General features: G+C 42.0%; 4 protein-coding genes and 2 pseudogenes across 4 annotated transcripts; 3 read left to right on the plus strand and 3 right to left on the minus strand.

Moving 5' to 3' along the window:
• Positions 1–3449: 3449 nt before the first annotated feature.
• Positions 3450–4061, minus strand: LOC146721424 (histone-lysine N-methyltransferase SETMAR-like). The gene has a single exon (XM_085486773.1). It carries the CDS (start codon positions 4059–4061, stop codon positions 3450–3452), a length of 612 nt encoding a protein of 203 aa, XP_085342899.1.
• A 14485-nt stretch (positions 4062–18546) lies between these two features.
• Positions 18547–19080, plus strand: LOC146721425 (uncharacterized). Its single transcript, XM_085486770.1, has one exon. The coding sequence runs from the start codon at positions 18547–18549 to the stop codon at positions 19078–19080; it is 534 nt and encodes a 177-aa protein (XP_085342896.1).
• A 4357-nt stretch (positions 19081–23437) lies between these two features.
• Positions 23438–26167, minus strand: LOC114929608 (uncharacterized). Its single transcript, XM_029301183.2, has one exon. The coding sequence runs from the start codon at positions 26165–26167 to the stop codon at positions 23438–23440; it is 2730 nt and encodes a 909-aa protein (XP_029157016.2).
• Positions 26164–28580, minus strand: LOC146721426 (uncharacterized). Its single transcript, XM_085486771.1, has 2 exons — positions 26354–28580; positions 26164–26264 (listed from the first exon to the last, which is right to left on the minus strand). Exons 1-2 carry the CDS (start codon positions 28578–28580, stop codon positions 26164–26166), a joined length of 2328 nt encoding a protein of 775 aa, XP_085342897.1.
• Positions 28581–46659: 18079 nt separating this feature from the next.
• On the plus strand, positions 46660–48132 carry LOC146721427 (uncharacterized; annotated as a pseudogene).
• A 15113-nt stretch (positions 48133–63245) lies between these two features.
• LOC146721428 (uncharacterized) lies at positions 63246–70286 on the plus strand (annotated as a pseudogene).
• The last annotated feature ends 1803 nt before the right edge of the window (positions 70287–72089 follow it).

The following is a 72089-nucleotide window of genomic DNA, read 5'->3' on the forward strand; positions in this document are numbered from 1 at the left end:
CTCTTAATTTATACACGCTGGCTTAAAGGCGTTTATTTACCAACATTAATATATATAACAGAGAAAAGTATAGAATCGAAAGGATCTGAATAGCTCAGTTGGAAGAGCAGTCGCCCGGCAAGCGAAAGGTCTCGGGTTCGATTCCCGATTCTGCGACTTTCGGATCTATATTTTTCTCTCGCACTTTATTTCTTTAGGGGGAATAGGGGATACATGGAATCAAAAATCTCTTGTAGAGATTATTCCAATTTTATATCTTGGCCGTGTCCAAGTAAAAATTTGGTGCCTTGTGCACAGGTATTTAATTCTAACGAAAAAAAAATTTAGTTTCGTTTAGAATAACGCACTGTCATCCGCGATTTGGCTCTTATTGCCTATCGTATATATGTTAAATTTATATTTATATTACAGAGCCTAGTTAAAACTCTTAATATATATATTTTGTTTTATGTAATATTTGTTAAAAAATAAGTTAAAAATGAATTATTCTGAATTATTTTTATCTACAACACTTATTAAACGAGTAATTATTGAGTGTAATGTCAGTCAATCAGCACCAATTTTCATCTAACAATAAGCACACATAAATAATTCTGATATTAAAAACTAATTATATATTAAAAAGTACTTCAGAACTTTTTGATTCATTTTCTTTATAAATACATTATGTACTGCGTGGTAGTCTTTAAGAGCTTGTGCATACCTAATTAAAATGAAACCAACATCCAGTTAACTTTGCTCTCGGAAATTTCGTACTAAGCGATTTAACTGCACGATTTAACTGCGATTTAACATTCGCATAAATATGTGGACCCAAACATGGAGAAAATTCGAAGACCGAAATTTCTAAGATGTGTATAACATGACACATCTAATAATTTGAAGAATTCGAGACAAACAATTATCTCTTCATTTGTTTTTCGACAATCTTTTACCAGCAGCTCAGCGAGTCTCACTCAGCGAGACGCTTCCGTGGAAGTCATATTTAAAGGGCGATTTAAAAGACAAGATTTTCTCTGGATTTTTTCTGGGCCTCGACAATTAGTTTATTACAAGAATGGAGCAAAGTCAGCAAAGGTATGTGCCAAATTTTGATAAGACATGGAAGGAAATGTTTTTCGCTTCCATTTATAATAAAACCACCTGTCTTCTATGTGGTTATCAACCAAATGTTATAAAAAAATTTAATCTTCAGAGACATTATAAAGTTAAACACTTTAATAAATATTCGCAATATGTGGACGAGGAGAAACATAATTTAATTGAAGGTTTAAAATTAGTTTATCAAGAAGGTTGTAGTTCCAAGGATTATACGGAAAATACTACACCTTCAGTAAAAGCTGTGACAGCGTCGTATGCGATTTCAAATTTAATCGCAAAAAATTCGAAATCGTTTAGCGAAGGAAAATTTATAAAGGAATGTCTCATCGCAGCAGTAGAATTGTTTGGAAATTCTTTGACTCTTGAGGAAGCTGCTGCCATTACTTTAAGTGATAAAACAGTAAAATTCCGCGTAAACGATATAGCTTCTTTTTTAGAGCAAAAATTGAAATTTTTATTAAAATCTTGTTCCTATTTTTCATTATGCCTTGATGAGAGCACCGATAATCGGTATATAAGTCAATTGAGCATTTTTGTTTGAGTCGTGCAAAACGATTTTTCATGTGTCGAGGAGCTCTTAGATTTTATCCAATTACATAATAGAACGACAGGCGTTGATATTTTCAAAGCTGTTAGCCAAACCCTTGATAAATTTAATATAGATTTTTCTAAATGTTTAGCTATCGTAACGGATGGCGCAAAAGCAATGATAGTTCCAAATGCAATTTAACAATGCATGCACATGATAGTTCCAAAAATGGATTCTTCGGTCATCCGATTAGTATGATCTAATCTAAATAATAGGATCTTAATAGATAAAGCAGCGAAATTTAAATATCCCTGTTATACATTGTATTATACATCAAGAAGCGTTATGTGGGAAAGTTGTGAAATTATGCAATGCCATGCAAACCGTCACAAAAATTGATAATACAATTAAAGGCGGTCATAAATTCCTATCTCATCGGAAATTTCAACTCTTTCTTGAGGAATATAACGCAACATATACAGATGTGCCTCTGCATTGCGAAGTTCGGTAGCTCAGTGCAGGAAAATGTTTAGAAAAGTTCTTTGCATTAAGAAAAGAGATCTTCCTTTTCTTACAAGAACAATGTTCAGCAAAATGTGAAGAATTTAAATTTTTTTTCGAAGATTGTAACTCGCTTTGCGAACCTACTCTAATAACCGACATGACAAACCACTTGAATATTTTAAATTTAAAGCTGCATAAGACCGATCAAATTATTTCACAATTAGTTAGTCATGTCGATTCTTTTCGCAGGAAACTGCTATTATTTAAAAATCATTTACAAAATGATAATTTGCATTTTTGCCCTTTATGCCAGATTCTCTTTGAAAAACACGGCAAAAACTGTAATTTTTTAAAACACATTTATATTATCGAATCGTTAATCGATCAATTTGATACGCGTTTCAGAGATTTTGAAATGCTACGAAAAGATTTAATACTTTTCGAGAATCCTCTCACAGTGCAAATCGAGAAACAAAGTCTAGAATTTCAAGCAGAATTTTGCGATTTGCAGTGCGATCTTTTTTTAAAGGCGCGATTAGAAAAAGGAATCGAATTCTTCAAATTATTAGATGTGTCATGTTATCCACATCTTAGAATTCGGTCTTCGAATTTTCTCCATGTTTGGGTCCACATATTTATGCAAATGTTCTTTTTCCAAAATGAAAATAATTAAAACAGAAAAACGTTCCTCCTTAAACGACGCATCATTATCCTCGCTGATGCGAATTAATTCTTCTAAAATTTCTGTGGATATCTCATCCCTAGTAGAATCGTGTAAACGACCCAGAAGATCTAAATAAAATTCTTATTTTTTAATTATTTTCTTTCTATTTTTTCATAATACGAGAGTCACTATTTATATTTCGGGAATAAGAACAAAAACAAATAGTTAAGCTGCGAATATATTTTTATTGTTTTTCAAAGTACTCGCCACGATGATCGATACACTTTTGCATGCGCTTAAACCAATTTTCAAAGCATTTATTCCATTCCGAATGAGGTATCTCCAAAACATGATTTTTGAACGCTTCAATAGCTTCTTCGGGCGATGAAAATCGTTGACCACGCAGTTTATTCTTCACGGATGGGAACAAAAAGAAATCATTGGGTGCCAAATCAGGGCTGTACGGCGGATGACCCATCAATTCGATGTTTTGAGTGCTCAAATAGTCTCTTGTTTGAGCCGATGTGTGAGAGCTCGCATTGTCATGATGAAGAACAATCCGACGTCTCTTGTTTGTTTTCCTTATTTCACTGAAGATTTTTGGCAAACAGATGGTTGTGTACCACTCAGAATTTACTGTTCTACGATCCTCTAGAGGCACTGTTGCAATATGACCAGTTTTTCCGAAGAAACAGGCCACCATTTTTTTTGAAGTGCTTCGTGCGCGAAAACTTTTGTTGGATTTGGTTCATCTTGGAACACCCATACAGTCGACTGCTGCTTACTTTCGGGCTCATACGAATATATCCATGATTCGTCACCTGTCACGATTTTATAAACGTCTTTTGAAGCACCGCGATTGTATTTCTTAAGCATTTCTTTGCACCAATCGACACGAGCCTTTTTTTGAGCGATTGTCAAATTATGTGGGATCCAACGCGAACATAACTTTCGCACAGCTAAGTGTTCATATAAAATCGCATATATGCTGGTGGAACTAATGCTTAGGGATGCCTCAATCTCACAGGTTACATGATGATCTTGCTTAATCATTTCGTGTACAGCATCGATGTTTTCTGGTACTACAGTCGATTTTGGACGACCTTCACGAAACTCGTCGGACAGCGAACTACGACCACGATTGAATTCACTATACCAGCGATACACAGTGGTTTTTGATAGAGCTTTATCGCCAAAAGTCAAATTAAGTTGATTGACGCACTCTTGTTGTGATAATCCACGTCGAAAGTCGTAAAAAATCATTGCACGAAAATGTTAACGATTCAGTTCCATTTTTTGCCGAGACGAAACTTTCAACTAAATATAAAATAAACAAATAGCGTCCGTATGACAAAATGTTCTCAGTACGTATATCGTCAAAAATGTCAAACTTTACGATGGAACCGTCAGATGGACTCACATGACATCAGTGTTGCCAATTCCCGAAATATAAATAGTGACCCTATTGTTTTCCTGCCAAGCCACCGCACTTTTTATTATTTTCAGTGGAATAGGCCTACTGGGGAAACCACTATAAAAAAAACGCATCTGCAATAGTACCTCACGGGTGATGTGGAAAATTATTGTTGTGTAAGATTATAATTATTAAATATTATTTTTAATATCTATATTATTTCTATTATTAATATAATTATAAATGTAATCTATAACATATATACGTATACAATATAAATACATGTATCTATGAACAATATAGATTACATTTATAATTACATTAATAATAAAAATGTTAATATTCAGTTATTATTTAACAAAAATATAAATTATGTAATAATAATGACGATTTGGCGGAAGGCACAACTTAACATGTTTAGCGACGCTCCTGAGATATAGCGTTGCCCGGAGTGACGACGACTCCGCCGTCGAGCCTCGACGGTAGTGGGGAAACCCGCCCCGTCGCTCGCGAAATCGGCTCGAAAAGAGCAACTAATTCCGAGCATTCTACAAGTCAAACAAATTATATCAAAAATTTTCAAACTTATGTAATAATCTGCAGCTTCTTTTTTTTGCAATTAGTAAGTTGTTTTACAGTTGCATTTTTTCTTAATTTTTGTAGATTTGCTTTTATCAATTACAATTCAAAAAATAAAAATTTACTTTCAGTTTGTTGTTGTAAAATTCTTAAAAACTAATAATGAAGACAGTGACAATGATGAAATTGAATATAAAGTTGGACACATTAAATGGTTAATTGACTTCAACAACAATAATGATTATAATGAGAAAACGTTAATGATATTGTGGCCTCCAAAGTCATCCATGGTCTGTAATGCTGTAAAAAAGGACAAAAATCCAGATTCATCATGGAGAACAGAGCAAGTGCAAGTTAAGAAATTTTACAGTATGTTATAATTTGTTCTTTCTTATTTTTTCTTGTCTTATTATTTATTATAAACTATATTTTATAGTATATAAATCATTTATTTTACAGATAATATTTTATCTGCTCGCAATGCAGCCAAAGGATATGAGGCATCATCTACTTATCAATCTGAGCATGAATTGGGTAGAGGTTGTCGAAAAAAGAAAAGAAAACAGAATTTCTCATTTAATAACAAATCTCAGAAGAATAAATATCGCAAGATCCGGCCTACTATATACTCAAGTACAGAAGATGAAAATGATTGTTTACCTTCTACAATAAAAAAACAATTTGTTAAATCTCCATTTCCAGTCCAGCTTTCTAAGTCAGAATCATCATTAAAATCAACCAAATGTAGAGCTGACGAAGATGAGAAACTGATGAAAAGAGTTAAATCGAAGATGACACAGCACAAACGGAAGGAATATTTAAATAACAAATCCTCGGAGGAACTTAACTTAGAACAGTCTAAACAGCGGTCTACAGATTTTTTTGAAAAGCAATTATCTGATAAAAATTAAAAAAAAATTTATGCTAACAAACTTTGATAAAGATCATGATGAATCACAATTGTGCGAATCGTCTGAAAGTGTCACATATAAGATGCAAGATATTGATAGTGGAGATAATATAACTTCACAGAAAAATTATAGAAAGTCTGTTAGCTCTCATGTATTATTGTCTAACACTCATTTGAAAAGTCCTGAACAATCTTATTCTCAAGTATCACTGTCTAATAATCAACTTGAAAGTTGTACAAACTCTTTCTATTCTCAGATGTCATCATGTAGCAGTCGTCAGCATAAAAGTCCTATAAAATCTTACAGCTCTCAATTATCTATGATTAATGATCATCAGCGTAAAAATTCTATAGCTCCCAAAAATCCTGTAGCATTCGGTTTGCAAAAAATAAGGAAAAAAAATCCTACAGCTCTCAAGAGTCCTCTCAATTATCATTGTCTAATAATCAGTTGAAAAATCCTACAAAATTGATGAAATCTTCATTACAGTTCGACAATCATTCTCAAAGTTCTAAGGAGTCTTATAGACGTGAATTATTTTTTTCTCCAACGAAATCTGCTAACGATAATTGTAAATTATTAAGAAGTAATTTGTTCTACTTTTTCTTATAGATCAATATGTGTTATCAAATTTTTTTATTTAAATACTTTTAACTTGATTCTTTTTTTATTTTAATATAAATAAGTTTTATTTTAAATTAATGACAAAATATTTACATGTAGATAGATTTAATATTATACATATATATATATATATATAATTTTTTTCTATAAACTCTCTCTTGATTACATTTTTAAATATTTTTTTCAAGTTGTGACAACCCGATTAGCCGTCACTAATCGCCCGCGCTCATGTAAACGGCCCCTTTCGGGGCCACCACACGAACACGTTGGGAATCCGCCTTTTCGCCCCCACCCGTCACTCGACCCCCTCCAAGCTAGTCTTAGAGTGGGGTAGCCGATGGGTATAAAGAGCGGCGCAGCCGAGACTTCGGCACCAGTCCCGTCCTGGTCCCTCGAGCGTACTCAGGGATCACTCCTCAACTCCCACACTCCAAATCACCCCGGCTGATGAGCGTTCTCGTCGTGCAGGCCGAGCGTTCTCGGTCACCGGGTTCTGTCCGCAAATCACCCCGACCGACGAGCGTTCTCGTCGTGCAGGCCGAGCGTTCTCGGTCACCGGGTTCTGTCCGCAAATCACCCCGGCCGACGAGCGTTCTCGTCGTGCAGGCCGAGCGTTCTCGGTCACCGGGTTCTGTCCGTAAATCACCCCGGCCGACGAGCGTTCTCGGTCACCGGGTCCTGTCCGGAAATCACCCCGGCCGACGAGCGTTCTCGTCGTGCAGGCCGAGCGTCCTCGGTCACCGGGTCCTGTCCGTAAATCACCCCGGCCGACGAGCGTTCTCGTCGTGCAGGCCGAGCGTCCTCGGTCACCGGGTCCTGTCCGTAAATCACCCCGGCCGACGAGCGTTCTCGTCGTGCAGGCCAAGCGTTCTCGGTCACCGGGTCCTGTCCGTGAGTCACCCCGGCCGACGAGCGTTCTCGTCGTGCAGGCCAAGCGTCCTCGATCACCGGGTCCTACCCGAAAGTCAACGGCGCCCGACGGAGCTCGCCCTTCTCAGGGCGCCCGTACGCGTGTCCGCGTTGGAAACTTTAGGTATAAGTCGTGTCCGCGTCCGTATAATCTGGCCGCGTTTCGTCCGTAATCTTCCTATCTGTAACTTCTAGTAATAAGTCGTGTCCGCGTCCGTATCATCTGGTCGCGTTTCGTTCGATTATACTATGCTGTGTATAATGGTTTGAATCACGGGAGAACCACAGGAAGGTGGCTCCGAATAAACTCTACTTTTACCAGAGCAACCGTGTGTCATTGTGAATCTGAGTCTCCCCTCTTCCCGAATCCTGGCACCGGCGAGCCGATCCGTGGCGTCGGGAAAAGTGCTTCGTTACAAAGTAATGGTATATAAAAATGTATACAGTAAATATTAAGCAAATTTATCAATTGCAATCAAAAAATCTGAAAATGTTTGGTCATGATTAATTGATTAAATCGGTTTCAGACATGTGCTTTGTTAGTTATTTTATTAAAGTTTTTTGTGGCAAAAATTTATAGTTCCTAATTTTATCTATTGTATATTGTATATAATAATCTAATTGCTATTTAAGCAAAACTCTTCAAAAATCATTTTGTGATAAAGCAAATTAAAATTTTCAAAAATGTCTTACTTAATAAGGCAAACAGATCAACAATTATGATTATCATTACTATTTTCATAGTTATAGTTTATCATTTACTATTTTCTTTTTCTTAAATAATACAGCTCTTCTAAATTTCTTGTTGAAAGAAGTTCAAGAAATAAAGAAGAAAGCGGCAGTTGAGAGACAGGAAATAAATTTGAAATTAGACAGAATTTTGAGCTTTCATTATAGACTTTCACGTTTTCTCATGCCAAATGAAAAAGCATATTATTCGTCCTGATAACATGCCATCATATCCTTTAAAAAATGACGAACAAGTAAAACTTTCTGAGGAATACCTTAAGAATAATGAAAATTTTTGTAATTTAGTAAGTATTTTTCTATTTTGCTTTGTGATTTTTTATTTTAGTTGTGATTTAAATAAGTTATTGTGGGAAGTGATTATAGGTAAATACACATATTGCCTTATAAATTTTATTTATATGTGTTTTTTATAACAGGAGTAAGATACTTTTCCCTCAAATATTTCTTACTTGTGTCTAATAATTTTACTCAAGACATTATTTCATTTCTAGGTGCAATTCATGACAAGAGACCCAATGTATCTGTTGCGGATTTATCATTATATGCAGGACAATGGTTAAAGAATGTTCCATATAGAAAACAAGATGATGGAAGTTACGGAAGACGTGATAAAAAGTTTAAAGAAACAGATGAGCACTTATCCTCATAAGCATTTATCCATATTTTATTTTGTTTGGCAAACATGCATTGATATTTTATTTATTCACATTTTATTCACAGTTTCAGCAGTTATGTTTACAGTTTACATGTTCAATATAGTTTATGTTTAGTTTTATGTTTACACATATATATTTATAATAAACAGCATAATAATAAACTTGAAATTTGTGAGAAGTTATTCATTAACTTTCTTTTATAATGTTTTTTTCTTTTTTAGTTTAATATATATATATATATATATTATGTTTGCATGTTTCTATCTTATTTCAGTATATTTCTTAAATCAGTCATTTTCTTTCTCATGATGCGCTTTATTTTAGAAAAGATAAAAAACAAAAAATATTTTAAATATAGATGGACTATGAGATGCGTACCTGGCGGGCGTACATGGATGTTAGGCGCGTTATATCGAAATTTTCTTACGTGCTTTTCACTATGCAAAATAACAGGCAAAGTCCAGTCAAAATCGTGATCGAATTCAATTTTATGTTTGCTGATAACTGATAAATTACTTGAATGCATTTTGATGTTGTTGAAATGTTCCTTTACACATGTATATAGATGTCTCTTTGTTTGTCCGATGTATGACACGTTGCAATCCTTACAATTAATTTTGTAAACTACTTCAGTTTTTTTATCTGTAGGCAGTCTATCCTTGCCGAGTGCAATTAAATGGTTCGGTTTTTAGGAACATTATGAACAACATTAAAACAATAAATATTTTGCTCATTACTCGATTCATTCATGTTTCTGTGTTTTAAAAAATTAATCCTTTTTTTAACCCAACGATCGATTACATGTTTAGGAAAGCAGTTATTAAATAAAATTTGTTTCACGATGTTAATATTCTTGTCGTTGTTGAAAAAAAGAATGTTATTTATAAAATAAATTCATAATGTCAATAAAAAGATAATACAATAATATTATACTACAAAATTAAAAGATTTTTAATATGATTTACTTGAAACTTTCACGTATCCTTTTATTTCGACAAATTCTCCCTTCTCAAAACTATTATTATGTTCGTAATTAGAAATTTGAATTTCTAATTTGTAACGACCATCTGTAATAGATCCAGTACTAATCGTTTTAAAACTGTATGATAATGCATTAAACCTTGTTTTAATAAATCCTCATACAACTGAAAAATATTTTATTTAAAAGTATATATATTAAGAAAATGTAATAGAAGAGAATATTGTATACATAAATATAAGAACTTACTATATATGTATAACAATAAATTATACATAATTTATTATCATCAAAAAAATTTAGACGTAGAAGAAGACATAATGAAATGAATAATAAAATTACTTACGAACACATAGATTCAAGCTATCCGGAAGATTTGATAGTTCTATCATTTTGGGTTGAAGTGCGTTAATTATTTTTTTAAGATCAAAAGAATCTAAACTATTAATAATTGTATTGGATCGAATAATGAGTTCCTAAAGAAGAGTTCCTTGATTAAACTCTGGTAATTTCGTTTTCTTAGCTTTGGCTCCATCAACATGAATAATCTGTAATATATATAAAGTAATTTTAGATTAAAATAACATATATAATTAAAATTATATGTTTATTAAAATTTATTGTTATTATTATCATTAATATTGTTATTATATTATTATTATTTTTGTTATTATTATTATTATATTAAGTTAAATAAGAATAAAAAATTTAAATAAGTGTATTTAATGTAAATAATAATTCAAAGTAAATAATAATATATAAATATTATTAGCTGCGTTAAAGAAAAATAAGATTTTCTTAAAAATTGTTAATTACTCGATTTGGTTTTATAGCATATTGAATCCGCTCGATTTCACGTAGAAGAAGACATAATGAAATGAATAATAAAATTACTTACGAACACATAGATTCAAGCTATCCGGAAGATTTGGGATGATCAGGGGGGATCGTCCATCTCTTTGGCTGGGTAATGCGTCCGATGTTCCTGGCTGCTGATGATCTCCGCCCTCTGGGGGTGGTAGTTCCTCTCTCTCACTCTCGGTGAAAGCTGGTTTTACCTATCGGTGTTTATTTCCTCCGGTCGTCCTTTATAGTCGATTCTGTAAAGAAAATCAGAGGTTCTTTTGATTATGCGAAATGGCCCTTTGTAGGGCAAGTCCAAGGGTCCTCTGAGGTGGTCCACACGAACGAACACGTGCGTGGCGTCCTCCAGGTCCTTGTGGATGAATGTCTTGATCTTGGCGTGATGAGCTCTCGTCGGTCTTCGTACTTGGCGTATCCGTTCCCTCAACTTTTCCACGAAGATTTGCAGGTATCCGATCGGATCTTCGTAGGTGAAGTATTTTCCGGGCAGTTTTAGAGTGCTGCCATAAACTAGCTCCGCCACTGAGGTTTGGATGTCCTCCTTATAGCTGGCACGAAGGCCCAATAGAACTATTGGTAGGGTATCTACCCAATTATGCGTCTTATGGCACTTTATCGCTGATTTAAGTGAACGGTGCCATCTTTCGATCATCCCATTCGATTGCGGATGGTAGGCGGTGGTTCTAATCCTCCTGCTTCCAATTAATTTGACTAGAGCGTCGAATAGCGCTGACTCAAACTGCGCTCTTCTGTCGGTGGTGATTGTTGTTGGTGATCCATATTGCGAGATCCATGTATTAAAAAACGCGTCGACCACTGTGTCCGCTGTACAATCTGCGATTGGCGTTGCTTCTGGCCATCTTGTAGTTCTATCAATCATGGTTAAGCAGTATCGGAACCCTCTTGAAGAAGGAAGGGGTCCCACTATATCTATGTGTATATGCGAGAATCGATCATTAGGTATCGGTATATACTCAGGGTTACGTACATTATGCCTGTGGATCTTAGCTCTCTGGCAGGCTAGGCATGTCTTTGCCCATTGTGCGATGTCCTTCCTCATGCTAGGCCACACGAATTTCTGCACGATCATCCTCTTCGTGGTACGGCCGCTCGGGTGTGAGGCTCTGTGCGTGACGTTGAATATCCTTTTCCGTAACGATGTCGGAACGTATATTCTAATTTCGTCTGTGACGTCGCAGTAGATGGTCTTGTCTCCATCGTCCAAACAAAGTTTCTTCAAGGTGAGCGCCATGTTAGACTCGAGTAGCGTCTTTAGCTCTTCATCCTTCCGTTGCTCTTCGTATAATTCGTCCGTTGTTACTACTGTCGGCATGTCAATGGCTTCTACGCGTGACAACGTATTTGCTATCGTGTTCTCCTTCCCAGCGATGTACACAATCTTCGTGGTGATCTCGCTAATGAAGCTCAGCTGCCTTCTCTGTCTCTCGGATGCCTTGTCTAACGGTTTCTGGAATGCGTATTGTCACGGTTTGTGATCCGTTATGATTGTCACCTCGCGTTCTTCCACCATGTGTCTAAAAAATTTCAATGATGAATATATGGCTAGGAGTTCGCGATCGTACGTACTGTACTTTTGCTGCGTTTCGGACAATTTCTTGGAGAAGAAACCTAGCGGTCTCCACGTTTTGCCTTGAAGTTGTTCGAGAACCGCTCCCATCGCCTTGCTGGAAGCGTCCGTTTTAATTGCTAGCTTAGCGTTCTCGAAAGGGTGTGCCAGTAGTGTCGTCTCTGCCAATCGCCTTTTACTTTATAGAAGGCCTCTTCCGTCTCTGCTGACCAGTCGATGGCCTGTTTGTCTCTTTTCTTCTTACCAATCAGGTATCGGTTGAGCGGCGCTAGAACTTCCGCTGCATTTTTAATGAACCTATGATAATAGTTTATCATGCCCAAGTATCTTCGTAATTCGGCAGTATTGGTCGGTTTTTGTATTCAGTAATTGCGGTCACTCTCCTCTCCAGAGGTTGTATGCCGTCTTTGGTTACTTTGTATCCTAGGTATTCTATATCTTCTTCCGCAAAATTGCACTTTGCTACGTTGATCGATAAGCCGAACTTCTTCAAGCGTCTGAATATCTCTTTCAGGTGCTGCTTGTGCTCTTCTCCGTCCTTGGATGCTACCAAAACGTCGTCTATGTATGCGTGGCAATATTTCAAACCACGTAACGCTGTATCGATGAATCGTTGAAATGCTTGCGCGGCGTTGCGCGAGCCAAATGGCATTCGATTGAACGCGAACAGCCCAACTGGAGTTGTTACCGCAGTCTTATGCTTATCCTCATCGGCTATTGGTATCTGGAAATACGCTTTAATAAGATCGATTTTGCTGAATATTTTACATCCCGCCAAATGGTACGTAAAGTCTTGGATGTGCGGAAGCGGATACTTGTCCGGGACCGTTACACTATTCAGTCTGCGGAAATCCCCGCACGGTCTCCAACTACCATCTTCCTTTTTGACTAGATGTAGCGGGCTGGCCCATTGTGAAGAAGATGGTTGGCAGATCCCCTGCTCCACCATCATCTTGAATTCCTTCTTTGTTGCTGCGTATTTCTCCGGCGCAAGCCTGCGCGGTCGCTCTGCTAGCGGAGAGCCGCTAGTCATGATGTGGTGTTTTACCTCATGCGTTGTATTTGACAATGCCGTAGGGCGCGTGATCTCAATGTACTTTCTTAGTAAATCTTTTATTTTACAGCTGCCACTTACAGTTAATACGGAAAACTGTGCGGCGTGACTGGGGCGTGTGCTGGTGAACAAGGTCGTGTGCTGGTCGACCAGTCGGCGATTCTTCAGATCCGGCAAAAGTCGGCACGAAATTCCAGCGAAAAGGTCGTCGTAGGCCGAAATCCAATACCAATGTTCTGCTGCCGTATGTAGATATTTCGGTATTGTTGGCTGCAAATAATCTTAAATCAGTAGGTCGGAGCGTACCACGGATTAGATTTCGCGGTATCGCGGAAACGTCCGCTCCGGTATCGATCAGGTAAGTAGTGCCGTCTGTTCTATCGCGAATTTTCAGGCGTGCGCTCCCCGGGTTCCCGCCGACGATCGCCTGGCATCGTGGCGGTGGGCTTAGTTTTCCGACTTTTTTTCGTCCTTCCACGCGCATGGGCTTTCGCACTTATAGGCTCTGGCTCCAAATCCGCAGTGATAAAAACAAAATTTGTTATCTTCCTTGCCGCGAGATTTGCTCCTCAATTGGTCTCTATATCCGCTGCGTCTTCGTGATCTGCTACGCGACCGGCTTCCGATCCGCTTGTTCAAGGCCGCCATCTGTTTGGTTAGAGTGGCGATCTCGGTGGCCATCTTGCTGAGCACTCCTGTCTCAGCTGGTGACTGGCTGGACGGCCAACATGGCGGGTTTTGCCATGTCTAATATTTTGTTAGCCTGGTTGGCTAACCTGCTCAAGTCGCCTACTTCGGATATGGATAAAATGGCGCGAACATTTTCGGGGAGTTGCTCGAGAAATATCGTGCGCAGGACCCCGTCGGTCACCTGCCCTTCCGCGAGATTACGCATTTTCTGTAGGAGGATGGATGATTTGTCGTCTCCTAACTCATGCGCGGTTAGTAATTTCCGCAATCGCGAAGCGCTGGTCTTGCCCAATACGGTGGTGAGACGTTCTTTAATTGCCGCGTACCGATCCACTTCCGGTGGAGACGTCACAATATCTGCGACCAAAGAAAGAATAGCCGGGTCTAAATGTAATATTACGTAGCAAATCGAAGATTCCACTGTGTAAATTTTTTTACTTTTAATTCATACAATATAAGAAATACACACACGCTTATATTCATTTATCTGCACATTTTACACCTTTTTAAATATGAATATTGTTTATTACAGTATCTCAATAGTTAATAAAAATTTTAATACGCGCGTTATTTATGTATGTATATATATATGTACATATATACATAGGTATATATATATTTAAATTTATTTATATTCTAACAAATAAGATGATGCATTTTTGTTTAAAAATTTTTTTAGAGAGGTTATTGATTATATTGATGAAATTGATGGTCCGAAAGTTGAAAAAGCCAAAAATTATCAATTACTGAAATTTATTTTAAACAATAATAGTCGTCACTACATTCAAGTAGTGGTATGGAATAATGAAATCGAGCGGATTCAATATGCTATAAAACCAAATCGAGTAATTAACAATTTTTAAGAAAATCTTATTTTTCTTTAACGCAGCTAATAATATTTATATATTATTATTTACTTTGAATTATTATTTACATTAAATACACTTATTTATATTTTTTATTCTTATTTAACTTAATATAATAATAATAATAACAAAAATAATAATAATATAATAACAATATTAATGATAATAATAACAATAAATTTTAATAAACATATAATTTTAATTATATATGTTATTTTAATCTAATATTACTTTATATATATTACAGATTATTCATGTTGATGGAGCCAAAGCTAAGAAAACGAAATTACCAGAGTTTAATCAAGGAACTCTTCTTTAGGAACTCATTATTCGATCCAATACAATTATTAATAGTTTAGATTCTTTTGATCTTAAAAAAATAATTAACGCACTTCAACCCAAAATGATAGAACTATCAAATCTTCCGGATAGCTTGAATCTATGTGTTCGTAAGTAATTTTATTATTCATTTCATTATGTCTTCTTCTACGTCTAAATTTTTTTGATGATAATAAATTATGTATAATTTATTGTTATACATATATAGTAAGTTCTTATATTTATGTATACAATATTCTCTTCTATTACATTTTCTTAATATATATACTTTTAAATAAAATATTTTTCAGTTGTACGAGGATTTATTAAAACAAGGTTTAATGCATTATCATACAGTTTTAAAACGATTAGTACTGGATCTATTACAGATGGTCGTTACAAATTAGAAATTCAAATTTCTAATTACGAACATAATAATAGTTTTGAGAAGGGAGAATTTGTCGAAATAAAAGGATACGTGAAAGTTTCAAGTAAATCATATTAAAAATCTTTTAATTTTGTAGTATAATATTATTGTATTATCTTTTTATTGACATTATGAATTTATTTTATAAATAACATTCTTTTTTTCAACAACGACGAGAATATTAACATCGTGAAACAGATTTTATTTAATAACTGCTTTCCTAAACATGTAATCGATCGTTGGGTTAAAAAAAGGATTAATTTTTTAAAACACAGAAACATGAATGAATCGAGTAATGAGCAAAATATTTATTGTTTTAATGTTGTTCATAATGTTCCTAAAAACCGAACCATTTAATTGCACTCGGCAAGGATAGACTGCCTACAGATAAAAAAACTGAAGTAGTTTACAAAATTAATTGTAAGGATTGCAACGTGTCATACATCGGACAAACAAAGAGACATCTATATACATGTGTAAAGGAACATTTCAACAACATCAAAATGCATTCAAGTAATTTATCAGTTATCAGCAAACATAAAATTGAATTCGATCACGATTTTGACTGGACTTTGCCTGTTATTTTGCATAGTGAAAAGCACGTAAGAAAAAGAGAAATCGCTAAAATGTTTTTTATTAAGGGAAATAATAACGCTATTAATTTACAAAAGGATACCGACAATCTAAGTAATATCTACGACAAAATAATAAAGGTCGTTTAGTCTCCAATAACTCGTCTAAGAGTCTTGACGTGTTGTCAAACCAATACTATGTTCGTTCTTGACATCTTAAAATTATAATTTTATTTTTATTTTTACAAGTATGTTTCGCTTCTTTTTCTTTTTATCATTTTGTAATATTGTTAGTGAAGTAATTTTGTTTTTTTTTTATTGTATTAATCTTTGTTTATGTATATCTAGATCACTTGATAAGGACTCAAAGAAGGGTCAAAACGTTGTGATTGAATAAATAATATTTGTCAGTACGGTCGAGAGAAGAATTTTATCTTTTTTAAATTCTGTCTGGCGATTCTCAAATATCTACGTTCTTAGTTTTTAAATATATTAATATTCTATCTTATTAAATATATATTGTATATATTAATCTACTAAAATCATAATCTACCATAATAGATCATATGCCGATTTGTTGCTTCTCCTCTTGGTTTTATTCGCTTCTTATGCCTCTTATGCTAAATCTGCGTTCCTCCTCTGTAGAACAATTCATAATTTTGAATCCTTTCTGCATAATGAAATGAATAATAAAATTAAATATAGACGATGGTGTATAAGCAATCCCCATAGTTGAAGCAGCAATAAAAAGAAAAGAAGATCTTTCTGCGCATTTTTAGCATTTTTTACATTCCTTCACGTTTATTAACGATCATTTCGGGAAGCAATTTTCATCCTTCTTCGTTTTGCTTTTATATCATCATTCAACAGTGCTCTCTCGTTAGAAGTATAAACTAAATTCTAAAAAATTTTTTTATTTAATAATATAATTTTTTAATATAATTATTCTTTAAAAAATTGATAATAATTATGAATAAAATTCTTAAAAAATTGTTTAGCTTGTGTATTTATATATAAACCCGTGTGGAAATTTACCTGATAAAACCTGGTTTGGTTCTAGTGTCTGTCTAGTTTATCTGATATAGTTTATCTGGACAGATGCTAGACAGAATCTATGTAAATATTTCATGTGTAAATATTCACGATTTTAATCTTATAGATTCTGGACAGTTTTTACTCTTTAGTATTATAATCTCCGGAATAGCCAGTAGTTATCTTGGTTTTCTTAATATACAAGTTTCTATTCTAGAAACCAAATCTATACCACAATTCGCTACCATGAGTGAACCCTTGACGCGCTTACTGAAAAAGAATGCTCGGTGGACTTGGGAGTCGGATCAGCAGGACGCGTTCGAGCAGATAGGCGCTCGCTTAGTTACCGCGCCCACCTTGTCGTGTCCCGACTTTAAGGTTCCTTTCGTATTACAGACGGACGCCAGTTCCGTAGGTTTAGGGGCCGTCTTGACTCAGACGATCGACGGCGAAGAACGCGTCGTGGCATTCGCGAGTCGTGCGCTGTCCGGTCCGGAAACACGGTACTCAGTCACCGAACAGGAGTGTTTAGCCGTAGTGTGGGCTATTAAAAAGTTTCGCGCGTATTTAGAAGGGTATCGTTTTACAGTCGTCACAGACCATAGCAGCTTAAGGTGGCTGCATAACTTGAAAAATCCGACGGGGCGACTCGCGAGATGGGCCCTCGAACTTCTAGAATATGATTTTGAGATCATCCATCGAAAAGGCGCGCTGCATCACGTTCCGGATGCATTGTCCCGCATGTACGAAGTAGACACGGAGGCGAACGTTGTCATGGTCGCGGACTCAAATCTCCCGGACGACAGAGCAGATCCGTGGTATCGTAAACGCTTTGCGGAGGTGCGTGACAGACAGAAACGTTTTACAGATTGGCGTATCGTAGACGGTCATCTGTACTATCATCGTCCGCGAGCGATTGTATCAGACATCGTCGAGGACTTAGATAGGTGGAAATTAGTTTTGCCGACCGAATTGCGCGGAGAAGCCCTTCGAGAAGCGCACGACGTTCCGCAATCCGGTCACCTTGGAATGGAGAAAACGTTTCATAGATTAGCGGTTTCGTATTACTGGCCGTCTATGTTCCGCGACGTTGTAAAATATGTTAGGCAGTGCGACACGTGCCAGCGAACGAAAGTAGAGCAGGCAAGCCCACCCGGTCTCATGGGGCATCGAGTAATAGAAGGCCCATGGACCGTGGTGGCAGCGGATATTATGGGACCGTTTCCCAAAAGTAAAACAGGATTCACGTACGTATTAGTAGTACAAGACCTCTTTACCAAATGGGTCGAATGCTTTGCATTAAGAGCAGCCAACGGTCGGAAAATTAGTGAAGCTTTAGCGGAGGTAGTCTCGCGATGGGGCACCCCAAAGTTTTTCCTCTCAGATAACGGGACGGAATTCGCGAACCAAACGATACGGGCTTTCGCAGAGGATCACGGGATCACGTGCACTACAGTACCCCCTTATCATCCCCAAGCGAATCCCGTTGAGTGAAGCAATCGCGTGTTAAAGACTATGATAGTCGCGTTCCTCGAGAGAGATCATCGTGAGTGGGATGTCCATTTATCCGACTTCCGATTCGCGTATAACACGGCGTTTCACACGTCCATTGGAGCCTCACCGGCTCTCCTAAACTTAGGACGCGAGTTGGTTCCGAAGGAGTGCTTGCGCGCGCGAACTCCAAAAGCGACGGAAGTTGAGGAGCGGAATCCGGCCGAGTGGTCGGAAAGAGTGCAAAAATTACAAACTCTGCATCACTGGGTAGCGGAAAATCTCGATCAGGCGTATCAACGCCAATCGCGATACTATAACTTGAGGCGACGGAATGTGGTTTACCAAGTAGGTGACTGGGTAATGAAGAGGCAACACGTGTTGTCCTCCGCGGCTCAAAATATCGCCGCAAAACTTGCACCGAAATTCCATGGTCCGTTTCAGGTCTGTAAGATACTATCCCCCGTAGTATATGAGTTGAGAGATCCGGAGGGAAATCCTATAGGTAAAGTCCATGTAAAAGACCTTAAAGCCTATCGCCCTCCTAATTTTAGATAAGTTATCCCGTTATTCCGCCTCATCAACATGGACCAACGCTGGCGGGCTTTCAGGTCCCGCCATGCGGGTACCATCCGCTCCGTCCACGAGGCGAGTCCGGCGTTCTGGGCGGAGTTCCGTGCCCTACTGAGCGGCCCGGAGGAGGACGAAGGGCCCCGCTCCACGCATTGGGTGCCGCCAGCGATGAAGGACCAGGCCACTCAGACCAGCGGCTCTCCCTACTTAGGAGACATCCTGGAGGATGTATTCAGGGTCGAAGCAGACCCTCAGGAGCGCGGGACGCAGACCAACCCGGTCCCCCTCCAGGATACCGCTACGCAGACGGAGAGCGTAGCCCGCGCCATCGCCGGAGCGGCCCCCGGTCACACCATCGACCGGGGAACCTCCACGGATCCCGACCCGCTCGTTCCGCTCGTCTTCGACGCTCTGCGTCACGCAACCCGGGGACGCGGACGCATACTGGGCCCACCGATTGGAATGCCCCGCCCGGGGCATTTCGATAAAGAGATACAGACGGAGGACCCGGCCGCGCGCTCAACCAGCCGCGGCCCGCGGACACCCACACCGGACGAACCGCGACCCCGGTCACCCCAACGGCGCTGTTGGAACTGTCAGGCGACGGGTCATCGATACACCGCCTGCCCGGCACCCCGACAGGGCAGATATTGTTACGGGTGTGGCCGGCGCGACGTCGACGTGCAGATCTGTCCCGACTGCGGCCCGGCATACCGAGATCTGGGCGCTTACCATTGGGGCCGAGGACCGTCCAAACGGGACCCCGCCTAAATTTATTTTTCTTTTTTTTGTGTTCTTTTTGTTTTATTTGTTGTTTGTTCCGTATCCCCGAGGATATCAGTTTTTTTTTTGTTCCGTCCTCGAGGTACCGGAGGACCTCTCTTTCCGTTCCCGGTAACTAATATGTAACCCCTATACTGGTAGAATAGAAGGATTGCAGGTTCTAATTTACGTTTTTATTTCACCCACCTACCTCGTCCGTTCCTGACCGTCTTGACGGTTATGCGGCCCTAGCATGTGTGTCGTCTTTGCGTGTTTTCAGGCTTAGCTTTGTTTGTGCTGGATTAAGAGTCGATTGGTGTATCGCACGATTTATGTGTCGGCTGTTTTGCGAGAGAGATGACTGATTCCAGGGGACCGAAGCGGGGCCCAGAAGTATATTTGCCTAGCAAGGAAATTGGTGGCTAATACCGTTCGTCCCTGGTAAAACCTCCCCGGTCCTCCTCTGGGAAGGGGGAGTTGTGACGTGACATTTTGTACTGTCCGTCACAAGGGCCGAAGGCCCGGCCGGGAAGGCGGGAAATTCGGGAACCTTTGCTCTCTCGCCAAATTTTGAGAGAGAGAGAGAGCACCCGAACAATCATTTTGCGTCTTCTACCGCGTCGGAGGATACGCTTCACGCATCCGTTTGGCGAATTACTTTTTGTATGATTTTTGTTTGAGCGATTTTTGGCGTTTTCGGCGAGCAATTTTGTATAGGGTACGTGTCTCAACCGAGGAAACCAATAGAGAGAAAGAGTGAGAGGACGAAGAGGACGATTGAGTACCGAGCAGGAGCCACCAAGTCCGGATCACGCCCGGTAAATATTATTTTCGCACCAAATTTCTGGCTTGCCCATCCCGTTAAGAACCTGGGTACCGCCGTAAAATGTTCCTTCTTCCGCAGAGATTCCGGCCCGAAACGGGGATGGCCACTCTCTCGCAAGAGGCGAGAGAGCCCCGGGAGCGAAAGGCGCCGGAGACATCCTGCCTCGAGCCCCGCAGATCCGGATACACCGAAATCCCACCATCGATCAAACAATCGATCTGGCGGATTTTTGGGAGGAATCGCAAAGAGGTGCACTCGTGGGAGTCTTCCCGACGGCCCATAAAGAGGAATACCGGAACCCAAAGCGGAAACATAGAGGAACGGCGAGGGAAAATTTACATCAAGAAAATTCGCAGGGCCCCGCGGGGTACCCGGCGGCCCTGCCAGGATAAGGAGCGCCACGGGTGGAAAATGCCAAATTTAGTATCGGCGTGATCCCGGCAGGCCTCTTGCTCGTCACTGTTCGGCGAGACATTCCGGAGAGCAGAGGTTCCTGCGCGGATGCCGAAGCACACAAGGACCCGGCAATACCGGTGAGACGAACGGCCCTATCTAATATTGTAAAGCCGCTAACTTCTTTTGTGAGTACCGCATTCGGGAGAGAAGCGTGTCACGGCCGCGGCCGGTTATTAGATTCACCGGTAATTTCGTGGTTTTGAGAGTTTGATTTAGAGTTTCGTTCCGCGTAGAATTTATCCCGGCGCCCGGCCGACCGCGTGCTCTCTCCCGCGCGTATATTAAGAGAGGCTCTCTCTCCCGCGGATACGCCGACAGTCGCCGCGATTTTTGTCACGTTAATGTAAAAATTAAGATATCGTCTTGTGATTACTGTACCGGTCTCGTCTGTTAGAGTTTCTAGATCGGAGAATAGAAGATTATTTAGGGTCACGCATCCGAAATAGCGTATTCTCTCTCGCGCATATCCTTATCCGTGCCGTCTTCGGATCCTTTGTGAAATATTGCGAGGAACGACCGGCGTGAGCGATCTCAAAGGAAGTCGCGCGGGACCGACTCGAGTTTGCGGAAATTTTGTATTGCCTAACACCATCGGAATTAATTACGCCGCACGGACCTTATTAAGTCTCGTGCGTTAATAATTATTCGACACGTAGGCGTGCGAATTTGCTTCCGGGTCCCGCGTGTCGTCCGATATCCTCGCGTCGGGTCGTCTCAAAGGCGTGGAATAATAACAACGCGCCGCGTCTCGGCCGTACATACGCCGTATTGTATCGTTCGAATCACATTTCGGCCTCGTTTATCTGTATTTCGGCGTTACTAAAGCGGAGATCTCTCCGTAATATATCGAACGAATCTTAATTTTCTTTCTGAACCTAACATTGTACTCAAGTTTTCTACAATTATTTTTCTGTCTATCTTTGTTCATCATTGTCTAAATATATTTAATGTTTGTTATATTTGAGCGATTTCAAATAGCCTCTCTCGAATTCCGTCCTCTCTCCCGTCCGAACTCCCCCCTCTACCCCCTGACGATCTGAGCGAGTCAATTATCGCCGTCGCGGAAATTTTCGGGATACTTTACTGATTATAAAGGTCATTTGTCGAGTTGTAAAATTTCAGAGTGGCGCGGATCTCGCGCCTGGCGCCCAAACAAACATATTTTTGTGTTTACGCGAATTTCCCGCTTTCCGCGCCGAAGGTGTGCCGTCGGCCACTTACATCGGCCCTATTTCCCGGATCCTTTTCGATCCGACGGACCATATATAAAATCAACGGTTACAATGTATATATATATATATGTATATCACATACATAAAATATACAGTGTGTTACTTTTAAGGATCGCCAATTAAATACTGCAACATCTTTTCCTGCTCCGAACCGCCAAATTCGGAGAGGGAAGCGTTCAATTTAAATCTTCTGGTCGTTAAAGTCGCAAATCGGTAACTTAAGAGCTTAACTACTCTTAATTCGGTACTTTTGGTAACTCCCGATAAAATTGGGCGCCAGGCGCACTTACATGCGCTGCGGTAGCAATAAAACAGTACCTTCGGTATCACTTCGAAATTCTGCAGTAGATCGCGGGTCAAGGCGGTTCTTATTCTATGGTTGAGAAAGAGAGGTATTCAGAGAGACTTACATTGATGAAACATAGATAAACAAATATATTTCCGACACTTAAAATTAACAATTATACATGGTGTTGGCGACTCGCCGTGCAAATTTTTGCCGGTTGGAGGACGGCCGGTGGATTGCGCGGATTAGAGGGTGGAGATTCAAAAGAATGCTTTACACGTCACTTGTCTTTATTCACGGCACGCGAATCTGTGCCGTCGTTAACTGACACAGAAAACACAAATTACAAAAAAAGAAAGTACAAAGATATATTTCTCGTTGTCTCGATAATTGACGCGCATGGTACCGCTCGTCGTGCCAGTATCAGACTGGCCCTTTTGGTCGCGAAAAGGAATTTCGAGAAAAGCCCCCCTCCCTCGCTTCGAGCTCCTCGATCCACCCGATCGCGAGGGAAAGGGGACCGTAGTTCTCGTAAACATCATCGAAAAATGACCATATAAGGCAATCGAAAGCGGCGTGTACCGAGCACCAAAATAAAATGTTTTGATGGCTCGAGTCGCAACCTTCCGAAAGCCTCGCGGTCATCGTGCCAACGTCGTCTGTAGTGCCAGCGGAGTTCTGCCGACACTCCAACATTCCGCCCGCCTCGTCCAGGGGACGAAATAGAAACCCTCGCCGCCCGCCGTACGACGCTCGCTCGAGGCCCAGGGGTCCTGTGGATTAGAGGTCCGGGGCGACCGGGAGCGGGCAGATCTTCGTGATCGGCCGCGTGAGCCGGGAGGTGGCCGTGTCGATGCTGACAACGCGAACTAGGCCGTCGACCCCTGGATGCACCGCGTGAACTCGCCCAAGGGCCCACTTTGATGGCGGCCGCAGCTCGTCCTTCAGCAGAACCAAGGTCCCTGGCTGGAGGTTGGCCTTGCAGTCCCTCCATTTGCCCAGCTGCTGAAGGTGCTGCAGATATTCTCGGGACCACCTGTACCAAAAATGGTCACGCATGTTAGTTAGAAGTCGCCATCGCGTTTGTACCTGATTCGGCGGATCCTCCAAGGTGGTTGGCTCTGGCACGTTAATCGGAGCTTCCCCGATTAAAAGGTGACCGGGGGTGAGCGCCGCAAAATCCGTCGGATCCGCGCTCAGTGGGTAGAGTGGCCTCGAGTTGAGGCAGGCTTCGATCTGGCAGAGCAGCGTCGAGAGTTCCTCGTAGGTGAGAAGCTGGTCCCCCAGTACTCTTCGTAGGTGGTGCTTGGTCGATTTGACACCTGCCTCCCATAGCCCCCCGAAGTGCGGAGCCGCGGGGGGAATGAAGTTCCACTCGACCCCATCGGTGGCGAGGAGGGCTTGACACTCCTGGCCGAATTCCGCTGCTGCTCGAAACATCTTGCGGAGCTCCCTATCGGCGCCTCGGAAGTTGGTTCCGTGGTCGCTGACCAGACGTGCGCAGTGGCCTCGCCGTGCAACGAAGCGCCGGAATGCCGCCAGAAATGCTTCCGTGGTGAGGTCTGATACGGCCTCCAAATGCACGGCTTTCGTGGACAGGCATACGAATAAACAGATGTATCCTTTGAAGGATTTTTGACCTCGACCCTTCGAGGCTCGTAGCTGGATAGGGCCTGCGTAGTCCACGCCGGTGGATATGAAGGGACGTCCTGTCCGGACGCGATCAGCCGGGAGCTGACCCATCTGCTGCTGTAGCGTTTCGCCTCTGAAGCGGGCGCATCGGACGCAGCGGTGAATCTCGGAGCGGATCAGCGAACTGGCGTGAATAATCCAGTATGTCCGTGCCAGGACGCTTCGAGTCAACTGATGTCCGCCATGAAGAGTGCGCAGATGCGCCTCTCGGACCAGCAGCAGTGCCAAGTGATTGCCCTTGGCCAGTATGATCGGGTGCTTCTCGCTGTAGGCCAGGGGCGAGTGTTCAAGTCGCCCCCCGACTCGTATCAGTCCATCCCGTCCTAGGATGGGTCTGAGCGCCAGGAGATGTGATCGGCGCGGGAGGGGCGCATTGCGCGAGAGGGCCTCCAGCTCTCCCGCAAAGTCCTGTCCCTGCGCAATCCGCAGCCAACTGAGCCTGCAGTCGTTCAGTTCGGCGGTGGTCAGGTGAGTCGTTCTCGGTCGGGCCCCGCGGTGAAGTAACCTACGGCAGAATGCGGTGATGCGTACCAACCGGGTAAGGGAGGAGAAGCGTAACAAAAGGTCATTGACCGCTCCCTCGCCTCCGTCGGTAGCTGTCGCGTGCGCTCGGCACTCCTCTGACAGCTCCATGTCTTGACCCCGGTCCGCCGGCCAGGTGTCCTTGGGTCGTTCCAGCCAGCCCGGTCCTTTCCACCACAAGCGAAGTTGCGACAGCTCGATCGGGGTCAATCCTCGCGTGGCAGCGTCAGCCGGGTTTTCTGAAGTGGGGACGTAATGCCAGCGCTCGGCTGGCACCGTCTCTTGGAGCGCAGCAACCCGATGGGCGACGAATGGCTTCCAGCGGGAAGGATGAGCCCGCAGCCATGCCAACACGACCTTGGCGTCCGTCCAGGCGTATAGGTGCGAGAGAGGCACCCCTAGGCCAGCGCTGGTGTTCCGGAGTAGGCGTGCGGTCAACAGGGCACCGCACAGCTCCAGTCGCGGCATAGAAACTGGCTTCACAGGGGCCACTTTGGTTTTCGCGACCAAAAGGTTGGAGACCAGGATGCCGTTGGAGTCAACACCCCGGATGTACACCGCAGCGGCGTACGCTCTTTCCGAGGCATCGGAGAAGCCGTGGAGCTCCACGAGGCGCTCGTTCGAGGTCCCTGTCCACCGCGGAATGCTGAGCTGATCCAGGTCTGGCAGCATAGTCAGAATGCGCGACCACCGCTCGCGCAATGGAGGCGGGATGGTTTGGTCCCAATCCAACCCGGCCATCCACAAGTCCTGGATGAGGATCTTGGCGCCTATGATCACGGGAGCCGCCCAGCCCGCCGGGTCAAAAAGTTTGGCTACAGCTGAGAGGATGGTGCGCTTGGTTGGATTCCCGACCTTCGACAGCGCGGGGACTGCTCGAAGATGAAGCTCGTCGTTGGCCGGGACCCAGAGAACTCCTAGGGCACCCACGCTGTCCACTCCAGAGATGAGTCGTTCGGCTCTGCCCACGGCCGGACACAACGCGGTGTGAGTACCTGCCCACTTGCTGAGTTGAAAGCCGCCGGCAGCGAGGAGGGCCACAGTCTGCCGCTGGAGTTCGAGCGCGTCCTCCATCGAGTTTGCTCCCGCGAGGATGTCGTCCACGTAGGTGTTGGCCCGGAGTACAGCTGCTCCCAGGGGGAATCGATGGCCCTCGTCCTGCGCGAGCTGTAGCAGGGTTCTGATGGCCAGGTACGGCGCGGGGGCTGTGCCATAGGTGACGGTGGTGAGTCGGTAGTCTTGCACCAACGCCGCCGGATCCGCCCGCCATAAGATTCCGCTGAAGGTCAAGGTCATGCGGATGCACCCGGATCTGTCTGAACATCTTCACGATGTCCGTCGTGAAGGCGAATCGATGTAGACGCCAGCGTGTGAGGACCAGCCATAGGTCCGCCTGCAGCTTCGGTCCCGGGATCAGCACGTCGTTCAATGAGACTCCCGTGGTGGTCCGGAAGGAGGCGTTGAAAACGACCCTGATTTTACCTTCCGGGTCTGACGCCTTCACCACCGCATGGTGCGGCAGGTAGTATGGTTCGCCGATTGCCTCGCCGCGGGGTGCCGGTTCCATGTGCCCGCAGGAGGCGTAGGTCGTCAGGAAGTCGTGATATCGCTCCCTGAGCGACGGATCGCGCGTCAAACGACGCTCAGTGCTGAGGAGCATTCGCAAGGCCCCGTGGCGAGAAGACCCAAGAGCCGTCGTCGGGTGCTCCTTGCGAGGGAGCCGCACGATGTATCTTCCCTCAGCATCACGTGTGTGAGTCTCAGCGAACAGCCGCTCGCAACGAGACTCCTCTGGCGTGAGTATCGGCTGGGCGGCCACCTCTTCGAGCTCCCAAAACCTTCGGAGTTCCTGGTGAAGATCAGGCTGCGTGGTAGTATGGTGGACGGCGACTCGGCTTGGAAGAGGATCGGCGGGTCCGATGAGGGAACCCATCAGCACCCAACCGAAGACGGTAGAGTGAGCGGCTGGTTCCCCCGGCTGTCCACGCTTGACTCCTCCGTCGAGCAGTACGCCGTAGATATCGGCGCCTAGGACGGCGTCGACTGCCGCCGGTTTGTCGAAGGCCGGGTCGGCAAGCATGAGGCCCCGCAGGTGCGGCCATTCTCCTCTCGGAATGTGTTTCCCTGGTGTGAGGGCGGTGAGCCGAGGCAGGACCAGCGCCTTCGGTAGGGTGATCCGTACTGTTGGCGGTCGCTCCGTGCCGATCTCCATCGATACTGCGTGAGTCACTCGCCCGGTCGTCGCGCCCTGAAGTCCGGAAACCGTCACGTTCACTCGTCGGCGGGGTAGTCTCAGCTGCTGGGCTACGCGTTCCGAGATGAAGGACGCCTCCGATCCTGAGTCCAGGAGAGCGCGCACTGTCAACGATCGGCCCGATTCACCAAACACTCGAATAACCGCGGTCGCGAGGAGCACTGTGGTGGAGATAGAGCTGGTCAAGGCGGAGACCTTGGACGTCTCCACGTTACTCAGTTTGTCGGCGGAGTCGTCTGATGCCGTTTTTTCCCAAGCGGCAGGTTGTGGCGTCGTCTCCGGCTCTGTGTGCAGAAGCGTATGATGCTTCTCCTGGCAGTGGCGACAGCGGTGAATTGAAGGGCAAGCTCCGGCGGCGTGACCCTGTCCCAAGCAGTTGAAGCAGGCCTTCCTTTTGCGCACTTGCTCGCGGCGTTGCTCCGTCGAGTATGTCTTGAATCTCGGGCAGGAGCGCATGTGATGTTGCTCCCTGCACAGGGGGCACGGCGTGCCCTTGTGGTCACTCGCGGCCATGGCGTGAGACGCGACGTCGTCCTTGCGGCCCGTACGCTTCTGTTTCGAAGCGGAGCTGGAAGTCATCGGCGTCCGCAGATTAGAGGCATCCAACGCATGAGCCCGCGTGAGGAGGAACGCCTTGAGCTCCTCGAAATTAGGAAAGTCCCGAGTCGATCGATGGCTTTCCCATAATAGCCTGGTGGCGGGATCCAGCTTCTCGACCAGAATATGGACGAACCAGTCGTCCCAGTGCTCCACTGGGCGGCCCATTGCCCTGAAGGAGCGCGAAGCCCGGTTGACCGCGCTAATCAGGCGGTTGATTTCCGCTGATGACGGCATGGTTACCGGCGCGGCAGAGAGTAGCACGCGCATGTGAGTCGCCAAGAGGACTCGCCGGTTATCGTAGCGCGTCACGAGTTCATCCCACGCCAGCGCGTATCCGTCGGAAGAGATTTCGATATTGGCGACGGCGGCCTCCGCGTCCCCGCTTAGGCTGGCCTTCAGATACTGCAGCTTCTGCGAGGGAGTGAGTCCCTCCACGTCATGGACCAGCGACTTGAAGAGGTCTCGGAAGCCTTCCCAGGCTAGCTGATCGCCGTCAAACCTCGGCAAGCTTATCTTCGGCAGCTGGATCTGGCGCAACACTGAACTTGCGGCACTTTGCCCGTCCGCGGATCTCGTCGTCGGCATAAAGGAAGTGATACGCAACTTCGTGGCTACGTAATTATCCTCGGTCACCGCGTAAACGTCCTGCCGCATATAATCCGAAGAGTCTATTTTCTCGAAAGAGAGGATGGCATCGTGCGCATCCAGGAAGCGCGTCCAATATGACTCGAGCAACTCAAGGCGCGTGGTGAGATACGTGCGTGTCATTTTGTCCTTGCCGACTTTAATTAAATTGTCCCAGAAGCGCTCAATATATCCGGCAGTATTCATCTGTTTTTTAATTGCGAGATCCATCGCAGAGCGTTACAAAAAAAAGAGATGGCAAGATTGACAAGCGCGTTACGAAGCGCGATGGACCGCGTGAATTAGAGAGAGAAAGAACGAGAAAGAGAGAGAAGACGCGCACAGCTGATCGTGGCCCGAGGTCGTAGAGCCGGTAAGTGCGGGGTGCGGTACACGGCACTGTGGGCGCGGCAGGGTGCGCGGCACGGTACGCGGCACTATAGGCGCGGCAGGGTGCGCGGCACGGCACGCGGCACTATAGGCGCGGCAGGGTGCGCGGCACGGTACGCGGCACTATAGGCACGATGCACTAAACGAGCGGTTATTCACTGAAAAGGTCTTAGAGTTTCGTCTCACCCTCGCGATCCGGCTCGAAGGACCAAAAATGTTGGCGACTCGCCGTGCAAATTTTTGCCGGTTGGAGGACGGCCGGTGGATTGCGCGGATTAGAGGGTGGAGATTCAAAAGAATGCTTTACACGTCACTTGTCTTTATTCACGGCACGCGAATCTGTGCCGTCGTTAACTGACACAGAAAACACAAATTACAAAAAAAGAAAGTACAAAGATATATTTCTCGTTGTCTCGATAATTGACGCGCATGGTACCGCTCGTCGTGCCAGTATCAGACTGGCCCTTTTGGTCGCGAAAAGGAATTTCGAGAAAAGCCCCCCTCCCTCGCTTCGAGCTCCTCGATCCACCCGATCGCGAGGGAAAGGGGACCGTAGTTCTCGTAAACATCATCGAAAAATGACCATATAAGGCAATCGAAAGCGGCGTGTACCGAGCACCAAAATAAAATGTTTTGATGGCTCGAGTCGCAACCTTCCGAAAGCCTCGCGGTCATCGTGCCAACGTCGTCTGTAGTGCCAGCGGAGTTCTGCCGACACTCCAACACATGGAATAAATACAAATTTACAATATAATTATATGAGGAAATTTATCCTTTTTAATTAATTTATAATTCTTGTGGATTTTTCTACGTTTAATTTATACTATGTTGATTAGTGTTGGTAAGGGAGTCACTGCTCTGCTTCCTTCCTGACGATGGTCACCGTTAGGGAGACACTCCGACGGCCGGACGGTTTGAATAGGGAGGAGAATGATATTTAATTTCTTTGCGGATTGTATGTATACGAGTTTTATAATTTTCTGATTGTACCGATTATCTTTTATTTTTGTTTCTTTGTATTTTGCAGCTACTGAAGAAGACCCGAAGTGGGTCGAAACGTTTAGAATTTAATAAATGAGTTTGATTTGAGATCTCATTTTAATTTATTAATTTTGTGCATGTCATCCGCACAGGCTCCGATTGCCGTCGAGATTTTATTTTTATTGTAACACAATAATTTGAGCCGAGATTATCAGTTTTTTTTATATATGAGGAAAGTTAACATTTCGAACCATAGATACGGATCCCTACAATGAACGGAGGTGAAGATTTCGGTGACGACGGTATGGATCGTCAAGACCGACTAATCGAATTTCCCTTAACTATGAATGGTAATTAACAGTTTCTAACGATCTCGCGACAGTATTGTAACAATTAAAGATACAAAAATATTCGGTAAGCGGTGCGGTAGTTCAAAGTCGGTATCACGGGACGCGGTACGCCCAGAGGTCACACAAACACGGGACACGGCGCGGGAAAAAAAACGGTTAACGAAAATGAGACGGCAATTTCGTGACTCTCTAGCACGACTCTCTCGCCAAGTCGGAAATCGAAATAATTCTCACACTCGCGGAGAACGGCTGCACGCAACCTCCGTAAATCTAATGACTGAATAATTAACCAAGAAAATTTTACGGCGAACGTGACATCAAACGGTACTCGGAATATAATGACAAACAAGAAGAGTCTCGTTCTCGGAAAGATTGACTGTCGGCGGCACTTCACGGAGAGGGCGATACTCGCGAAACTCGAAGTCGGCTGGCCTCGCGGTAACGGTACTTAGAGAAAGAGACCGCTCTCTCTTGCACAAAACAACACGGTAACAAGACGATAAGGTACTCACGGTAATTACTCTACTTTCTCGCCACCCACGACACCAATCAACACTTACGTACGGCTACCCGAGAGGCGGCTTACAATATCGATCGAAGTCCCACATGGCAACGGCAGCGGAATCAGGATCCTGGGGAGACCCACTAACAAGTACAGCTCGCCGAACAGTGAAGAGCCGGGACTCGCGCTCCTCGGTACCTTGAGCGCCGCGCCGATCTCTCGCGCATTCCATCGATGATTAGATCGATAGTGGGGGGGTCCCAGGGTCCCACGGACTCTCTCTCTTGTCACGTCCGGACGATGGTTTCTTTTCTCTTCCTACGCCTAGGCTAGGGAGAAAAGAGAGCGCTTTCTATTTTTTGCGGGGCAACCTGCTTACACCGGCTATACCCCAAAGACGCCGGGAGTTACGACTGATGTTGGAGATCTAGGGGATGGGAAGGCACTAGGATGGGGAATTTAAGTCACTAATAGGCGTGGCGAAATTTCGTGTAAGATTCTTGAAGTTGTCTAAAATAAAGATTACTTCGTCGGCGGTCAAATCGTCCGTCATAAAATCACAAATGACGCCAACTAATGCTTTGAATAACAATTTTAACATAAACTCGTTTATAGTTCTACCGACAATTGTGCAGTTCATTTATAATTTAGAAAAAGGAATCAAAATTGTCCTCGGGATATCTTATAATTTCTACTCTTAATTTCCCTTTGGGAATATAAAGATTTTCTATGAGGACTGCGAATAAAATCGGCATCTCTTAATCCCTAGTAGCTAAGTCAATTAATAGTCCAATAATAATATCAATAATAGAATAAAGACCTATTTTCCCGAGGTTTTGTACAGTCTTATCCGAAAATTTAGGTTTCATTTGAAATAACAAATAGGTAGTTTTATTTCATTTTATTAGATATTTTATATGAATATACAAATGTACTTAATTTAATTTTGCAAATAGGCTGTGTATTGGTCTATTTGCATATCGTTCTCTGGTAATTGGTCCTTTAGTCTCGTACTTAAATCAATAGGTGACTCTCCTTGTGAGGTATCTTCTTTAGGTTTAGATTCCCTATTTAATTCGAGGTAAGTTAATAGGTCTGAAGCGGCTGCCGGTAGATTTGGAGGGTGGCCTTCCGTAGGCTCAATTTTAATTCTGTTAGACGCGGGTGTTAAAGTTGATTGTGAGTTGGTAGAATTAGGAGAAATGTTAGTCTTCCAGAAACTGCGCAATATGTATCGAGGGAATAAAACCGTCTCGATTGTTTTGATGCGAGGTTTATTGGCAAACGGTTCGCGTGTTAACCAACGCAGGCACGCGGCTACGTGCTTCGCACGGGTCTTTACGCCGGCTCGATGGTTTCGTTTATTTCGCCGTTCGTTTTTAGCTTTCCGGCTGCTCACTTACAATGGAGTTAGAATGCGTCTAGATCAGAGTGTTTATTTGGTTTTATATAGTAAGGGGAGATAAATGGGTAGTTCTCGGGAGGTGAAGGAAGTTCGATGGTGGGAAATGAGGGAAAATCATCAAGGGCAAAATTGTACTGTTCGATGATTATAAAAGAATAGATATAGCAGGCGAGAAATAATCAAGAGCAGAACGCAGTGCTCAATAACTATTTAAGCATTGACGAGACGAAAAAAGGTGCTCGACAATAGAGAAAGAAGGCGCAAAATCGTCAAGAGCAGAACGCAGTGCCCGACGATTATAAAAGAATAGAGGAAGAAGGCGCAAAATTATCAAGAGCAGCACTATACTGCTCGATAATTATAAAAGAATAGATATAGCAGACGCTAAATAATCAAGAGCTGAACGCAATGCTCAATGATTATTAAAGCATTGACGAAACGAAAAAAAAGATGCTCGACAATAGAGAAAGAAGGCGCAAAATCGTCAAGAGCAGAACGCAGTGCCCGACGATTATAAGAGAATAGAGGAAAAAGGCGCAAAATTATCAAAAGCAACACTATACTGCTCGATAATTATAAAAGTATAGATAGAGCAGGCGCGAAATAATCAAAAGCTGAACGTAATGCTCAATGATTATTAAAGCATTGACGAGACGAAAAAAAAGATGCTCGGCAATAGAGAAAGAAGGCGCAAAATTATCAAGGGCAGAAGACAAATTTTTGCACTGCTTGATGATTATAAAAGAATAAAAAAAGAGGCTGGAAATCATCAAGAGCAGAAGACAAATTTTTGCACTGCTCGACGATTATAAAAGGATAAAGAAGGAGGCTGGAAATCATCAAGGGCAGAAGACAAATTTTTGCACTGCTCGACGATTATAAAAGGATAGAGAAGAAGACTAGAAATCATCAAGGGCAGAAGACAAATTTTTGCACTGCTCGACGATTATAAAAGAATAGAGAAAGAGGGCACAGAAGAATAATAGTAGGATGATAATTATTGATCTAGCGCGACTTCTGAATAGGATTCAGATTCTCATGCAAGTAATATATTAGAGAGATCTTTGTTAGTGTGAAAGGTACTTACCTTACGTTGGATGAACTTTTATATACCGTCGCTCTGCAGCACGTTCACCTGTCGTCACCCCCTTTAGAAGACCTCGGTCGAGATGCGCATAACGAAATCAAGGTACACAGATTCTAATGGTTTAAAGTTTTTTATTGTAAGTCTCTTTACTTTACAAACTATGCGCGATCAAAAATTAATGAAAAAAGTCAACGTCGTCGACGGCGAACGCGTGACAAAGTTTCGTACAGAAATTTAGAGTGACACAATGAGATGCAGTATCTAGTGTGTCGTAATATGCCGAGTATAATTATGCCGCGCTGATGCTGGGACCGCAGGGTTTATATACCCATCGAAATCGGAAAAAGTCTTTGTACTTTGCGCTCTTTGGTGGGGGTTCCTTTGTAAACTGTATCTCGAGATCATCGGTGCAAGTGATATGTGTGGAAAAAAAAGGAGGAGAGCCAATGGAATGTCTAGGAGAGCAAGAGTTCCAAATAGAGGCAGAATTTATGACATGCATATGGGGGGAGGGTGGATAACGATTCGGCCAAGATACAGATTCCAAGAAGCGTCAAACAGTAGCGAGGGTTTTTAGCCGACAAAGAGCTGAGAATTAGGTTGCCTTAAAACTAACGGATATAAATTCCATCAACATGATTATTTTAAAGAGCGTATTTCAGAGAGTTCGCGCATAGATGTGCTTATTTCTTACAGACGTGGAATCATACGATTCATATAATTTATTTTATATTACTTAAAATTGAGGAATAAAATTATAAGGTAAAAATTTGTCGCTAATGTATAAGCGGGAGTGCTGAGAATTTCTAAATTATACGATTACAATTCTACAATGTAGTGGCGAGAGTTCGGGTTATATATTTCGATTACATGATACAATATATGCCCTTTCTCTTATATAGTTATATTTATACGTAAACCTTACTGTAATTTATTTATTATAGATTGGATCTTAAAATCTTAAATTCTTGAAATGTCATTTTTGAGGAGATTATTTAATAATCTAGGAGGTAAGGTTTTGTGAATATAATTGACAAGTTAACGCCCGATAAAATGGCGTTTCTCAGATTAGGCGTATCTAGAGATTTATGGAATCTTCATAATAATTTTATCTAAGCTAGGAGCCCCGTTTTTAAAAAGTGGTTGAAGCATCTTATCAATCATTCAAGTATTTGAAATATTATAATTATATTATATTATTATGTTATGATTCCATAAGTTCTATTGTTTCTTAATTTTGAACATGTTAGTGTCGCATCTATATGCGGTTTAGTTAGTCGTATGGTTGGAAGTGTGACGTCCTGCTATTGGTCGAAACCCTAATTTTTTTCGCGCTAACATCAATTCTTGCGAGAACCTATATAATTAACTATTTTGAGAATGATTTAACTTAGAATTAGACGTTTTTCCATTTATCGTTAGTAATACCGGCATAGAGAATCTTCTAGTTGTAACTAGTCTAGAGACTAGCAACGCGACCAATCCAACACAACAAGCGTATATCTATAAATTACTAGACGTCGCCATCTCTTACAACCCTAACGGTATGAACGATAAATGCGAAATATAATCAATGTGTGCAAATCTATTAATCAATGTGTGAATCCTATAATCGACATGTTTGAAATTGAGTAATCTTATTTATGGAATAGTTAAAATGATGAATCGTCTGAATAAATATCTTAATCACACAATGGTGAATGAATTATAAAATTAATAAATTCTAATGACCGACTATTTGTCATAAAATATTCCATAAAATCTTTTCTTTAGTTTATAAGATAACGTAAACGATGCGCCTCAATTGTAATTATATTTATGGAACCTTACTATCTTTATCACTATTATCAATAATTGAAACTACTCGGACTCTTGCAACTTAGTATCAGAGATGTTATTCTCCTTTTTCAATATATTCACATAAATAAGGATTCCATGAATATAACAGCATTTCACCGTAACTATATAAGAATATACCACGTTATGAAATCATAACTATATAATTTAGCAATCATAACTTCATTTCATTATATTAAATTGCAATAACTAGAATATAGCAGAAAATTATATAGAGAACGATTTCAGAAACGTATAGAAGCTAGCAAGCGAACAATAGAACCCCAACGTGCGGCTACCGTTTAAACTTTCTTTGTCACCCGGACCGCCCCCGATCTTGATACAATAAGCAACCCTGCGCCTTTCGGGATGCTAACACCTGCACGTCACGAACCTCAAGAATCAACAATTCATAGACTTTTACGACTTATTCTCTCTTAGATTTTCTCGTCGCCTATCACCATATATGGTCATGATAGATTCTCTTGACCATATTTGGTCATAAGAAGAGCTCACTCGTTGCCTTCTCAGGAACCCCAAACCATCCCTTTTTTTATAAGAAAATTTATTATGATATCTTCTTAGAAAAGCGTTTTTTGTGGGAATCCTCCCATTCAAAAATTTGCACGCAACACCAAGATTTTTCGTTTTCGAAGGGTATATAAACCCTAGAAAATCTGGCCAGACGATGGCATTTTATCATAGAAAGTTACAGTGTACATTTTAAATTGTCGCTAGCCAAGAAGTGCAGCAACAATTTCGTACTATCCTAAAATCATCATAACGATCTATAACGCGAATCTCGGAATATATAACTTTGTCAACGACGCTTAATCGCTGTAACCCCGCGTAAATTTGTAACTTGATATATTGTTCAAGTCACGGGTTAGCCGTCGAACTCGCTGACTTCTTAATTCTTAATCGCGCACAATTTGTAACCGGGTAAAAGACGAATAAAGAACTTCAGAGCATCGTACCACCTAGTGTTTGATTTCGCTATAAGCACCCCACGAGTAGGAATAGAAGGAAAGTGTAAGGCGGATAAAGAGGGAATGCTGGAGGTAATGATAGAAAAAGGAGGGGAGAGTTGGAGGTTGGTGGGAGTGTACATAAATGGGGAGATGGAGAAGAAGCTAGGGGAGATGAATGAGTGGATGGAGGAGGAGGGAGACAGAGTAAGAACGATAATAGGGGGGGACTTTAATGCAAGAACGGGAAATTTAGGAGGAAGAGTGGAGATAGGAGAGGAGGAAGGAGGGGAAGGGAAGGGGAGAAAATCAAGAGATACAAAAGTAAATGGGGAAGGGAGAAGGTTGGTGAAGAAGTTGGAGGAAAAGGGGTGGGCGATAATGAATGGAGGAATAGCAGGGGATGAGGAAGGGGGGTGGACGTATATGGGGCCGAATGAGAAATCGGTAATAGATTATATAATAGGTAATGAGGAGGTAAGAGAGGAAATCAGGAAGTTAGAGATAGGTGAAAGGGTGGACTCGGATCACATGCCGTTAATAGTGTGGTTCGAAGGGAAAGGAGGAGGAGGGGAAAGAAAAGGAAAAAAGAGGAGGAGATGGAACTGGACGGAAGAGGGGAAGGAGGAATTTAGGGAGAAGATAGGGGAAATATGGGGGAAGCAGAGGAATGAGCAAGAAGAGGAGGGTGTAGAGGGGGAGTGGGAGGAGAAGAAAAAGAAGATACAGGAAGTGTTAGATAAGGGGAATGAGAGAGAAGGAAAGGAGAAGAAAGAAAAAAGGAGAGGGTGGTTTGATAGGGAGTGTAGAAGAGAGAAGGGGGAGGTGGCAAAGGTGTTAAAAAGGTGGAGGAGGATAGGGGGGAAAGGAGAAGAATACAGGAAAAGAAAAAAGGAGTATGAGAGATTATGGATGAAAAAAGAAAGAGGAGGAGAATGAGGAGTGGACGAAGAAAGCAATGGAAGCGAGGACGGAGGGGCAGGTTTGGGAGGTGGTTAGGAGGGAAAGGGGAAAAGGAAAAGGAGGAATAGGTGAGGGGATTGAGATGGAAGAATGGAACAGATATTTTAGAGATCTATTAGGAGGGGTAGAGTCGAGAGTGATAATGGGAGGAAGTAGGATGGAGAAGGAGAGAGGAGAAGATCAGATAGAAAAGGGAGAAATTAGGAGGGCGATAGGTAGGATAAAGGAAAGAAAGGCGGTGGGGGTGGATGGGATTCCGGGAGAAGTGTGGAAATTTGGAGGAGAGGGAATAGAGAAGTGGGTATGGGAGATATGCAATAGGATATGGAAGGGGGAGGGGTGGATAAGGGAGTGGAGTGAGGGGCTGGTGGTGCCAATCTTGAAGAGGGGTGAGGGAAAGGAGGTTTCGGAGTACAGGGGGGTAACTCTGACACCGTCGTTATACAAAGTATATGCGACGGTGTTGGCAGAGAGATTGAAGGGAGAGATAGAGGAAAAAGGGATGTTACCACCGAATCAAACGGGGTTCAGGAAAGGGATGGGAACGGTGGATAATATTTATGTACTAAATTATTTAATAAACAGACAAATAAGTAGGAAAGGAAAGCAAATGGTACTACTGTTTGTGGACCTGAGAGCAGCGTTTGATTCGGTGGACAGAGTGAAGTTGATGGCGGCGTTAAGAGGGAGGGGGGTGAAGGAAGAGACGGTGAGGAGGTGCGAGGAAGTGCTAGGAGAGATAGGGTTCAGGGTTAGAATAGGGGAGGAGGTGGGGGAGAAGTTTTGGACGGGGAGGGGGGTGAGACAGGGATGCCCACTGAGCCCACTTCTGTTTAACATGTTGATGGCGGACTTGGAGGAGGAAATGAAGAAAGGGAGATGGGGGGTGTGAGGTTAGGAGAGGGCAAGGTTTATACGTTAGCGTACGCGGATGACGTGGTGCTGTTGGCAGAAGATGAGGGGGGATGAGGTGTATGATGGAGAGGTTAGGGATATATCTGGAGGGGAAGGGACTGGAATTCTGGGTCCTTAAGGCGTGTTGCCTTTAGCCCTTTTTGGAAACCACCGCGTGGCCAGCCTCGTGAGTTGCACCGGAGTGCACCTCAGGGGCCGAATCGCCACGCGGCGTGTTGCTTTTCAATCTTGCGTTGGGTTCAACTGGGTCCTTAAGGCGTGTTGCCTTTAGCCCTTTTTGAAACCCACCGCGTGGCCAGCCCCGTGAGTTGCACCGGAGCGCACCCCAAGGGCCGAGTCGCCACGTACTGCTTTTCCGGATGTTTTGCTGACTTCCAACGCGTACTGCCTGACTTCCTTCCGTCCTTCTACTTTTTCTATCCTTTTCCCTCTTTTCCTAAAGTAATCTTCTTTTTCCCTTTCCCATTCTGACCCCACCTTTCCTTCCTTCGCCCTTTCTCTCATTTCTTCCCAGCATTTTCTTGCCAACTCACTTCCTCTTCCTCCATTCTTTTCTCAAAGCTCCACGCTCTCTTCCCAGCTCTTGTTCTCAGTTTTTCTCTTCTCAGCTCCTCTCTCACCATGTATCCTGGTGTCCTCCTTTCTACCCCTAATGTCCATCTCAGGTACCTTTCCTCTAATCTTTCCATCCCCCCTCTCTCCTTCCATCCCCATATTTCTACCCCATAGCTCAACACTGTCCATACCAGCTTGTCAAATAGCCAAAGCCTTTTTTCCCAGTCTTTTCCGAATCTTTTATCATTTTTCCTACCCTCTCTTCCCTCTGTTCCTTTCCTTCCCATTCCTCAACTTCTTCCCATCTGAACTCCCCCTTTTCTCTTCTTTCCTCTATCTCCCTTAATACCATCCCCTTACCCTCAAAAAATTCCCTCCTTTCTCTCTCCCACTCTGACAATTCCCCTCCTTTCTTTGCCCTTTCTTTAATCTCCCCCAAACATATTCTCGCCAACCATCCTCCCTTACCCTCCTCTAGCCTTCTCTCATATCCCCATGCTCTTCTTCCCATCCTTGTCCTTATCTTTTCCCTTTGCAATTTCTCCCTTACTATATATCCAGGCGTTCCCCAATCCACTCCTAACATCCATCTCAGATACCTTTCTTGTATCCTTTCCAATCCCTCTCTCTCTTCCCATCCCCATATCTCCACCCCGTATCCTAAAACCGTCCATACTAACGCATCGAAGAGCCACAACCTCCTACCCCCAATTATTCCCAAATCTCCTCTTACCTATTCCCCATACCTGTCCCATAATTGCTGCCCCTCTCTTTATTCTGTCCAAACCCCTTAAAAATTTTTAAAATTTCCCCCCATTCCCCAAGGTAAAAAGGGCCCCCCCCAGCAACCGCCCCCCCCCCCCTTTTTTGCCCCTTCCAATATTTTTTTCCCTTTTTTTTCCCCCCAAAACCCAAACCCAACCCCCCCCCCTTTTGAACCTCACCCCGGTTTTTTCCCAAACCCGTCCTTCCCCCAAATTTCCCCAAACCCTCCCACCCCCTTTCCCCCCCCCTTTTTTCCCAACCACCCCCCCCTTTTCCGCTTCCTTTAAAAACTAAATTTCCTTACCCCCCCCCCCCTTTTTTTTCCCCCAAGTCCCCCACAATTTAAAAACCCCTCTTCCACCTTTCCAACCCCCCCTCCCCTTTCCTTTTTTCCCCCCCCCTTCCCTTTCCCCTTTAACCCCTTTCCCGGGGCCCTTCCCTCCACCCCCCCGTCCTTCCCCCCCCCCTCCCCAAAGCCCCTAACTTACTCTCCACCAATCCGCCTTCATCCCCCCCCTTTCTTTCCCCTTTTTTCTTTTTTTAAAAAATTTTAAAAAAATTAAAACCTTCCCTTTTCCTACCCTTTTTTTTTCGGGGGAAAATTTTTTTTTTCCCCCTTTCCCCTTTAAAACCCTTTGAAACCCGCGAAACTTTTTTTCGCTTAAATTACCCCCGTACTGAAACCCCCCCTTTTCCCCCCCTTTTAAAATTGGACCAACCCCCCCCCCTCCTACACCCCCCCCCCTTCCTTCCTTTCTTTCCACCCCACCCCCCCCTTTTTCCCCCCCCCCCCAAATTTCCACATTTTCCCCCGGAACCCCCCCCCCACCGCCTTTCTTCTTTATTCCCTATCGCCTCCCTAATTTCCCCCTTTTTTTTTTTTCCCTCTCTCCTTCCCCATCCTATTTCCCCCCCCCATTATCATCGCTTACCCCCCCTAATAGATCTCTAAAATATCTGTTCCATTCTTCCTCTCAATCCCCCATATTCCCCCCTTTTCCTTTTCCCTTTTCCCCCCTAACCCCCCTCCAAACCTGCCCTCTCTCGCTTCCATTTCTTTTTTCGTCCCCCCTTTTCCCCTCTTTCTTTTTTTTAATAATTTTCAATACTCCTTTTTCTTTTCCGTTTTTTTTCTTTTCCCCCCCTCCTCCTCCACCTTTTTTTCCCTTGCCACCTCCCCCTTTTTTCTACACTCCCCATCAACCCCCCTCCCTTTTTTTTTTTCTCCTTTCCTTTCTCTTTTCCCCTTATCTAACACTTTGTCTTCTTTTTTTTCTCCCCCCATCCCCCCCACACCCCCCCCTTCTTGAAAAAAAGGGTTCCCCCCTATTTCCCCTATCTTTCCCCTAATTCCCCATTCCCCTTTCCGTCCGTTTCCTCTCCTCCTTTTTTTTTCCTTTTCTTTCCCTCCTCCTCCTTTCCCCTTGAAAACCCCAAATATTAACGGATTTTCCATCCACCCCTTTTAAAACCCATTCAAACTTGATTTCCTCTCTTAAATCCTAAAAAACTTTTAAATTATTACCGATTTTTATTTGGCCCCTATACTCCACCCCCTTTTCCCTCCCCTGTATTCCTCCTTCATTATCGCCCACCCCTTTTTCCTCCAAATTCTTTTCCCCCCAAACCCTTTTTCCCCTTCCATTTATTTGTATCTTTGATTTTTTCCCCCCTTTTCCCCCCCCCTCCTCCCTTCTCCATCTTCCCCCTAAATTTCCCTTTTGCATTTAAATTCCGCCCTATTATCGTTTACTCTGTCTCCCTCCTCCTCCATCCACTCATTCATTCCCCTCTTCTTCTCCATCTCCCCCCTTTTTACACTCCCCCCAACCTCCCCCCCTCCCCCCCTTTTTCCCATCATTTCCCCCCAGCATTCCCCCTTTTTTTTCCCCCTTTCACTTTCCTTCTATTCCTATCCGGGGGGGCTTGCGAAATAAAAAAATAGGTGGGAGATGCTTGAAGTTTTTTTATTCGTCTTTTACCCGGGGACAAATTGTGCGCGATTTTAAAAATTAAGAATCAGCGAGTTCGACGGCTAACCCTACTTGAAAAAATATCAAGTTACAAATTTCCGGGGGACAGCGATTAAACGTCGTGCAATTTTATTTCCCAGATTCGCGTTAGATCGTTTTTGGGGTTTTAGGATAGTACAATTGTTTTCTGATTTTGGCTCGACAATTTTAAAAAGTACACGTAACTTTTTAGATAAAATCCACGCTGGCCAGATTTTCAGGTTTTTTAACCCCTTTGAAAAAGAAAAATTTTGGGTTCGTGCAAATTTTTTAATGGGAGGATTCCCAAAAAAAAGCTTTTAAGAAGATATCATAATAAATTTTCTTATAAAAAAGGGATGGGTTTGGGGGGGTTCCCGAGAGGCACGATGAGCTTTTTATGACCAAATATGGTCAAGGAATCTTTATGACCAATTTGGGGATAGGCGACGAGAAAACAAGAGAATAAGTCGTAAAATCTTGAATTTTGATTCTTGGGTTCGTGGGTGCAGGGGTTGCATCCGAAAGGGGGAGGGTTTTTATTGTACAAAATCGGGGGGGGGGGTCCGGGTGACAAAAAAATTTTTAAAAGGGCCGCACGTTGGGGTTCATTGTTCGCTTTCTTTCTATACGTTTTGAAACTTCCTAATAATTTTCTGCTTATTCTAGTTTTTGCTTAAAAATGAAAAGAAGTTATGTTTCTAAAAAATTAGTTATGATTTCAAAAGGGTAATTTTTATATTTCGGTGAAAAGGTTTTTATTCATGGAATCCTTATTTTTGAATATTTGAAAAAAGGAGAAAAAACATCTCTGATACTAGTTGCAAGAGTCCCAAGTTTCAAATTTGATAATAGTGATAAAGATAAAAGGTTCCAAAAATAAATTACTGAGGCGCATCGTTTACGTTACTTTAACAAAAAAAAGATTTTTGGAATTTTATGACAATGTCGGTTTTATTTGAATTATTAATTTTAAATTTTCACCTTGTGGATTAAAAATTTTTTTAGACTCATCATTTAACATTCCTAAATAAGATTACCAATTTTAAACATGCGATTTTAAAGGGTTCCCATTTATTAAGATTTGCACACATGTTTTAATTTCGATTTATGTTTATCCTTAGGGGGAAGAGGGCGACGTTAGTTTAATTTTTTAAAAAACGCTTGTTGGTTGGATTGGCGGTTGTATCTCAGACTAGTTTCAAAATAGAAGATTCTCTATGGGGTATTATACCCATAAATGGGAAAAAAAATTTAAATTCTAGTTAAATCATTTTCCAAAATAGTTAATATATGGTTTTCGCCCAAGAATTTATGTTAGGCGAAAAAAAAAAATTTGGGGTTCGACCAATAGCAGGACGCCCCTTCCAAACCCTACGACAACTAACCGCATTAAAATGGCACCCCATGTTTAAAATTAAGAAAAAATAAAGGGAACTCATAAAAAATAGAGAGCGCCCCATTCTTTCTAGCCTAGGAATAGAGAGGAAGGTCACTAGGACGTGACAGAAGTATGCGCTCAGGTGAGGTCTAGTGACGCTGTCCGATTGGCTGAGCCGCTTAGTTAGAACTAGGAAGACCCTATATGTTAGTACGGTTAGTAAAATCGTCCCAATAATTATGAATAATGAATAATAATAGTAATATTGAGAAATACAATTGCATTTCTTAAATAATTATTTAGAAAGATTTGTAGCGCACAAAAATACGGTTTCGAAAAAATGACGGGATGTTACACCCTAGACGATATCGGCAGCCGCCGGAAACTTTAAGGCTGATTTTCAGCGTCGAAGGTGTTATGGCGCTCAGGCCACGTGCGCGTTCTCGCCGACACGCCTTTTGAGTCTCGTGTTACTCTAGGACGCGATTTGTAACGCTGAGGATTAGGACAGCAATAGTTCCACCCACTTTATTAACTCTAACAATAAGTTTATTGTAAAAATACAAAATCTGGCGGCGACTAACTTAATATCACACACGAGGCGCTCTCGTATACTGGGGCGGAATAATGACTAGTAAGAAGGTTGAGTCGAAGCGACCTGCGTGAGCGTCGATGTCGACTGCTGTCGCCATCTGCGTATTTCCCCATCTAGGGAATTGGACAAGTGGGCCGCCACAGTACTCCCCTTCTAGTGACTCGCAGTTCGAGTCGCGAATTGGATTCTCCGCTCGGATCGTCCATCTCTTTGGCTGGGTAATGCGTCCGATGTTCCTGGCTGCTGATGATCTCCGCCCTCTGGGGGTGGTAGTTCCTTTCTCTCACTCTCGGTGAAAGCTGGTTTTACCTATCGGTGTTTATTTCCTCCGGTTGTCCTTTATAGTCGATTCTGTAAAGAAAATCAGAAGTTCTTTTGATTATGCGAAATGGCCCTTTGTAGGGCAACTCCAAGGGTCCTCTGAGGTGGTCCACACGAACGAACACGTGCGTGGCGTCCTCCAGGTCCTTGTGGATGAATGTCTTGATCTTGGCGTGATGAGCTCTCGTGGTCTTCGTACTTGGCGTATCCGTTCCCTCAACTTTTCCACGAAGATTTGCAGGTATCCGATCGGATCTTCGTAGGTGAAGTATTCTCCGGGCAGTTTTAGAGTGCTGCCATAAACTAGCTCCGCCACTGAGGTTTGGATGTCCTCCTTATAGCTGGCACGAAGGCCCAATAGAACCATTGGTAGGGTATCTACCCAATTATGCGTCTTATGGCACTTTATCGCTGATTTAAGTGAACGGTGCCATCTTTCGATCATCCCATTCGATTGCGGATGGTAGGCGGTGGTTCTAATCCTCCTGCTTCCAATTAATTTGACTAGAGCGTCGAATAGCGCTGACTCAAACTGCGCTCTTCTGTCGGTGGTGATTGTTGTTGGTGATCCATATTGCGAGATCCATGTATTAAAAAACGCGTCGACCACTGTATCCGCTGTACAATCTGCGATTGGCGTTGCTTCTGGCCATCTTGTAGTTCTATCAATCATGGTTAAGCAGTATCGGTATCGGAACCCTCTTGAAGAAGGAAGGGGTCCCACTATATCTATGTGTATATGCGAGAATCGATCATTAGGTATCGGTATATACTCAGGGTTACGTACATTATGCCTGTGGATCTTAGCTCTCTGGCAGGCTAGGCATGTCTTTGCCCATCGTGCGATGTCCTTCCTCATGCTAGGCCACACGAATTTCTGCACGATCATCCTCTTCGTGGTACGGCCGCTCGGGTGTGAGGCTCTGTGCGTGACGTTGAATATCCTTTTCCGTAACGATGTCGGAACGTATATTCTAATTTCGTCTGTGACGTCGCAGTAGATGGTCTTGTCTCCATCGTCCAAACAAAGTTTCTTCAAGGTGAGCGCCATGTTAGACTCGAGTAGCGTCTTTAGCTCTTCATCCTTCCGTTGCTCTTCGTATAATTCGTCCGTTGTTACTACTGTCGGCATGTCAATGGCTTCTACGCGTGACAACGTATTTGCTACCGTGTTCTCCTTCCCAGCGATGATCTCGCTAATGAAGCTCAGCTGCCTTCTCTGTCTCTCGGATGCCTTGTCTAACGGTTTCTGGAATGCGTATTGTCACGGTTTGTGATCCGTTATGATTGTCACCTCGCGTTCTTCCACCATGTGTCTGAAAAATTTCAATGATGAATATATGGCTAGGAGTTCGCGATCGTACGTACTGTACTTTTGCTGCGTTTCGTACAATTTCTTGGAGAAGAAACCTAGCGGTCTCCACGTTTCGCCTTGAAGTTGTTCGAGAACCGCTCCCATCGCCTTGCTGGAAGCGTCCGTTTTAATTGCTAGCTTAGTGTTCTCGAAAGGGTGTGCCAGTAGTGTCGTCTCTGCCAATCGCCTTTTACTTTCATAGAAGGCCTCTTCCGTCTCTGCTGACCAGTCGATGGCCTGTTTGTCTCTTTTCTTCTTACCAATCAGGTATCGGTTGAGCGGCGCTAGAACTTCCGCTGCATTTTTAATGAACCTATGATAATAGTTTATCATGCAAGTATCTTCGTAATTCGGCAGTATTGGTCGGTTTTTGTATTCAGTAATTGCGGTCACTCTCCTCTCCAGAGGTTGTATGCCGTCTTTGGTTACTTTATATCCTAGGTATTCAATATCTTCTTCCGCAAAATTGCACTTTGCTACGTTGATCGATAAGCCGAACTTCTTCAAGCGTCTGAATATCTCTTCCAGGTGCTGCTTGTGCTCTTCTCCGTCCTTGGATGCTACCAAAACGTCGTCTATGTATGCGTGGCAATATTTCAAACCACGTAACGCTGTATCGATGAATCGTTGAAATGCTTGCGCGGCGTTGCGCAAGCCAAATGGCATTCGATTGAACTCGAACAGCCCAAATGGAGTTGTTACCGCAGTCTTATGCTTATCCTCATCGGCCATTGGTATCTGGAAATACGCTTTAATAAGATCGATTTTGCTGAATATTTTACATCCCGCCAAATGGTACGTAAAGTCTTGGATGTGCGGAAGCGGATACTTGTCACCGTTACACTATTCAGTCTGCGGAAATCCCCGCACGGTCTCCAACTACCATCTTCCTTTTTGACTAGATGTAGCGGGCTGGCCCATTGTGAAGAAGATGGTTGGCAGATCCCCTGCTCCACCATCATCTTGAATTCCTTCTTTGTTGCTGCGTATTTCTCCGGCGCAAGCCTGCGCGGTCGCTCTGCTAGCGGAAGGCCGCTAGTCATGATGTGGTGTTTTACCTCATGCGTTGTATTTGACAATGCCGTAGGGCGCGTGATCTCAATGTACTTTCTTAGTAAATCTTTTATTTTATAGCTGCCACTTACAATTAATACGGAAAACTGTGCGGCGTGACTGGGGCGTGTGCTGGTGAACAAGGTCGTGTGCTGGTCGACCAGTCGGCGATTCTTCAGATCCGGCAAAAGTCGGCACGAAATTCCAGCGAAAAGGTCGTCGTAGGCCGAAATCCAATACCAATGTTCTGCTGCCGTATGTAGATATTTCGGTATTGTTGGATAATCTTAAATCAGTAGGTCGGAGCGTACCACGGATTAGATTTCGCGGTATCGCGGAAACGTCCGCTCCGGTATCGATCAGGTAAGTAGTGCCGTCTGTTCTATCGCGAATTTTCAGGCGTGCGCTCCCCGGGTTCCCGCCGACGATCGCCTGGCATCGTGGCGGTGGGCTTAGTTTTCCGACTTTTTTTCGTCCTTCCACGCGCATGGGCTTTCGCACTTATAGGCTCTGGCTCCAAATCCGCAGTGATAAAAACAAAATTTGTTATCTTCCTTGCCGCGAGATTTGCTCCTCAATTGGTCTCTATATCCGCTGCGTCTTCGTGATTTGCTACGCGACCGGCTTCCGATCCGCTTGTTCAAGGCCGCCATCTGTTTGGTTAGAGTGGCGATCTCGGTGGCCATCTTGCTGAGCACTCCTGTCTCAGCGGTGACTGGCTGGACGGCCAACATGGCGGGTTTTGCCATGTCTAATATTTTGTTAGCCTGGTTGGCTAACCACTTCGGATATGGATAAAATGGCGCGAACATTTTCGGGGAGTTGCTCGAGAAATATCGTGCGCAGGACCCCGTCGGTCACCTGCCCTTCCGCGAGATTACGCATTTTCTGTAGGAGGATGGATGATTTGTCGTCTCCTAACTCATGCGCGGTTAGTAATTTCCGCAATCGCGAAGCGCTGGTCTTGCCCAATACGGTGGTGAGACGTTCTTTAATTGCCGCGTACCGATCCACTTCCGGTGGAGACGTCACAATATCTGCGACCAAAGAAAGAATAGCCGGGTCTAAATGTAATATTACGTAGCAAATCGAAGATTCCACTGTGTAAATTTTTTTACTTTTAATTCATACAATATAAGAAATACACACACGCTTATATTCATTTATCTGCACATTTTACACCTTTTTAAATATGAATATTGTTTATTACAGTATCTCAATAGTTAATAAAAATTTTAATACGCGCGTTATTTATGTATGTATATATATATATATGTACATATATACATAGGTATATATATATTAAAATTTATTTATATTCTAACAAATAAGATGATGCATTTTTGTTTAAAAATTTTTTTAGAGAGGTTATTGATTATATTGATGAAATTGATGGTCCGAAAGTTGGAAAAGCCAAAAATTATCAATTACTGAAATTTATTTTAAACAATAATAGTCGTCACCACATTCAAGTAGTGGTATGGAATAATGAAATCGAGCGGATTCAATATGCTATAAAACCAAATCGAGTAATTAACAATTTTTAAGAAAATCTTATTTTTCTTTAACGCAGCTAATAATATTTATATATTATTATTTACTTTGAATTATTATTTACATTAAATACACTTATTTATATTTTTTATTCTTATTTAACTTAATATAATAATAATAATAACAAAAATAATAATAATATAATAACAATATTAATGATAATAATAACAATAAATTTTAATAAACATATAATTTTAATTATATATGTTATTTTAATCTTACTTTATATATATTACAGATTATTCATGTTGATGGAGCCAAAGCTAAGAAAACGAAATTACCAGAGTTTAATCAAGGAACTCTTCTTTAGGAACTCATTATTCGATCCAATACAATTATTAATAGTTTAGATTCTTTTGATCTTAAAAAAATAATTAACGCACTTCAACCCAAAATGATAGAACTATCAAATCTTCCGGATAGCTTGAATCTATGTGTTCGTAAGTAATTTTATTATTCATTTCATTATGTCTTCTTCTACGTCTAAATTTTTTTGATGATAATAAATTATGTATAATTTATTGTTATACATATATAGTAAGTTCTTATATTTATGTATACAATATTCTCTTCTATTACATTTTCTTAATATATATACTTTTAAATAAAATATTTTTCAGTTGTACGAGGATTTATTAAAACAAGGTTTAATGCATTATCATACAGTTTTAAAACGATTAGTACTGGATCTATTACAGATGGTCGTTACAAATTAGAAGAAATTCAAATTTCTAATTACGAACATAATAATAGTTTTGAGAAGGGAGAATTTGTCGAAATAAAAGGATACGTGAAAGTTTCAAGTAAATCATATTAAAAATCTTTTAATTTTGTAGTATAATATTATTGTATTATCTTTTTATTGACATTATGAATTTATTTTATAAATAACATTCTTTTTTTCAACAACGACGAGAATATTAACATCGTGAAACAGATTTTATTTAATAACTGCTTTCCTAAACATGTAATCGATCGTTGGGTTAAAAAAAGGATTAATTTTTTAAAACACAGAAACATGAATGAATCGAGTAATGAGCAAAATATTTATTGTTTTAATGTTGTTCATAATGTTCCTAAAAACCGAACCATTTAATTGCACTCGGCAAGGATAGACTGCCTACAGATAAAAAAACTGAAGTAGTTTACAAAATTAATTGTAAGGATTGCAACGTGTCATACATCGGACAAACAAAGAGACATCTATATACATGTGTAACATTTCAACAACATCAAAATGCATTCAAGTAATTTATCAGTTATCAGCAAACATAAAATTGAATTCGATCACGATTTTGACTGGACTTTGCCTGTTATTTTGCATAGTGAAAAGCACGTAAGAAAAAGAGAAATCGCTAAAATATTTTTTATTAAGGGAAATAATAACGCTATTAATTTACAAAAGGATACCGACAATCTAAGTAATATCTACGACAAAATAATAAAGGTCGTTTAGTCTCCAATAACTCGTCTAAGAGTCTTGACGTGTTGTCAAACCAATACTATGTTCGTTCTTGACATCTTAAAATTATAATTTTATTTTTATTTTTACAAGTATGTTTCGCTTCTTTTTCTTTTTATCATTTTGTAATATTGTTAGTGAAGTAATTTTGTTTTTTTTTATTGTATTAATCTTTGTTTATGTATATCTAGATCACTTGATAAGGACTCAAAGAAGGGTCAAAACGTTGTGATTGAATAAATAATATTTGTCAGTAATTTTATCTTTTTTAAATTCTGTCTGGCGATTCTCAAATATCTACGTTCTTAGTTTTTAAATATATTAATATTCTATCTTATTAAATATATATTGTATATATTAATCTACTAAAATCATAATCTACCATAATAGATCATATGCCGATTTGTTGCTTCTCCTCTTGGTTTTATTCGCTTCTTATGCCTCTTATGCTAAATCTGCGTTCCTCCTCTGTAGAACAATTCATAATTTTGAATCCTTTCTGCATAATGAAATGAATAATAAAATTAAATATAGACGATGGTGTATAAGCAATCCCCATAGTTGAAGCAGCAATAAAAAGAAAAGAAGATCTTTCTGCGCATTTTTAGCATTTTTTACATTCCTTCACGTTTATTAACGATCATTTCGGGAAGCAAGTTTCATCCTTCTTCGTTTTGCTTTTATATCATCATTCAACAGTGCTCTCTCGTTAGAAGTATAAACTAAATTCTAAAAAATTTTTTTATTTAATAATATAATTTTTTAAATATAAGAGTTTTAACAAGGCTCTGTAATATAAATATAAATTTAACGTATAAGACGGGCAACAAGAGCCAAATTGCGGATGACAATGCGTTATCCTAACGAAACTAAATAATTCACGTTAGACTAAATCCGGTACAAGGCACAAAATTTTTACTGGCGTGTCCAAGTAAAAATTTGGTGCCTTGTGCCACCGGTATTTAATTCTTCTAACGGAAAATTATTTAGTTTCGTTAGGATTAAGCATTGTCATCCGCGGATTGGCTGCTTGTTTGCCCTCTTATACGTTAAATAATTTTTTTAATATGAATTATTCTTTAAAAAATTGATAATCATTTGAATAAATTCTTAAAAATTGTTTGGCTTGTGTATTTATATATAAAACCCGGTGGAAATTTACCTGATAAAACTGGTTTGGTTCTAGTGTCTGTCTAGTTTATCTGATATAGTTAGCTGGACAGATGCTAGGGACAGATCTATGTGAAATATTTCAGTGTGTAAATATTCACGATTTTAATCTTATAGATTCTGGACAGTTTTTACTCTTTAGTATTATAATCTCCGGAATAGCCAGTAGTTATCTTGGTTTTCTTAATATACAATACACTTAAAATTGCGCGAATATATTCGTACGCAGCATAACCTCGGATTCATGTGATATGTTATTATCTTTGACCTTCTATTTGTGTGCAGCATCCTTGACAAATCTTTTTAAGTACTTTTATTAGAAGTGTTTAATCAATTAATATTTATTACTGCAAGTGTTTAATCAATTAATATTTATTACTGCAAGTGTTTAGTCAATTAATATTTATTACTTCAAATCTGCAGAAAAATGAATAACCAAAAGTTGAATGACTGATGATGAATTCTTGTTAAATTCAAACGAGGCATCCCAGCCAGAAATGATTTGTCGAATCGACGTCGATTTGACGTCGATGATACTGATCGATCGACGGTCGAAATTTGTAGTCGATTTAACTTAAAAATGGGCTTAAATTTCGACCAGTTATTGACAAGTCGATTTGACGTCAATTTGACGTCGATATTTGTGTATAAGCAGCAATTATTTTTTTATACTGTATTTTACAATTTACCTAATTTATGTATAATAACTATTTGAGAAATATTTTCTTATCAAAGTATTATCAAAAACTTTAAATTTCGATATAACGCGCCTAACATCCATGTACGCCCGCCAGGTACGCATCTCATAGTCCATCTATATTTAAAATATTTTTTGTTTTTTATCTTTTCTAAAATAAAGCGCATCATGAGAAAGAAAATGACTGATTTAAGAAATATACTGAAATAAGATAGAAACATGCAAACATAATATATATATATATATTAAACTAAAAAAGAAAAAACATTATAAAAGAAAGTTAATAAATAACTTCTCACAAATTTCAAGTTTATTATTATGCTGTTTATTATAAATATATATGTGTAAACATAAAACTAAACATAAACTATATTGAACATGTAAACTGTAAACATAACTGCTGAAACTGTGAATAAAATGTGAATAAATAAAATATCAATGCATGTTTGCCAAACAAAATAAAATATGGATAAATGCTTATGAGGATAAGTGCTCATCTGTTTCTTTAAACTTTTTATCACGTCTTCCGTAACTTCCATCATCTTGTTTTCTATATGGAACATTCTTTAACCATTGTCCTGCATATAATGATAAATCCGCAACAGATACATTGGGTCTCTTGTCATGAATTGCACCTAGAAATGAAATAATGTCTTGAGTAAAATTATTAGACACAAGTAAGAAATATTTGAGGGAAAAGTATCTTACTCCTGTTATAAAAAACACATATAAATAAAATTTATAAGGCAATATGTGTATTTACCTATAATCACTTCCCACAATAACTTATTTAAATCACAACTAAAATAAAAAATCACAAAGCAAAATAGAAAAATACTTACTAAATTACAAAAATTTTCATTATTCTTAAGGTATTCCTCAGAAAGTTTTACTTGTTCGTCATTTTTTAAAGGATATGATGGCATGTTATCAGGACGAATAATATGCTTTTTCATTTGGCATGAGAAAACGTGAAAGTCTATAATGAAAGCTCAAAATTCTGTCTAATTTCAAATTTATTTCCTGTCTCTCAACTGCCGCTTTCTTCTTTATTTCTTGAACTTCTTTCAACAAGAAATTTAGAAGAGCTGTATTATTTAAGAAAAAGAAAATAGTAAATGATAAACTATAACTATGAAAATAGTAATGATAATCATAATTGTTGATCTGTTTGCCTTATTAAGTAAGACATTTTTGAAAATTTTAATTTGCTTTATCACAAAATGATTTTTGAAGAGTTTTGCTTAAATAGCAATTAGATTATTATATACAATATACAATAGATAAAATTAGGAACTATAAATTTTTGCCACAAAAAACTTTAATAAAATAACTAACAAGGCACATGTCTGAAACCGATTTAATCAATTAATCATGTAACGGTTCACCTTTCCCGACGCCGCGGATCGGCTCGCCGGTTCCAGGATTCGGGAGGAAGGGGGAGATTCAGACTCGCTTATTCCTTATTAACAATGCTTTGGTTTATTCAAAAAGAAACAAATAAACAAAATATTTGTTGGCATAAGGCCTAAATAGAGAAACTTATTGACTACTCGGTATAAACAAAAATGTTTGTTGGCATAAAGCCTTAAATGGAGAAACTTATTGACTACTCGGTATAAACAAAAATGTTTGTTGGCATAAAGCCTTAAATGGAGAAACTTATTGACTACTCGGTATAAACAAAAATGCGGAGGCGTATAGCCTGTAGCGGTGTCCGGAAAAGATTTACAAATTACCCGGTATAACTTAGAGATACGGTGTACGGAGGTGTATAGCCTATAGCAGGAAGAAACCAGAAACCGGGAAACCCGGCGTAATGACGAGAAACCCGTCACCCGGTGTATAGCAGGAAGAGACCGGAAACCGGGAAACCCGGCGTAACAACGAGAAACCCGCTGCCCGGCGTGTAGCAGGAAGAGACCGGAAACCGGGAAACCCGGCGTAACAACGAGAAGCCCGTTGCCCGGCGTGTAGCAGGAAGAGACCGGAAACCGGGAAACCCGGCGTAACAACGAGAAGCCCGTTGCCCGGCGTGTAGCAGGAAGAGACCGGAAACCGGGAAACCCGGCGTAACAACGAGAAACCCGTTGCCCGGCGTGTAGCAGGAAGAGACCGGAAACCGGGAAACCCGGCGTAACAACGAGAAACCCGTTGCCCGGCGTGTAGCAGGAAGAGACCGGAAACCGGGAAACCCGGCATAACAACGAGAAACCCGTTGCCCGGCGTGTAGCAGGAAGAGACCGGAAACCGGGAAACCCGGCGTAATGACGAGAAACCCGTCACCCGGTGTATAGCAGGAAGAGACCGGAAACCGGGAAACCCGGCGTAACAACGAGAAACCCGTTGCCCGATACTAAAGGTAGGAGGCCAGAAACCGAGAAACCCGGCGTAACAACGAGAAGCCCGTTGCCTGGCTAGGAGGTCCGGAACAGGACTGGTGCCGGCTCATCCGTCGAGCCGGCTTATATACCCTGCCGGCGGTTCCCCCACTCTACATCGAGGCTGTGGTGGGGGTAATGCCGGCGTCGTAGTGGGGCGCCTCTGGGGGTTGTAGTGGGGCGCCCCTGGGGTAGGGTGACCCGTGTATCAGTTATGTTTTTGTGTTTAGGGGCGCCTTAGGCGCCATAGCCTCAAGTGGCGGGCGGGTGATCGGCCCGCGAGGCGTTAGTAACGGACACGCCGTTACACTACCCCCTCTCTAGACGGCGGATCGCACGTGGTCGGCCGAATCGGTCGAACCGTATCGGTCCACCGTCCAGTAGGGGAGGTGGCTCGGAACTTCCGAGTGGCGTGGGCGGTATGGCGCTGGAGGAATCACGGCGGCTGGCCCGGTCCTACGCCCCGATGGTTTCCTCGTCCTCTTCCTCGGATGCCGCCTTGAGGTCCTGCACATGGATGTGGCGGTGCCATCGTCCTCGGGCGTCCTTGAGGTCAACGATTACGGGGGATACGATCCTCCGGACAGTCATCGGTCCGCTGTACTTCGGGGCCAGCTTGGCGTTGAACGCGTTGGCCTTGCTGGACAGGGGGCGGTCGCGTTTCCAGACGCGTTCGCCCAGCTGCGGTCGCCAGTCTCGTCGCCTCAGGTTGTACGGCTTCTCTTGCCGCTGGAAGGCCCGGGCGAGGTGGATTCGGACCACCTTGTAGGCGTCCTCCAACTGGGTCTGGCGGGTGCTTGGTCCTGGTGCTGGTGCGGTTCCTGGTCGATCCTCTGGATGTGGGCGGGCGAGCTCTCGGCCGTGCAGGATGTAGGCCGGAGTGTATCCGGTGGCCTCATGTCGGGCGGTGTTGATGGCGAACTGTAAGGCGGGGATTCGCTCGTCCCAGTCTTTGTGCCGCCGGCCTACGTACTGGCTGATCATTGTTTTAACCGTACGGTTCGCTCGCTCTACCGGATTGCATTGCGGAGTGTACACGGGGGATGTCCGATGTTGTATCCCGTAGGAAGCTAGCAAGGCCTTAATGCGTTGCGCGACGAACTGAGTCCCGTTATCGGACACCAGGGCGACCGGACACCCGTGCCGGTATATCAGGCGGTCGGTGAGTGCTCGGGCTACGGCTACGGCGGTGGCTTTTCTAAGCGGGACCATCTCGATCCACTTACTGAACCGGTCTTGTATGGTTAATAGCCAGGTATGGCCGCTAGTGGATCGAGGCAGGGGACCGATCAGGTCTACGGCGGCTTGTTCCCATGGTGCGCGGACGGGGGTGGCCATCATCCGTCCAGCCGGTCGTCGTTGACTGGCCTTATGCCGCGCACAATTAGCGCACCCTCGGACGTACCGGGCAATCTCCCGAAACATGCCGGGCCAGTAATATAGCTGGGCCACCCGAGCCAATGTTTTGGAAATGCCCAGGTGCCCGGCGGCCGGGTCGTCGTGCATTCGCTGAAGCAGGGCGGGTCGTTGGTCTGTAGGCACGCACTGCTTCCATTGCTCTTCGGCTGGTGTTTCCCGGAAGTCCAGATCGTGGAGTATATGCCTGTACAATCGTTGATCCTGGATTTTATAGTCCGGGTGATCGGTCGGATGTCTCCGTACTTCGGCTAGTTTACGGTGGTACCACCGGCATTTCGGCCGGGTCACCGCCAAAGCTTCCGGGAGGCGGGAGAGGGCATCTGCCACCTGGTTAAGTGTCCCGCGCCGGTACTGGATGTCAAAATCATGTTGTTGTAATTCGAACATCCAGCGGGCTAGTCGTCCGGTAGGGGCCTCGATGTGTTGTAACCACTTTAAAGCTTGGTGGTCGGTCACGACGGTGAATCGGTAGCCCTCGAGGTAATCCCGCATCCGGCGTATACCCCACACGACAGCCAAGCACTCTAGTTCGGTAGCGCTATAATTCTTCTCGGCTGCGTTGAGGGTCCGGCTGGCGTACGCGATAACCCGCTCTCCTTCGCCGAGGTGTTGGGTTAATACGGCCCCTAACCCGTGGGCGCTGGCGTCGGTTTGTAGTAGAAATGGTCGCGCAAAATCTGGACAGGCGAGGACAGGTGCGGTGGTTAAGGCCTGTTTTAGTTTCCGGAACGCGGTTTCTTCTTCTTTTGCCCAGGTCCAGCGCGCTCTCTTTTTAGTGAGTCGAGTGAGAGGGGCGGCGATAGTGGAGAAGTCAGCGATGAATCGGCGGTACCATGACGCTACCCCCAGAAATTGCCGAACCCTGCGGAGGGTCGTGGGGGCAGGCCAATCGGTAATGGCTCGCACTTTCTCTGGGTCCGTCCGGATTCCGTGCCGATCGATAACGTGTCCGAGGTACCGGAGACTTGGCCGGCAGAAGTGACACTTTTCTGGGTTGAGACGGAGTCGGGCGTCACGGAGGCGGCGAAAGACTTCGGCCAAGTGGCCTAGGTGCTCCTCGAAAGTACGGGATGCGACAACTATGTCGTCCAAGTAGACGAGGACGTGTGGCTCTAATTCGGGTCCTAGCACGGTGTCGAGCAGCCGTTGGAAGGTGGCCGGTGCTGAATGCAGTCCGAATGGCATGACGCGGAACTGCATCAGCCCTCTCCCTGGCACCGTGAAGGCGGTTGCGGGGCGGCTCTCCGGAGTTAGTGGCACTTGTTAATACCCGCTGCGTAGGTCCAACGTGGACAAGTAGTGTGCGCCTCGTAGCTTATCCAAGGTGGCGGCAATGTGAGGCAGCGGGTATGCATCTTTCTCGGAGGCCGCGTTTAATCGGCGGAAGTCTATACAAAATCGGTAGGTCCCGTCTTTCTTCTTTGCCAGCACTATCGGAGAGCTCCAGGCGCTGGTGGAGGGCTCGATGACTCCTTCGGCTTCCATCTTTTGGACCTCTTGGTCGATCACGGCTTGCATGGCCGGATTACGGGGCCGATATCGTTGTTTAATGGGCGGCCCCGGTTTTAGCCGAATTTGGTGCGTGGCTTTGTCGGTCGGGCCGCGGACCGATTCGAACTTTGGAAGTTCGTTATTTAGAAAGGCCTGTAGCCTTAGCGCCTCGCTGGTAGTTCCTGGGCTGATACTGGCTGTCGCGATTCCATCTTTGGTTGTTGTCTCGGTGACAGGTCTGGGCGGCGGGCGCAGCTCGACTCCTAATTTCGCCCAGAGGTCTATGCCTATTAGTACGGCGTTGTCTAGTTGTGGTAGTACGGAGAAGCGGTGGCGGTACGATTTTCCGCGTAACCTGACCGTTGCTTCGATGGTCTCGGCAATGGGGACTTGCGTCCCGTCGGCCAGGCGTATCTGGGCTGCCTTGAGATCTGGGCTAGACGGTGTGCGGTTGATTCGGCGGGCCGTTTCAGCGTTTACAAATGAGATCTCTGAGCCGGAATCGAGGAGGCCCCACAAATGTTGTCCGGCGATCTGGATCCGGAGGTGCGGTCTCGGGTTGTATTTTAGGTCGAGTCGGGCTGGACGACGGCCGCGACGTCTCCGGCCCGCACCCCGTTTCCCGTCGGGGGGTGGCAGTCACGGGTGAGGACCCCGTCCTTGCCACATCTCGAGCAGAATTTCTTCGGAGGTCGCTGGCAGTGCAGGCGTGTATGTCCTCGTTGCTTGCACCTCCAGCAACATTCCTCCCGACTGTAGACCGCGGAAGCTACGACCGGGGTGTGGCTTTGCGGCACGTCCCTTCGTCGTTCCTGTCTTCGGCGGTCGGCCTCTTCGTATTCGGTGGCTCGGATGCTCAGATCCCCGACGCTGAGCACGTCCGCCCGACGGATGTACAATTGGTACTCCGGATCCATGTTTTCGTAGAGCTGTTCCAGTTGGTCTAGGGGTGAATATCCCCCGGCGCGCCGCATCATGGTCAGAACCTCGGTGGCGTACTTTTGGAAGGACTCTTTAGGGCGTTGTTGACGTCCCTGGATCGTCCTTTTCATCTGTCTCTCATACCCGCTTGGCAGGTATTGCTGGCGGACAGCTTGGCGAAAGTCGGCCCAGCTGGCTATGGTATCGCGGATGTTGCGATACCACAGCAGGGCGTCTCCCCGTAAGAGTTCGGGTAGCCCTAACAGCATCTGGGCGTCGGTGTAGCTGTAGCCCAGGCACAGCTCTTCCGTACGCTCGAGGAATGCCAGGGGGTCCTTGCCCTCGAAGTGGCACCCCCATTTTCGGATCTGATCCATGATCCTGGCCGGTTCAACAGGTGTCGGGGGTGGTAGCTTCTTCGTTTTTGGTTGGGCTTCCGGTGGCCATTTCGACGTTGATAGTGGGCACAGGTAGGTGAGTTCGAAATAGCGCGGGGTTTTGCCCGACAAATCGGCGGAGGCGTCGGCGGACCTCGCCTAAAGTTCCTTGGCTATCGATTCCGTGTCTTTTGGCCAAGGCAATAGCTTCGGATTTTGATAATTGATTTACCCACGCGGGCATCTGGATAGGCTTAAGCGAGTCGGGATCTCCACTGGGCAGGTCCCTGTTCGGGCGCCATGTAACGGTTCACCTTTCCCGACGCCGCGGATCGGCTCGCCGGTTCCAGGATTCGGGAGGAAGGGGGAGATTCAGACTCGCTTATTCCTTATTAACAATGCTTTGGTTTATTCAAAAAGAAACAAATAAACAAAATATTTGTTGGCATAAGGCCTAAATAGAGAAACTTATTGACTACTCGGTATAAACAAAAATGTTTGTTGGCATAAAGCCTTAAATGGAGAAACTTATTGACTACTCGGTATAAACAAAAATGTTTGTTGGCATAAAGCCTTAAATGTAGAAACTTATTGACTACTCGGTATAAACAAAAATGCGGAGGCGTATAGCCTGTAGCGGTGTCCGGAAAAGATTTACAAATTACCCGGTATAACTTAGAGATACGGTGTACGGAGGTGTATAGCTTATAGCAGGAAGAAACCAGAAACCGGGAAACCCGGCGTAATGACGAGAAACCCGTCACCCGGTGTATAGCAGGAAGAGACCGGAAACCGGGAAACCCGGCGTAACAACGAGAAACCCGCTGCCCGGCGTGTAGCAGGAAGAGACCGGAAACCGGGAAACCCGGCGTAACAACGAGAAGCCCGTTGCCCGGCGTGTAGCAGGAAGAGACCGGAAACCGGGAAACCCGGCGTAACAACGAGAAACCCGTTGCCCGGCGTGTAGCAGGAAGAGACCGGAAACCGGGAAACCCGGCGTAACAACGAGAAACCCGTTGCCCGGCGTGTAGCAGGAAGAGACCGGAAACCGGGAAACCCGGCGTAACAACGAGAAGCCCGTTGCCCGGCGTGTAGCAGGAAGAGACCGGAAACCGGGAAACCCGGCGTAACAACGAGAAACCCGTTGCCCGGCGTGTAGCAGGAAGAGACCGGAAACCGGGAAACCCGGCGTAACAACGAGAAACCCGTTGCCCGGCGTGTAGCAGGAAGAGACCGGAAACCGGGAAACCCGGCGTAACAACGAGAAACCCGTTGCCCGGCGTGTAGCAGGAAGAGACCGGAAACCGGGAAACCCGGCGTAATGACGAGAAACCCGTCACCCGGTGTATAGCAGGAAGAGACCGGAAACCGGGAAACCCGGCGTAACAACGAGAAACCCGTTGCCCGATACTAAAGGTAGGAGGCCAGAAACCGAGAAACCCGGCGTAACAACGAGAAGCCCGTTGCCTGGCTAGGAGGTCCGGAACAGGACTGGTGCCGGCTCATCCGTCGAGCCGGCTTATATACCCTGCCGGCGGTTCCCCCACTCTACATCGAGGCTGTGGTGGGGGTAATGCCGGCGTCGTAGTGGGGCGCCTCTGGGGGTTGTAGTGGGGCGCCCCTGGGGTAGGGTGACCCGTGTATCAGTTATGTTTTTGTGTTTAGGGGCGCCTTAGGCGCCATAGCCTCAAGTGGCGGGCGGGTGATCGGCCCGCGAGGCGTTAGTAACGGACACGCCGTTACAATCATGACCAAACATTTTCAGATTTTTTGATTGCAATTGATAAATTTGCTTAATATTTACTGTATACATTTTTATATACCATTACTTTGTAACGAAGCACCTTTCCCGACGCCACGGATCGGCTCGCCGGTGCCAGGATTCGGGAAGAGGGGAGACTCAGATTCACAATGACACACGGTTGCTCTGGTAAAAGTAGAGTTTATTCGGAGCCACCTTCCTGTGGTTCTCCCGTGATTCAAACCATTATACACAGCATAGTATAATCGAACGAAACGCGACCAGATGATACGGACGCGGACACGACTTATTACTAGAAGTTACAGATAGGAAGATTACGGACGAAACGCGGCCAGATTATACGGACGCGGACACGACTTATACCTAAAGTTTCCAACGCGGACACGCGTACGGGCGCCCTGAGAAGGGCGAGCTCCGTCGGGCGCCGTTGACTTTCGGGTAGGACCCGGTGATCGAGGACGCTCGGCCTGCACGACGAGAACGCTCGTCGGCCGGGGTGACTCACGGACAGGACCCGGTGACCGAGAACGCTCGGCCTGCACGACGAGAACGCTCGTCGGCCGGGGTGATTTACGGACAGGACCCGGTGACCGAGGACGCTCGGCCTGCACGACGAGAACGCTCGTCGGCCGGGGTGATTTACGGACAGGACCCGGTGACCGAGGACGCTCGGCCTGCACGACGAGAACGCTCGTCGGCCGGGGTGATTTCCGGACAGGACCCGGTGACCGAGAACGCTCGGCCTGCACGACGAGAACGCTCGTCGGCCGGGGTGATTTACGGACAGGACCCGGTGACCGAGAACGCTCGGCCTGCACGACGAGAACGCTCGTCGGTCGGGGTGATTTGCGGACAGAACCCGGTGACCGAGAACGCTCGGCCTGCACGACGAGAACGCTCGTCGGTCGGGGTGATTTGCGGACAGAACCCGGTGACCGAGAACGCTCGGCCTGCACGACGAGAACGCTCGTCGGCCGGGGTGATTTGGAGTGTGGGAGTTGAGGAGTGATCCCTGAGTACGCTCGAGGGACCAGGACGGGACTGGTGCCGAAAGTCTCGGCTGCGCCGCTCTTTATACCCGTCGGCTACCCCACTCTAAGACTAGCTTGGAGGGGGTCGAGTGACGGGTGGGGGCGAAAAGGCGGATTCCCAACGTGTTCGTGTGGTGGCCCCGAAAGGGGCCGTTTACATGAGCGCGGGCGATTAGTGACGGCTAATCGGGTCGTCACAACTTGAAAAAAATATTTAAAAATGTAATCAAGAGAGAGTTTATAGAAAAAAATTATATATATATATATATATATGTATAATATTAAATCTATCTACATGTAAATATTTTGTCATTAATTTAAAATAAAACTTATTTATATTAAAATAAAAAAAGAATCAAGTTAAAAGTATTTAAATAAAAAAATTTGATAACACATATTGATCTATAAGAAAAAGTAGAACAAATTACTTCTTAATAACTTACAATTATCGTTAGCAGATTTCGTTGGAGAAAAAAATAATTCACGTCTATAAGACTCCTTAGAACTTTGAGAATGATTGTCGAACTGTAATGAAGATTTCATCAATTTTGTAGGATTTTTCAACTGATTATTAGACAATGATAATTGAGAGGACTCTTGAGAGCTGTAGGATTTTTTTTCCTTATTTTTTGCAAACCGAATGCTACAGGATTTTTGGGAGCTATAGAATTTTTACGCTGATGATCATTAATCATAGATAATTGAGAGCTGTAAGATTTTATAGGACTTTTATGCTGACGACTGCTACATGATGACATCTGAGAATAGAAAGAGTTTGTACAACTTTCAAGTTGATTATTAGACAGTGATACTTGAGAATAAGATTGTTCAGGACTTTTCAAATGAGTGTTAGACAATAATACATGAGAGCTAACAGACTTTCTATAATTTTTCTGTGGAGTTATATTATCTCCATTATCAATATCTTGCATCTCATATGTGACACTTTCAGACGATTCGCACAATTGTGATTCATCATGATCTTTATCAAAGTTTGTTAGCATAAATTTTTTTTTTAATTTTTATCAGACAATTGCTTTTCAAAAAAATCTGTAGACCGCTGTTTAGACTGTTCTAAGTTAAGTTCCTCCGAGGATTTGTTATTTAAATATTCCTTCCGTTTGTGCTGTGTCATCTTCGATTTAACTCTTTCCATCAGTTTCTCATCTTCGTCAGCTCTACATTTGGTTGATTTTAATGATGATTCTGACTTAGAAAGCTGGACTGGAAATGGAGATTTAACAAATTGTTTTTTTATTGTAGAAGGTAAACAATCATTTTCATCTTCTGTACTTGAGTATATAGTAGGCCGGATCTTGCGATATTTATTCTTCTGAGATTTGTTATTAAATGAGAAATTCTGTTTTCTTTTCTTTTTTCGACAACCTCTACCCAATTCATGCTCAGATTGATAAGTAGATGATGCCTCATATCCTTTGGCTGCATTGCGAGCAGATAAAATATTATCTGTAAAATAAATGATTTATATACTGTAAAATATAGTTTATAATAAATAATAAGACAAGAAAAAATAAGAAAGAACAAATTATAACATACTGTAAAATTTCTTAACTTGCACTTGCTCTGTTCTCCATGATGAATCTGGATTTTTGTCCTTTTTTACAGCATTACAGACCATGGATGACTTTGGAGGCCACAATATCATTAACGTTTTCTCATTATAATCATTATTGTTGTTGAAGTCAATTAACCATTTAATGTGTCCAACTTTATATTCAATTTCATCATTGTCACTGTCTTCATTATTAGTTTTTAAGAATTTTACAACAACAAACTGAAAGTAAATTTTTATTTTTTGAATTGTAATTGATAAAAGCAAATCTACAAAAATTAAGAAAAAATGCAACTGTAAAACAACTTACTAATTGCAAAAAAAAGAAGCTGCAGATTATTACATAAGTTTGAAAATTTTTGATATAATTTGTTTGACTTGTAGAATGCTCGGAATTAGTTGCTCTTTTCGAGCCGATTTCGCGAGCGACGGGGCGGGTTTCCCCACTACCGTCGAGGCTCGACGGCGGAGTCGTCGTCACTCCGGGCAACGCTATATCTCAGGAGCGTCGCTAAACATGTTAAGTTGTGCCTTCCGCCAAATCGTCATTATTATTACATAATTTATATTTTTGTTAAATAATAACTGAATATTAACATTTTTATTATTAATGTAATTATAAATGTAATCTATATTGTTCATAGATACATGTATATATATTGTATACGTATATATGTTATAGATTACATTTATAATTATATTAATAATAGAAATAATATAGATATTAAAAATAATATTTAATAATTATAATCTTACACAACAATAATTTTCCACATCACCCGTGAGGTACTATTGCAGATGCGTTTTTTTTATAGTGGTTTCCCCAGTAGGCCTATTCCACTGAAAATAATAAAAAGTGCGGTGGCTTGGCAGGAAAACAATAGGGTCACTATTTATATTTCGGGAATTGGCAACACTGATGTCATGTGAGTCCATCTGACGGTTCCATCGTAAAGTTTGACATTTTTGACGATATACGTACTGAGAACATTTTGTCATACGGACGCTATTTGTTTATTTTATATTTAGTTGAAAGTTTCGTCTCGGCAAAAAATGGAACTGAATCGTGAACATTTTCGTGCAATGATTTTTTACGACTTTCGACGTGGATTATCACAACAAGAGTGCGTCAATCAACTTAATTTGACTTTTGGCGATGAAGCTCTATCAAAAACCACTGTGTATCGCTGGTATAGTGAATTCAATCGTGGTCGTAGTTCGCTGTCCGACGAGTTTCGTGAAGGTCGTCCAAAATCGACTGTAGTACCAGAAAACATCGATGCTGTACACGAAATGATTAAGCAAGATCATCATGTAACCTATTGTGAGATTGAGGCATCCCTAAGCATTAGTTCCACCAGCATATATGCGATTTTATATGAACACTTAGCTGTGCGAAAGTTATGTTCGCGTTGGATCCCACATAATTTGACAATCGCTCAAAAAAAGGCTCGTGTCGATTGGTGCAAAGAAATGCTTAAGAAATACAATCGCGGTGCTTCAAAAGACGTTTATAAAATCGTGACAGGTGACGAATCATGGATATATTCGTATGAGCCCGAAAGTAAGCAGCAGTCGACTGTATGGGTGTTCCAAGATGAACCAAATCCAACAAAAGTTTTCGCGCACGAAGCACTTCAAAGAAAATGGTGGCCTGTTTCTTCGGAAAAACTGGTCATATTGCAACAGTGCCTCTAGAGGATCGTAGAACAGTAAATTCTGAGTGGTACACAACCATCTGTTTGCCAGAAATCTTCAGTGAAATAAGGAAAACAAACAAGAGACGTCGGATTGTTCTTCATCATGACAATGCGAGCTCTCACACATCGGCTCAAACAAGAGACTATTTGAGCACTCAAAACATCGAATTGATGGGTCATCCGCCGTACAGCCCTGATTTGGCACCCAATGATTTCTTTTTGTTCCCATCCGTGAAGAATAAACTGCGTGGTCAACGATTTTCATCGCCCGAAGAAGCTATTGAAGCGTTCAAAAATCATGTTTTGGAGATACCTCATTCGGAATGGAATAAATGCTTTGAAAATTGGTTTAAGCGCATGCAAAAGTGTATCGATCATCGTGGCGAGTACTTTGAAAAACAATAAAAATATATTCGCAGCTTAACTATTTGTTTTTGTTCCTATTCCCGAAATATAAATAGTGACTCTCGTATTATGAAAAAATAGAAAGAAAATAATTAAAAAATAAGAATTTTATTTAGATCTTCTGGGTCGTTTACACGATTCTACTAGGGATGAGATATCCACAGAAATTTTAGAAGAATTAATTCGCATCAGCGAGGATAATGATGCGTCGTTTAAGGAGGAACGTTTTTCTGTTTTAATTATTTTCATTTTGGAAAAAGAACATTTGCATAAATATGTGGACCCAAACATGGAGAAAATTCGAAGACCGAAATTTCTAAGATGTGGATAACATGACACATCTAATAATTTGAAGAATTCGATTCCTTTTTCTAATCGCGCCTTTAAAGAAAGATCGCACTGCAAATCGCAAAATTCTGCTTGAAATTCTAGACTTTGTTTCTCGATTTGCACTGTGAGAGGATTCTCGAAAAGTATTAAATCTTTTCGTAGCATTTCAAAATCTCTGAAACGCGTATCAAATTGATCGATTAACGATTCGATAATATAAATGTGTTTTAAAAAATTACAGTTTTTGCCGTGTTTTTCAAAGAGAATCTGGCATGAAGGGCAAAAATGCAAATTATCATTTTGTAAATGATTTTTAAATAATAGCAGTTTCCTGCGAAAAGAATCGACATGACTAACTAATTGTGAAATAATTTGATCGGTCTTATGCAGCTTTAAATTTAAAATATTCAAGTGGTTTGTCATGTCGGTTATTAGAGTAGGTTCGCAAAGCGAGTTACAATCTTCGAAAAAAAATTTAAATTCTTCACATTTTGCTGAACATTGTTCTTGTAAGAAAAGGAAGATCTCTTTTCTTAATGCAAAGAACTTTTCTAAACATTTTCCTGCACTGAGCCACCGAACTTCGCAATGCAGAGGCACATCTGTATATGTTGCGTTATATTCCTCAAGAAAGAGTTGAAATTTCCGATGAGATAGGAATTTATGACCGCCTTTAATTGTATTATCAATTTTTGTGACGGTTTGCATGGCATTGCATAATTTCACAACTTTCCCACATAACGCTTCTTGATGTATAATACAATGTATAACAGGGATATTTAAATTTCGCTGCTTTATCTATTAAGATCCTATTATTTAGATTAGATCATACTAATCGGATGACCGAAGAATCCATTTTTGGAACTATCATGTGCATGCATTGTTAAATTGCATTTGGAACTATCATTGCTTTTGCGCCATCCGTTACGATAGCTGAACATTTAGAAAAATCTATATTAAATTTATCAAGGGTTTGGCTAACAGCTTTGAAAATATCAACGCCTGTCGTTCTATTATGTAATTGGATAAAATCTAAGAGCTCCTCGACACATGAAAAATCGTTTTGCACGACTCAAACAAAAATGCTCAATTGACTTATATACCGATTATCGGTGCTCTCATCAAGGCATAATGAAAAATAGGAACAAGATTTTAATAAAAATTTCAATTTTTGCTCTAAAAAAGAAGCTATATCGTTTACGCGGAATTTTACTGTTTTATCACTTAAAGTAATGGCAGCAGCTTCCTCAAGAGTCAAAGAATTTCCAAACAATTCTACTGCTGCGATGAGACATTCCTTTATAAATTTTCCTTCGCTAAACGATTTCGAATTTTTTGCGATTAAATTTGAAATCGCATACGACGCTGTCACAGCTTTTACTGAAGGTGTAGTATTTTCCGTATAATCCTTGGAACTACAACCTTCTTGATAAACTAATTTTAAACCTTCAATTAAATTATGTTTCTCCTCGTCCACATATTGCGAATATTCATTAAAGTGTTTAACTTTATAATGTCTCTGAAGATTAAATTTTTTTATAACATTTGGTTGATAACCACATAGAAGACAGGTGGTTTTATTATAAATGGAAGCGAAAAACATTTCCTCCCATGTCTTATCAAAATTTGGCACATACCTTTGCTGACTTTGCTCCATTCTTGTAATAAACTAATTGTCGAGGCCCAGAAAAAATCCAGAGAAAATCTTGTCTTTTAAATCGCCCTTTAAATATGACTTCCACGGAAGCGTCTCGCTGAGTGAGACTCGCTGAGCTGCTGGTAAAAGATTGTCGAAAAACAAATGAAGAGATAATTGTTTGTCTCGAATTCTTCAAATTATTAGATGTGTCATGTTATACACATCTTAGAAATTTCGGTCTTCGAATTTTCTCCATGTTTGGGTCCACATATTTATGCGAATGTTAAATCGCAGTTAAATCGTGCAGTTAAATCGCTTAGTACGAAATTTCCGAGAGCAAAGTTAACTGGATGTTGGTTTCATTTTAATTAGGTATGCACAAGCTCTTAAAGACTACCACGCAGTACATAATGTATTTATAAAGAAAATGAATCAAAAAGTTCTGAAGTACTTTTTAATATATAATTAGTTTTTAATATCAGAATTATTTATGTGTGCTTATTGTTAGATGAAAATTGGTGCTGATTGACTGACATTACACTCAATAATTACTCGTTTAATAAGTGTTGTAGATAAAAATAATTCAGAATAATTCATTTTTAACTTATTTTTTAACAAATATTACATATAACAAAATATATATAATTTTTACAAATATTACTTATTGTTAAATTGCATTACTTGAATTTAAACCACATTGTTTGTATTCTAGGCCATACTGCGTAAATGGCGAAAACTACATTTTTCAAATGCTCCAAAAACGGTACTTTCTATGACAATGGCATTATCTTTATTGCCACCAGAAATGTTTCACGAAGCGTTATTTATTATACAAACTGAAACTGATTCAATTTCTTCTGAATATCCAATTATTTTACAATTCACATCTTACTTGAGACTTACCTGGTCAAATATGGCATCAAAAATTAGTACTTATAATTGCCCTGTACGTACAAACAACATAGTAGAAAGTTTTCATAATACTGCAGTTCAAAAACTAGGCAAAAGAAATATTAACATTTGGACATTTTTAGGTAAGATTTACGATAATGTTTTTCTTAAATGTATTACAAATGTACAATATTACATATATTCTTATTAAATTTATTACAAATATTTATAATTGTATATCATTTTTCAACTTTCATGGTTATTAATAAAAATTAATATACATATAAAAGGCAATAAGAGCTAATTAAGTTCTGTTATTAATATTTATTTGTGGAAAAAAAAATTTTTTAACATAAAATATTAGACAAAAAAGTTCGAACGTTTTGGTTACCTTTTTCAACCTTCTTCAGCGCATCATTTAAAATTAAAGATTAATAGAAATTAACAATAAATTATTCATAACTGTCAATATACTAAAGCTATACAGAAACAGAGTTATTCGCATAAAAATACATCAAGATATTATTTTTATAAAAAACGAAATCAACGCATTTTTTAAAAGCATGAGGATTTTTATATATTCTATTCATCGAATCATCATTTAATGTAATTGTCGCGAAACAGATCTCTCGCTAATTGTTCGGTTAGGAGGTCGGTTGCGAATCTCGATAATAGCAATTGTTAATATGTCTATAAAATCATTATATACGAAAAATTAACATTGAAAGATAAGTAAATTAATAAAAATAGACTTACAATTAAATCGAGTAAGATGTTATATTGTGACGTGAAGGCTTTCAGATGTTGATTGCTCGAGGTTACAATAACGAATGATTTTTATTTCTCAGAGAGACGGCCACATAACGGAGAAAATAGTTAGTTGTTTATGTTTTTTAACTTTCATATCTTAGGTAGTCTATGTATTATATCGTCATAAATTACTGGCAAGCCATCAATATCTGTTTTTAAATTAAGACTGTTATTTTACTTTTTATAAATATCATCTCTGAAATCAATCTTTTGTTATATTGTGATTCTTTGTCAAGTATTTCTACATCGTCCCAACTAAATTCATGATTATGTTTTAATCTATGGATGGATCTATCAGTGATTACAGATTTTTTTACGTTTCTATGTATATTAGATCGATGTTCTGATATTCTAGTAGATAATTTCCTACTAGTCTGACCAACATACAATGCATTACAATCTTTACAGTCTATCTTATATATAACATTGGTATTTGAACACTTAGGAATAGGATCTTTATGTACTTTAATATATTTATTCAATTTGTTAAGACTATAAAAAGAGTTTAACATTCATATCTTTAATGATGTTTCTATATTGTTCAGTGAGTGTCGGTAAGAATGGGATGCAGAAATACGAGACCTTTAAATTTTGGTCATTCTTGTTTGTAAGACTATTCCGTTGTTCTATTAAATGTTTTAGTCTTTGGTTCATTGTGTCAAAAATCAATTTCAGAGGATAGTTATTTTTGAGTAATATTTTGATTACTAACTCTAAATTTTCTTTGTGAAATTCTGGGTTTGATAATAAGAAGGCTCGATCTACCAACTCCATTATCGTACCTCGTTTTTGACTCATAGGGTGTTGAGAAAGGAAGTTCAGATATCTACCAGAAAACGTTTTTTTATGATACCAATCATATATGATGTTGTTATTTTTTAATATCAATGTTAGGTCGAGAAAATTATTTTATTATTATCTTGAATTTCAAGAGTAAACTAGATTCTATTGTAAAAAGAATTAAATAAATTTAATGTGTGATCTATGGAATCCGATGGAGCAGCCATTATTATATCATCCACGTATCTAATGTATATGGGTGGACAAAACTTTAGTAGTTGAAGAGCTTTATTTTCTAAATCTTTCAGTACAATATCAGCTATGATAGGAGATAAAGGAGAACCCATTGGTGTGCCGAAGGATTGTCGATAAAAAACATTGTTAAATGTAAAATACGTAGAATTTAATACGAGGCTTACTTCAATTAAAAATTCCGACTTAGGGAGATTGCAATTATTTTCAATATATTGCCATCTATTGGAAACACTTTCGAGAGCTAAATCGATAGGTACGTTAGTGAAAAGCGAAATAACATCAAGAGATAATAATTTGTAGTTATTATGGATGTAAATATCTGAAATTCTGTTAACCATTTCGAAACTATTTTCTATGTGGCTATTACAGACAGGGAAACAATTGTTCATAATTTGATGTAAGTAAAGTGCTAACTGATATAAAGAAGTATTTATAGAAGATACAATTAGTCTATACGGACAATTTTCTTTGTGGATTTTAGGTAAACCGTAAGCTCTTGGTAATGTTCCCTCGCTAAATGACAATGAACGATATGTCTGTACCGAAATGTAATTGTTATTTTTCCATCTAGTAAGTAAATCATGGAGGTTCGAGATTAATTTTCTAATCGGATCCTTGTTTAAAACTAAATAAGTTTCATCATCGCTAAACATGTCTTCAATCCTTTCAATGTATTTATCTCTATCTAAAGCCACAGTTATATTACCCTTATCTGCTCTTGTTAGTATTAGATTATCATTTTCTTTAAGGAAATTATATGTAATATTATTTAAATATATTAATTTTCTGTTAGTTTCGCTTTTAGGATACGAATATGTACCAATAGATTTAAGTATGTTATTAGATCTTTTAATGATGGTCTTGCGATCAACGACTGGAAGTTTTTTCAGATTATTTTCGATATTTTTGATACCAACATCAAAATGTTACCAACATCATATTTTTGATATCAACATCTGAAAGCCTTTACGTCACAATATAACATCTTACTCGATTTAATTGTAAGTCTATTTTTATTAATTTACTTATCTTTCAATGTTAATTTTTCGTATATAATGATTTTATAGACATATTAACAATTGCTATTATCGAGATTCGCAACCGACCTCCTAACCGAACAATTAGCGAGAGATCTGTTTCGCGACAATTACATTAAATGACGATTCGAGGAATAGAATATATAAAAATCCTCATGCTTTTAAAAAATGCGTTGATTTCGTTTTTTATAAAAATAATATCTTGACGTATTTTTATGCGAATAACTGTTTCTGTATAGTTTTAGTATATTGACAGTTATGAATAATTTATTGTTAATTTCTATTAATCTTTAATTTTAAATGATGCGCTGAAGAAGGTTGAAAAAGGCAACCAAAACGTTCGAACTTTTTTGTCTAATATTTTATGTTAAAAAATTTTTTTTTTCCACAAATAAATATTAATAACAGAACTTAATTAGCTCTTATTGCCTTTTATATGTATATTAATTTTTAAAGAGCTGTTACAAATTATAATAAAAATTATTTAATACATTTTACTTCACATATTAATTTTTATTAATTCTTTTTTTAGAAAAGTTATCGAATTTGATCACTGATCAAGAACTGGATTTTCGACGTTTAAAAAATGGTATTAGATCTCGGCGAAACCGCTCACGGGCAAATAGAGAGCGCGATACTAAAATTTTTAACGCACAACAGGACTTAGTTAATAAAAGGTATAACTTCGTAATCAACATTTGAGTAAAAAGATTATAATTTAAAAGTTATATTAAAGCTTAAAATTTTTCCAGATTACCACTAAAAGATTTCTTGTTGATGTTTTCTACGAATATTGACATATTTCAAATGGAACAAATGCCATTATTAGAAGGTAAATAAATAAAACATGTAGTTATTTGCAGATAATTTGGACACACTTCAAACAGGTAAATATACATATAAACGTCATTACATATAAATGTCAACGTTAGTGATTGTTACGTCCAGACTCAAGAAAGGAAGAGTCAGAGGAAGGACGTAATTACTGATTTTGTCGAACGACACCGAACGGTGCGTCTATTCGACCCGAACGAACGTGCAAAGGCCCAAATAGGTCAACGACCGAACAGGTTGTTATTACTCTATTTTAAAAGACTGTTCGTTGGAGGTCCCTTTTTGGCAAGAGAATTTAATCTCTTTTGCTCGGGATGGGACCTTGTGCGACTTCTGGTTTGGGAAGGAATGAGAGTGGGATTTTTTATTCAATTAATTATATAGAGTTAAATTCATAATTAAAGATTAGATTTATTTTTATCATACCAAGAAGGAAAAAATTTTATACATAAGAAATATTAAATTTACAAATCTTAATTCTACACAAAACGTACATAAAGGTGCGTGTAAGTTTGTGTGTGTGTGATTTGCGAGTGATACATGAGTACGGAGGTCTTCAATCGGGATAATAAGGGAGAGAGTAAATGTAAAAAGGTGTTAATATCCCGATTGGATATTACAATAAGAGCTTAATAATAATAATAATAATAATAATAATAATAATAATAATAATAATAATTGTTGAAGATTCGTTCTTCGGATCGAATCCTCGAGGACGATCGAATTTTCTAGAATGTTTTTTGTTAAATTCCTTAGTGTTTACGCCAAGGAAACACGTGAAACCAACGTGTACACTCGCCGCTAATTGGCGTGTGTACATCGCCTGATTTTCCGATGGTCCAATCGAGGACCCCGATCGGCTGCCGCCCTACGCGAGCTCCGAAATTCGCGCAGCCCTCGAGTCAGTCCTCGAGAGAGCGAGCGCCGATAAACATAAGTCTAGGTACGCGACGAACTTGTAGAAAGTGAATAAACTAAATTAAACCGTTTCAAAACGCGTACAATTATTTGATCACGTTAACCCGGCATCCTACAACGTTAAATCTTATACATATAAAAATGGTCCTTCGAGCCGGATATTAAAAACCGATCGAGTGATAGTGAAATCGCGAAAAGAACGGGCTCCTTCGTTTCGTACCTTATTCGAACAATTGACAATTTCTGCCTCGTGTGCCTATATCGGGGCAGTAAATTTAAAAACGCAGTGATCCGCGGCAAGAGAAATACGCTAATTACGCGTTCTCGTTTAGAGTAGAAAAACTCCGTGTGCGGGAGTGAGACCGCGCTACAAGACAACAAGCCGTCGCGCGCGCTCCGAAACAGTCTATCTCTCTCTCTCTCCCGCGCTCTCTCCAAGACGTGAAGAGCGAGAGAGACAGTATCACGCCGCGCGCTCCGAGGCTCTCTCGCTCGCTCTCTCTCTCTCTAGCTGCGGCTCTCTCGGCCGCGCGCCTGCCGTCGCTCCGGCCTAAGCCGCGGCGCTCCGGCCACGTGACGGTCACGCGCCCTCACGTACCCGGTGTACATCGAATTCTGCATTTGAGTAGACAGAATTTCGACGTTGAAGTGTCACTTGCAGTGCAAGCGCCGCTATCACGCGCTTTGCAATCTTGCATTAGGACGGCAGTTAAACGCCGTTCGAGATTAGTGACTGCACGTGTACTCCGCTACTCGCGCTCAGTGACTCTCAACTCCGGCGCCGCTATCACGCGCCAGTGATTTTTAATTGAGTGCGGTGAACATACGCGAGTTATCCGCAAGCGCCGCAAGCACGCGCTTTGCGTTACGGTATTTGCAGTGACTCTCAAT

The sequence above is a fragment of the Nylanderia fulva genome, unplaced genomic scaffold, assembly GCF_048542155.1.
Source record: "Nylanderia fulva isolate GAGA-0341 unplaced genomic scaffold, ASM4854215v1 Scaffold479, whole genome shotgun sequence".
NCBI lineage: Eukaryota > Metazoa > Arthropoda > Insecta > Hymenoptera > Formicidae > Nylanderia > Nylanderia fulva.

What these genes read in the sequence shown, in the direction of transcription:
- LOC146721426 (XM_085486771.1), bottom strand. Translation starts at nt 28,580, where the DNA reads ATGGATCTCGCAATTAAAAAACAGATGAATACTGCCGGATATATTGAG. An exon ending in GAAGGCGTCAGACCCGGAAG is followed by an intron (nt 26,265 to 26,353) that starts GTAAAATCAGGG and finishes CCGAAGCTGCAG; the next exon opens with GCGGACCTATGGCTGGTCCT.
- LOC114929608 (XM_029301183.2), bottom strand. Translation starts at nt 26,167, where the DNA reads ATGACCTTGACCTTCAGCGGAATCTTATGGCGGGCGGATCCGGCGGCG.
- LOC146721425 (XM_085486770.1), top strand. Translation starts at nt 18,547, where the DNA reads ATGATAGTCGCGTTCCTCGAGAGAGATCATCGTGAGTGGGATGTCCAT.
- LOC146721424 (XM_085486773.1), bottom strand. Translation starts at nt 4,061, where the DNA reads ATGATTTTTTACGACTTTCGACGTGGATTATCACAACAAGAGTGCGTC.